The sequence below is a fragment of the Perissodus microlepis genome, chromosome 14, assembly GCF_051167445.1.
Source record: "Perissodus microlepis isolate ML-2025 ecotype Zambia chromosome 14, ASM5116744v1, whole genome shotgun sequence".
Lineage (NCBI taxonomy): Eukaryota > Metazoa > Chordata > Actinopteri > Cichliformes > Cichlidae > Perissodus > Perissodus microlepis.
In genome coordinates, this window is record NC_140474.1 from 14,389,840 (window position 1) to 14,459,737 (window position 69,898).

At 38.8% G+C, this 69,898-nt stretch overlaps 9 protein-coding genes and 1 pseudogene across 10 annotated transcripts in view; all 10 read right to left on the reverse strand.

Annotated features, from left to right (window-relative positions):
• The window catches only part of LOC146373628 (extracellular calcium-sensing receptor-like), a 3,130-nt gene extending 518 nt beyond the window's left edge, over positions 1-2,612 (reverse strand). The window contains exons 1-6 of the mRNA XM_084950120.1: positions 2,524-2,612; positions 2,095-2,380; positions 1,412-1,984; positions 939-1,061; positions 595-718; positions 1-381 (exon numbers count right to left, since the gene is read on the reverse strand). The exon at positions 1-381 is cut by the window's left edge and continues 518 nt beyond it. Coding sequence (XP_084806246.1) covers positions 1-381; positions 595-718; positions 939-1,061; positions 1,412-1,984; positions 2,095-2,380; positions 2,524-2,612 — 1,576 coding nt within the window. The remainder of the gene's footprint in view (positions 382-594; positions 719-938; positions 1,062-1,411; positions 1,985-2,094; positions 2,381-2,523) is intronic.
• Positions 2,613-4,134: 1,522 nt separating this feature from the next.
• Positions 4,135-9,946, reverse strand: LOC146373629 (extracellular calcium-sensing receptor-like). The gene is made up of 7 exons (XM_084950121.1): positions 9,858-9,946; positions 9,428-9,713; positions 8,685-9,257; positions 8,223-8,345; positions 7,868-7,991; positions 6,736-7,630; positions 4,135-4,330 (listed from the first exon to the last, which is right to left on the reverse strand). The coding sequence occupies exons 1-7, from the start codon at positions 9,944-9,946 to the stop codon at positions 4,135-4,137; spliced, it is 2,286 nt and encodes a 761-aa protein (XP_084806247.1).
• A 5,768-nt stretch (positions 9,947-15,714) lies between these two features.
• LOC146373630 (extracellular calcium-sensing receptor-like) lies at positions 15,715-18,755 on the reverse strand. The gene is made up of 6 exons (XM_084949752.1): positions 18,667-18,755; positions 18,257-18,539; positions 17,569-18,141; positions 17,086-17,208; positions 16,775-16,898; positions 15,715-16,613 (listed from the first exon to the last, which is right to left on the reverse strand). The coding sequence occupies exons 1-6, from the start codon at positions 18,753-18,755 to the stop codon at positions 15,715-15,717; spliced, it is 2,091 nt and encodes a 696-aa protein (XP_084805878.1).
• Positions 18,756-18,906: 151 nt separating this feature from the next.
• LOC146373631 (extracellular calcium-sensing receptor-like) lies at positions 18,907-22,687 on the reverse strand (annotated as a pseudogene).
• A 670-nt stretch (positions 22,688-23,357) lies between these two features.
• On the reverse strand, positions 23,358-23,972 carry LOC146373632 (uncharacterized). Its single transcript, XM_084950122.1, has one exon. The coding sequence runs from the start codon at positions 23,970-23,972 to the stop codon at positions 23,358-23,360; it is 615 nt and encodes a 204-aa protein (XP_084806248.1).
• A 5,598-nt stretch (positions 23,973-29,570) lies between these two features.
• On the reverse strand, positions 29,571-32,898 carry LOC146373633 (extracellular calcium-sensing receptor-like). Of its 2 annotated transcripts, none has more exons than XM_084949727.1 (6): positions 32,750-32,898; positions 32,321-32,603; positions 31,321-32,133; positions 31,013-31,240; positions 30,769-30,892; positions 29,571-30,490 (listed from the first exon to the last, which is right to left on the reverse strand). In XM_084949727.1, exons 1-6 carry the CDS (start codon positions 32,773-32,775, stop codon positions 29,571-29,573), a joined length of 2,394 nt encoding a protein of 797 aa, XP_084805853.1. In that variant the 5' UTR covers positions 32,776-32,898. The 2 variants fall into 2 exon arrangements, with proteins under 2 accessions (XP_084805853.1, XP_084805852.1); XM_084949726.1 differs by having other exon boundaries at positions 30,769-30,895; positions 32,750-32,775.
• Positions 32,899-33,302: 404 nt separating this feature from the next.
• On the reverse strand, positions 33,303-36,905 carry LOC146373634 (extracellular calcium-sensing receptor-like). The gene is made up of 6 exons (XM_084949731.1): positions 36,715-36,905; positions 36,309-36,606; positions 35,371-36,165; positions 34,973-35,200; positions 34,680-34,803; positions 33,303-34,216 (listed from the first exon to the last, which is right to left on the reverse strand). Exons 1-6 carry the CDS (start codon positions 36,846-36,848, stop codon positions 33,303-33,305), a joined length of 2,493 nt encoding a protein of 830 aa, XP_084805857.1. The 5' UTR covers positions 36,849-36,905.
• Positions 36,906-38,720: 1,815 nt separating this feature from the next.
• On the reverse strand, positions 38,721-42,676 carry LOC146373635 (extracellular calcium-sensing receptor-like). The gene is made up of 6 exons (XM_084950124.1): positions 42,486-42,676; positions 42,081-42,378; positions 41,207-42,001; positions 40,796-41,023; positions 40,059-40,182; positions 38,721-39,625 (listed from the first exon to the last, which is right to left on the reverse strand). The coding sequence occupies exons 1-6, from the start codon at positions 42,617-42,619 to the stop codon at positions 38,721-38,723; spliced, it is 2,484 nt and encodes an 827-aa protein (XP_084806250.1). The 5' UTR covers positions 42,620-42,676.
• A 1,823-nt stretch (positions 42,677-44,499) lies between these two features.
• On the reverse strand, positions 44,500-48,440 carry LOC146373636 (extracellular calcium-sensing receptor-like). Its single transcript, XM_084950125.1, has 6 exons — positions 48,265-48,440; positions 47,860-48,157; positions 46,986-47,780; positions 46,575-46,802; positions 45,838-45,961; positions 44,500-45,404 (listed from the first exon to the last, which is right to left on the reverse strand). Exons 1-6 carry the CDS (start codon positions 48,396-48,398, stop codon positions 44,500-44,502), a joined length of 2,484 nt encoding a protein of 827 aa, XP_084806251.1. The 5' UTR covers positions 48,399-48,440.
• Positions 48,441-66,371: 17,931 nt separating this feature from the next.
• Positions 66,372-69,898, reverse strand: part of LOC146373637 (extracellular calcium-sensing receptor-like) — a 6,031-nt gene continuing 2,504 nt past the window's right edge. The window contains exon 6 of the mRNA XM_084949732.1: positions 66,372-67,285. Coding sequence (XP_084805858.1) covers positions 66,372-67,285 — 914 coding nt within the window. The remainder of the gene's footprint in view (positions 67,286-69,898) is intronic.

Here is a 69,898-nt window from a genome sequence, read left to right on the forward strand (position 1 = left end):
TGAAGGCTGTGACAACAACAATGGTTTTTCCCAAGGCACAGGAAATGCAAAGGGCAAATGTCACACCAAAAGTGGTGTGGCGCAGCATGCATGTCCAGACTGTTGGTTGACCAAGAAAAGTGAGAGGACAGAGAAAGCACAGAAAAAGAGAGAATAATAAGAGAGAGCTCAGCTCAAAGTTGCTGGCTTTTATCACGGGAGTTTCTCTGTAGTTGATAAAAACCACCATTGTGGCAAGGGAGAGAGAGGCCCCTAACAGGGATACAAGTGTTAGAGCTATACCCATGGGCTCATGATATTTCAGAAACTCAATTGTTCTAGGAATGCAATCATCTTTTCTCTCATTGGACCAGTATTCCTTTGGACAAGGTGTGCAGTCTGCTGCACCTGTTGAGGATAAACAGAAAGGGTCAGTGGTGTATTTAGATGTACATTTGGGATAATAATAAATATAAATTTACTTAAAAAAGCATATGATGCAAGTGAGACATTAATATTTTAAATATTAGTTATATGTAGACACTAAACATGTCATGTTATAATGTACACGTTCAACGTTTACGGGATATACACTCTTGATATGTTTCTGTCTACCTGTTGAGTTGGCTATAGTTCCATCAGCACAGGGTACACAGTCAAAACAACATATAGGTTTTCCCTGAATTTGAGCTTTTCTGGTTCCAACTGGGCAAACATTAGAACACACTGATGTGGGCACCTGTAGCAAAAGAAATATTTAAGTATTGTAGAGGTAAATGATTATGTGTTAACAAGAGAATACTAAAGGATGAGATACTAAAAGTGTACTGCATGTAAAAATAGAGAGACATCATGATTACTGTTTTTCCTGTCCTCCACACTATCTTTTCCTCCTCGATGCTGAGCTTGTAATCACCATTTACAGCAAATGTCAAATGACCAAGTGTCACATGTTGCACTTTTCCATTTATCAACTGCCAGTTAATGACATCATAAGAAGCAGGAGGATCGCCATTCTCATCAAAAAACACCTCATCACCAAACTGATTTGTGAAATTCACCTTTTGTAACTTTTTACTGACCTAGAAAGGATTATGTATTAGGTATGTATAAATGTTCAATTATTGGTTTTGTTCAAACAATTTGAACTATTGTAACTTTCAGTTAAACAATTTTTCACCTCCTTGGGCTTTATTTCTGACAGGTTTAAACATGGCTTTACTGTTTGTGCTCCAACTGGTTGGCAGAATACCAGCTGATGCAGAGCATGTGCAATAGCATAAACTGCTTTATACACATTATAGGTCACTCTGAGCTCTGTGACATTGAAGAAATCATGCTCGGAATTCATTAATGTTTCATTGCCTGTACATCTTTTGGTTGTGTCCTCAGTAGCTGCATGTACCCCTGGCAAAACAGGTGTGCAGCCCACCATAATCTCCCAGAAATCCTTCACGAAAGGTGCATTGGGATGTGTATAAGGACTAATACTTATAAGAAAGCGTTTAAGTTTAGGAATAGCCATCTTCTGCATTACAAATCCCACTGTTCCGCCAAAGGATCTATGTATTTCAGGCGTGGATGGTCGAGGTGCTGTTATCCAAGCCACACAAGAAATCCACTGAATTCCTGTAATGTTGTGGTTCACAATCTCTTGCATCAAAGGATAAAAGTCACCCTCAGAAGAAAAAGCCAAAATTACTTTGACAGATGACTGTTTTATTATTCCCACCACTTCTAGAAATTTATCTCTTGTGTACGTGCGTAGAACTGATGCAACAAATGCGACACAAACCCCAAACTTTTTAACCTCCTCCTTAAAGGCAAGAATTCCATTACGTCCATAATCATTGTCTGCCTGTATGGCTCCAATCCACTGCCATCCAAAATGTTTGACCAGTGCAGCCAAAGCTTTTGCCTGGAAATAGTCGCTGGGGATTGTTCTAAAAAATGTAGGATATTTAGTTCTGTCACTCAGACAAGCACACGTTGAGAAGTAGCTGATCTATAAAAGAGAAAAGAACACTGAAACAGTGTGCATGCAACGATACATCATACAATGCCAAAACATCAAATATCACTTAGCATCATAAAACATACAACTTTATCTCTTACTATTGGCATATGAAATGGTCCAAGAATTCCAGCAGCAGCTATTGACTGAGATGACCCAGACTCTGCTATGAGGGCAGATATAGCTGGAGGGCAATGAGAAGTCGCCTTTGCCTCCTCTGCTCCACTAGCCAGTGTTAGAGCAGCACGTAAAGTATTTGTAGGAGATGCACAAGAGTTAAGTATCCTATAGCCAAGAGATATGTTTGGAAGCAGAGCAGGATCGTTGTTGATTTCTTCAATGGCAAATAACATTGCCTGTGTCCATCGATAAATTCGCAGGTCAAACCTAAGGACATTTTAGTGATTGATACAAGTCATAAAGTAACCCAGCTATTGCTTCCCATGTATGTAAAGTACAATGTCAAGAATGAAAACACAAATAAACATACATGCATGACATATGAACAAGCCATTTGTGTTAAATCATACCCTTCACACTGCACTTTAGGTGGCTCCTTGTCAAATGTATAAGTGCTGAGTATCTCTTTGTTTAAAACTGGGAAGATTCCTCCGATCATTATGTCACCTTCCTTAAACAAACTTGGCATATCAAACCTGCCAAAAAGTTCACAGCCAGATACTGTGTTCGTGCTGAGAACACACAGAAATAGGAGGATACCTCTTTGCATGTTTGCACTGCATTGCCATATAGGCATGAGAGCACAGTTCTTATAACAACAGTATTACATGTAGTCAATGTGCTATAATTTCCCAAAGGGCTCAGTGATCTTAGATTGGCAAACTTGGAATCAGGAAATTAATGCTCTACACGTATTGTTAAATGTCAGTAAACTATCTTGTATCGAAAAGTGTCTAAAACTACTTTTGCAATGCACATTAATCATAAAGAAATTTGAAAGGGACTTTAGAAAACTCTTTAGCTAGATAATGTATAAGTTATCCATAGTCTTTCAGTTTTTCAGTTTTTCACAGACAGGGTAAATACAATTATTGCCCCTATAAGTAGATTAATCTAGTTTTAAATGATGAATTATTCTTTTCGATTTTGCTTTTTAAAAGTTAAATTGCATTACATTTTTGTTTTTGTACACAAAACTATCTATCTATCTATCTACATACATGTGTGTGTGTGTGTGTGTGTGTGTGTCTATACTGCATGAAAAAAAATCTGTCGTGATTCATTGGCAGCATTATTATTAAATTACAACTTTGTGTAATCTATACCTTTGTGCCAATTCCTTGTCTCATAACAGATCTTAAGGGCAGCGATAAACCATTTCAATAGATATATTTAATAATAATAGCAATAGCAACTGGACAGGCAAAACAGAGAAGCAAAAAAGTTCTTTTTTTTTCTTCTTTAGATGGGCTTATTCATCATATAATGAATTTTGAGGTTTGATGTGTTGCTTAGTAACATGATCACATGATTTACACATATTTTTAATATGAAGGCTGCTGTAAAATCAGCCAGAACGATCTAGATGTGAGTAACATATATATACATATATATATATACATATACATTCATATATGTGTGTATATATATACATAAATATATATATATATATATATAGGGAACTGTGTAATTACATAAAAGATGAACAAATACTAAAGAGCCGAATGGGTTGTGGATGGGATCTTTAAATGGGGCAGATTATGTTACAGCTGAGGAGTTAAAAGAGTTAAATCCCATCAAACGTTTAAAACCACTTGAAAAATGGCAAAAACTCATGCAATTTATTGAAAACAACACTTAAACTGAAACATGTTGTTTTACAGCTTATTAAAAGCTTAGGACCATACCTCCAAAAAAAACCACACCCACCCCCCAAAACAGAAAGTTCCAAACATGAACTCAGTAATGAGTAACTCCACTGTTATTAATAAAATGTGTTGCAGCATGCTTGATGCAAGCATTTTCATGAGGTGAGTGGGAACATTTCTCCAAGTGGTGAAGACGGCCGCACGGCGGGCATCTACTGTCTGGAACTGTTGTCCATTTTAGAGAACTTCCCTTGCCATCCATCCCCAAAGGTTCTCAATTGGATTTAGATTAGGGGAACACGCAGGATGGTCCTAAAGAGTGATGGTATTCTCCTGGACGAAGTCCCTTGTCCTGCGGGCATTGTGTACTGTAGCGTTGTCCTGTTGAAAAACCCTGTCGTTCCCACACAGACAAGGGCCCTCAGTCATGAGGGATGCTCTCTGCACCATCTGGACATAGACAGTGGCTTTTTGATGCCCCTGCACCTCCTGAAGCTCCATTGTTCCACTGAAGGAAAAATCACCCCAGACCATTATTGTACTGCGTCCACTGTGCCGTGTCGAAAACATGTCAGGTGGGATCTGCTTGGCATGCCAGTAATATTGGGAACCATCACGACCATGAAGGTTACATTTTTTCTCATCAGAGAATAAAACTTTCTTCCACCCTTTAAGGTCCCATGTTTGATGCTCTCTTGCAAAGCTCAAAAGGTCAGTTCTGTGGCGTTTAAGGAGACTAGGCCTTTGAAGACATTTTTTTTTTTTGAAGCCCTTCAGTCTCAGATACCATCTGATGTTTATGGGGCTCCAATCGGCACCAGTAACAGCCTTAAATTCGGTTGAGGATCATCCAGTGTCTTGGTTGACAGCCAATTGGAGCCTCCGGCTCAGTGCTGGTGAAATATTTTTGGGTCTTCCACTTGATATTTTTGTTCCATAACCCTAAGGATCATTTAAGAAATTCCAAATTACTGTCTTACTGCATCCCACCTTGGCAGCAATTTTTGCCATTTTTCAAGTGGTCTTAAACTTTTGATCAGGACTGTATAATAACTAAGAATTCAATTGCACAATTTTTATGGATCAATTTACAACAATCCTACAAATTATTCATAGTTCACCATGTGGGCTACTTTAGCATGATATCCCAGTGACACATTACTAAAGTCACTTCATCCTTTCCAAAATGGCCCACATTTACAATTTTACATGGACCAGTTGATGGTCACACTAAATTTTTGATCAAATAAATAACATAGAGAGAGAGAGTTTTTGAGGTTTTCTTTTACTTATATTTCAGTTTCTGCCTAAACCTATTTTGCTTTTCAGAAGCTCAAAGAGCATCCACTTGTGTTTATTTATTTAGGAAAAAAAGAGGAAGGTGTGTAATTAGGGAAATTTTATTCAACCACCAACTAGAAGTCACACAATAGCTGCAGCAGGGCTTTAATGAATATTTACTTATAGAAAAGTAAATGTAATTTCATTTCATTTCAGGGAAAAACAACCCCTAAAAACAACAACAAAAAAAAAACCGCTTTAGCTCCATGGTGTTTAAATTACCACAGTTTTTCACTTTTCAAGGTCACAGACAGGGGATATACAATTATTGATGGTATAAGTGGGTTAATCTTGCTTTAAATTATGATTTATTCTTTTTGCATCTGATTTTTCAAAGTTAAATTGCATTACACTTTTAATGTTGTACACAAAAGCCTATTTCTCTCCATCACGAACTATCTATCTATCTATCTATCTATCTATCTATTTATATACATCCATACGTGTGTTTGTGGAGGGGGTGCATGTCTATATTACATGAAAAACAGCACGATAAGATAAGATAAGACTTTATTGATCCCATGGCGGGGAAATTTGTGCGTTATGGTGGGGACTATGAAGAATGCATTGCAATGTCTGAGCTCTCAATCAATCTTTCTTCTCTTTAAAACTGGCCATGATCTAGATGTGTCTAAAATATCCCCAATGTATATATTTAACGAAAGGCCGTATATACAACATATATGTTACATATATTGCTACATTGATAGTGTTACTAAGTTACAGGACATTGAAATACTTATAGCTGTACTAGTGAAATATAGCTTATGTAAATCAAAACATAAATGGCAACATCACTGACCCCTTTTTCACCACTGACCCAGCTGTGGTTCCATTTTTTTAGAGTTGCTTTTAAATGAAGTAACTTTGCTACTGTTTGTGCTAGAGACCAAACTGAAATGATTTCATTAAAAAAAGAAAACAAGCTTTTTAATAAAAAACACATGTGGTGTTTCGTGTTAGTACAAAGCACCTTGTGTATACAAGGTATTGTTGTCCGAACACAGACAACAAAATTAGCTCTGCCTAGATTTTACCATGTGTGCTTTACATTACAATGACTTGTTAACCACTTTTGCTATCAATTCATCCATCCACTCGCTTCCACTTATCCTTTTCAGGGTCGCGGGGGGTGCTGGAGCCTATCCCAGCTGTCATAGGGCGAGAGGCAAGGTACACCCTGGACAGGTCGCCAGTCTGTCACAGGGCCAACAAACAGAGACAGACAGCCATTCACACTTACATTTACTCCTGCATTCACACCTATGGGCTATTTAGATTTTCCAATTAACCTATCCCCACAAAGTGCATGTCTTTGGACTGTGGGAGGAAGCCGGTGCACCTGGGGAGAACCCACGGGGAGAACATGCAACTCCACACAGAAACACCCTGGCCTGATGGTGGAATTGAACTCAGGATCTTCATTCTGTGAGGCAACAGTGCTAAACACAATGCCACCGTGCTCTGAATTATTTTGTAATTTTACACCCAAAATTAGAAGACAACTCCAGGCGGCCTGTATGATTCTTGGGTTATAAAGGTTTAACACAGAACAATATCATGTTTCTTTACTTTATAATTTTTCCCATAACCCATTTCTTGGTATTTTTTTCTGGCTTAAGAAATATTATGTAACACTTGGGTGCAAAAATGCAAATTAATAAGCCAAATGCTGAAGACAAAATTGCAAATATTTCCACAGCTACAGTGAACTTTCCAGGAGAACTGATGTATGCTGGGATGAAGGTAATCCACACAGCACAGAATATCAGCAGGCTGAATGTGATCAATTTGGCTTCATTGAAATTATCAGGAAGTTTTCTTGCCATAAATGCCAGGATCAAACAAATGATTGCAAGGATCCCTATGTATCCCAACACTACATAAAAAGCAAACTCAGATCCTGTGTTACATTCGAGAACAATCATCCTATTGCTGTATGTGAACAACGTATGTGGGTAAGGTGGGCTTAAAGTCAGCCACAACACACATGTTATTAGTTGAATCAAAGTGCAGGAGCAAACAATGATTCTTTGTTGTGCGTGACCAAACTTTCCAGTAATTTTATTGCCAGGAAATGTGGCTTTGAAGGCTGTGACAACAACAATGGTTTTTCCCAAGACACAGGAAATGCAAAGGGCAAATGTCACACCAAAAGCGGTGTGGCGCAGCATGCACATCCAGACTGTTGGCATACCAATGAAAGTGAGAGGACAGAGAAAGCACAGAAAAAGAGAAAACAATAAGAAAGAGCTCAGCTCAAAGTTGCTGGCTTTTATCACGGGAGTTTCTCTGTAGTTGATAAAAACCACCATTGTGGCAAGGGAGAGAGAGGCCCCTAACAGGGATACAAGTGTTAGAGCTATTCCCATGGGCTCATGATATTTCAGGAACTCAATAGTTCTAGGAATGCAATCATCTTTTCTCTCATTGGACCAGTATTCCTTTGGACAAGGTGTGCAGTCTGCTGCACCTGTTGAGGATAAACAGAAAGGGTGAATAATGAATTGAGAGACCGTGTTAGTCAAAGATTTAACTTCCTTGACAGAAAAAAGCAGTGAAATTAATTAGAAATCAAGATGCTGCCCTACCACATTAATATTTTAAATATTACTTATACGTATACACTAAATATGTGATATTATACTGAGTGTGCTTGATTTGATAAGACATATACACTTCTTATATTGGTCTACTTGTCTACCTGTTGAGTTGGCTATAGTTCCATCAGCACAGGATACACAGTGAAAACAACAAATTGGTTTTCCATTAATTTGAGCTTTTCTGGTTCCAGATGGGCAAACATTAGAACACACTGATGTGGGGACCTGTGGCAAAAGAAATGTTTAAGTATTGTAGCAATGATAAATAGGTGTTGAAATGATCTTACTGCCACCATTCAAATAAAGTTGAGATACTAAAAGTGTACTGCATGGAAAAAAAAGAGACATCAGAATTACTGTTTTTCCTGTCCTCCACACGATCTTCTCCTCCTGGACATTGAGTTTGTAATTGCCGTTTGCAGCAGATGCAAAATGACCAAGTGTCACATGTTGCACTTTTCCATTTATCAACTGCCAGTTAATGATATCATAAGAAGCAGGAGGATCGCCATTCTCATCAAAAAACACCTCATCACCAAACTGATTTGTGAAATTCACCCTTTGTAAGCTTTTAATGACCTAGAAAGGAAGAGATTATTTATCAGATTTTTATGAGCTTCTTCTTCAGTCAGAAGAATTGTAACTTTCAATTGCACCATTTCTCACCTTCTTGGGCTGAATTTCTGAAAGATTCAAACATGGATTTACTGTTTTTGCTCCAACTGGTTGGCAAAATACCAGCTGATGCAGAGCATGTGCAATAGCATAAACTGCTTTATACACATTATAGGTCACTCTGAGCTCTGTGACATTGAAGAAAGCATGCTCGGAATTCATTAATGTTTCATTGCCTGTACATCTTTTGGTTGTGTCATCAGTACTTGTGCGTGCTCCTGGTAAAACGGGCATACAACCCACCATAATCTCCCAGAACTCCTTCACAAAAGGTGCATGTGGATCTGTATAAGGACTAATACTTGTAAGAAAGTGTTTGAAATTTGGAATAGCCATCTTCTGCACAACAAATCCAAGGGCGCCACCAAAAGCTGTGTATATTTCAGGTGTGGATGGTCGAGATGCTGTTATCCAGGCCTCACTTGCGATCCACTGAATTCCTGTAATGTTCTGGTTCACAATTTCTTTCATCAAAGGATAAAAGTCACCTTCAGGTACAAAAGCCAAAATTACTTTGACAGACGACTGTTTTATTATTTCCACAACTTTCAAAAATCTGTCTTTAGTGTATGTACGTAGAATTGTACCCACAAAAGCAAAGCAAATCCCAAACTTTTCAACCTCTTCCTTAAAAGCAAGAATTCCATTACGTCCATAATCATTATCTGACTGTATGGCTCCAATCCACTGCCATCCAAAATGTTTGACCAGTGCAGCCAAAGCTTTTGCCTGGAAATAGTCGCTGGGGATTGTTCTAAAAAACGTAGGATATTTAGTTCTGTCACTCAGACAAGCACACGTTGAGAAGTAGCTGATCTATAAAAGAGAAAAGAACACTGAAACAGTGTGCATGCAACAATACATCATACAATGCCAAAATATCACATATATCACATGGCATAAAACATACAGTTTTATCTCTTTTACTATTGGCACGCAGCATCATAAAACATATAATTGTTTCTTATTGTCTAGTTATCTCTTACTATTGGCATATGAAATGGTCCAAGAATTCCAGCCACAGCTATTGACTGAGATGACCCAGATTCTGCTATGAGAGCAGATATAGCTGGAGGGCAATGAGAAGATACATCTACCTCCTCTGCTCCACTAGCCAGTGTTAGTGCAGCACGTAAAGCATTTGTTGGAGATGCGCAAGAGTTAAGTATGCTATAGCCAAGAGATATGTTTGGAAGCAGAGCAGGATCATTGTTGATTTCTTCAATGGCAAATATCATTGCCTGTGTCCATCGAAAAACTCTCAGGTCAAACCTAAAGACATTTTAGTGATTGATACAAGTCATAAAGTAACCAAGCTTTTGCTTTACATGTATGTACACTACAATCTCAAGAATTAAAACACAAATAAACATACATGCATGACAAATGAACAAAAAAGTTTGTGTTAAATCATACCCTTCACACTGCACTCTAGGCGGCTCCTTATCAAATGTAGAAGTGCTGAGTATTTCTTTGATCAAAATCGGGAAGATTCCTCCGATCATTACGTCACCTTCCTTAAACAAACTTGGCATATCAAACCTGCCAAACGGTTCACAGCCAGATACTGTGTTCATGGTGAGGATACAGAGGAATAAGATGATACCTCTTTTCATGTTTGTGCTCTATTATCATATATGCATGAGAGCACAGTTCTTATAACGACAGTATTAGATGTAGTCAGACATTCTCTCATTTCCCAAAGGGCACAGTGATTTCAGATTGGTAAGCTTGAAACAACAAGGAAAATAATTGCTCTACTCATTATATATTTTCAAATGTCAGTAATCTATTTTGTCTTTTGTCAGTAAAAATTCACATTTCTTCTACACAGACTTCCACATATAACCTGTAGATGACCAAGAGTTTGATGTCAAGAGTTTTGTGTTTAGGACTACAGTATACATTTGTGGTTGGTGAGAATAATATATGTTGTGTCTCCTCAAGAAAGAGACAGTCATTTCTTCCACAACAGTTTATTGTGGAAGCTATTGATGTGAAATGCCTGCAAAGCACAGCACTGGCTTTTCAGTAATTAAGATATTAATTGCTGCATAACACTGCATGCATGATTAAACTATTTATGCATATTCATTACTTTAAAAACAGGCATGCTAAAATTATTATATAGTATCCTGAATTTTTTTAACAAGATGATCATGTTGATGACTGTAGCCACGCATGTCATTCCATTGCAAGAATGTCTGCATTTGTTTATATTCTTGACTGTGTGATACAATACTTTTCATTTCTACACTCTTGTTGTTTGTGTTGGGTGCTGAAAAAACTTTGAAAAAACTCATTTCTAATTTTAATTTTTACAGTACTGCACAAGGCTGTGTTGTGCGGCCTTACTTGTTCGTTAGATCTACCCTTCTTTAGAAAATTTTGTCCACTTTTAGAGACATTTCTCATCACGATACATTAATAGGGATGGGAATTGATTAGAATTTAATGATTCTGATTACATTATTGATATAATTTGTCGGCTGGATTCCTTATCAATTCTCTTATTGATTCTCATTGGCTTTGCTTTGAGACTCAACTAACTAGCTAACATGCATATCATTACCTTGTTACAAATTAACTGCATTCTGTGAGAAAAGGAAAAAGCTGAAAATTTAAATAGTTAAAAGTTGAAATGTAAATAGTTGGTTTTTGTATTATATAATTTATTTATTACATTTTATGTGGAGTGAATATATAAAAGTATATTTACGGTGGCCCCTAGAGACAAAGCACGTACAAACTCCAAAACACATAAAAACTATGAAGCACGTACAAACTCCAAAACATGTACAAAACACAACAGAAGTGCTCGAGGATGCTAGGGGCAGTGTTGAGCTTTTGTTACCTGGTGGCTACACCAACGACCGGATTTGGTGTGTGGTAGTAACAGGTAAATGAACTTTTTTTTTTAAATTATTTGAATATATATGAGTGCCTGTCTACAAATACACAAACAATACACATATGCTTTCAATTGTGTAATTTAAGTGATCTAGGTAGCTCTGTTTTGGAAGTTCAGTTAACGCTAGAAGTGTGTTTTGGAATTTGTACGTGCTTTTTGGAGTTTGTACATCCTTTGTCTCTAGGGGCCACCGTATATATTTATATATAAACATATATATAAATAAAACCACTGGTTTTTTTTTGTTTTTTTTACATTAGTGATTCCTTTTGTGCATAGTTTTATATTGTTGTTAGTAATAAATTAATTAAAGCAACAAAACAACCTGAAGAGCCGGTTGGGAGCCGAAAGAGCAGCTCTTTTTAGTGAGCCGAGCTGAAAGAGCCAGTTCTCTAAAAAGAGCCGGAAATCCCATCACTACAGTGGATGCATATGTTTGAGTGTGTAACCCCCATTTGGAACATGCTTTGTCCTGTATAGTGTTTATGGAGAGTTTTGTATTATATACGTTGTAAGTTGGGGCCTTTAGTCTTTTTGCAGGTCCCATCAAGAAGATGGCTAATGAAGAAGAATCTAATATGATGGCATGGCCATGTCAGTGCTCTATCATTCTCCTTTTCAGACTCTCATTCGTGCAACCCACCCCCTTCCCATCTCCACCTCAACTGAGTCATTCAGAGCTCCATCAAGTCTACATCTTTACCATCACCAGTGTTCAAACTCCAGGAGATCATAAGATAAGATAAGATAAGATAAGATAACCTTTATTAGTCCCACACGTGGGAAATTTGTTTTGTCACAGCAGGAAGTGGACAGTGCAAAAGTTATGAGGCAAAAATTAGGATACAATAAGAATAAATACAGTACACAACTGTACAGAATAGAATAAAATAAAATACTATATACAGTAGAATAAAATAAAATAAATATACAATAAGATAAAAATAGAATACAAATGCTATATACAACTGAGTAAAAATACAACGATGACAGAAAAGATTATTGCACTTAGTGTTATTGCACATGTGTGGATGTGTGTGTTTGATCAGTTAAAGTCTTTATTGTGGAGTCTGACAGCAGTGGGGAGGAAAGACCTGCGAAATCTCTCCGTCCCACACCGTGGGTGCCGCAGTCTCCCACTGAAGGAGCTGCTCAGTGCTGTCACAGTCTGCTGCATGGAGTGATGACAGCTTAGCCACCATTCTCCTGTCACTCACCACCTCCACTGGGTCCAGAGGGCATCCTAGAACAGAGCTGGCCCTTCGGATCATGCCCTATATCCTATTGCTGCTAGGATTCTGTTCTGTTAAACCCCAAGATGTGTCAAAGCTGCAGATTCTAAATGAGTGCTTAGAATCCATCAAAGGTTGGATGGCTGACAACTTCCTTCAACTTAATGAAGAAAAGACTGAAGTCCTTGTATGTGGTCCTGACAGACATGTACCTATGATAATGAATGCTCTTGGTCCTCTTTCAACATTTGTGAAATCATCTATCGGGAACCTAGGGGTAATTTGTGACTCTGCTCTTACTTTGGATCTTCACTCAAATCTCTGGTTTGGTCCTGCTTCTATCATTTAAGAAACATTTCTAAATTAAGCCCTATTCTATCTCATTCTGAATTGGACATTGTTATTGCATATTCATTCATTTCAGTTTGCACTAGTTTGGACTACTGTAACTCATTGTTCACTTGTCTAAGCAAGGGCTCCCTGGAGCGTCTGCAAATTGTCCAAAATGCTGCAGAAAGGCTTCTGACCAAAACATCTAAGTACTCTCATGTGACACTGTTGCTACTACAGCTCCATTGGCTCCCCGTTGAATTCAGAGTGCATTTTAAGATTCTGGTTCTGACCTTTAAAGCTCTTCATGGACAATCACCAGCCTACATTACTAAACTTTTACAGCCCTATGTCCCTAGGAGGTCCCTGAGATCATGTGATCAGGGCCTACTTGTTATTCAGCATACAAGGCTGAGAACCAAGGGAGATAGAGCTATTGCCACTGTAGCCCCCAGACTGTGGAACTCTCTTCGTCTGAGTTTAAGGTCTGTGGACTCATTTAAAAAACAACTAAAAACGCATCTTTTTAGAATTGCATTTTGTTAACTTTTGTCTATTTCTGTTTTATACTCTGTCATCCCGTTGTGAAGCACTTTGTGATCTTTTTATCTAGAAAGGTGCTATATAAATAACATTTTACTTTACTTACTTTAATTTACTTCTGCCACGATGGGTCATCTGAGTCTAATCACCTAATTCAATTAATTTCAATAAACTTCAATTCAGTTCAATTTTATTTACTGCATTTTCCGCACTATAAGGCGCACTTAAAATCCTTTAATTTTTTTCAAAAATTGACAGTGCACCTTATAATCCGGTGCGCCTTATGTATGAATTCTGGTTGTGCTTACTGATCTCGAACTGATTTTTTGTGGTACAGGGCGCTCAAAAATATGTCAAAAAATGTTTTAGTACGACTTTGGTAAGCTACGAACTGCACCGCTTGATGGATTGTCGGAGCATTACGTCTACCGTAGTCAAGAGCCTCGCGGAGTAATCTGGGTCCAAAACTCCATCCACTTCAGGTCCCAAAGTCAAACGTACACTGCGGCATCACTGAGAGTTAAAAACTCTAAATTCTTTCATCTTTGATAAAATGATCAGCGTTGCTGCTTTGCCAGGTGTAACAATTGAGTTTAACATCCAGGCATCAATGAAAACAGAATTTATTAAATTTCAGTTAGAAGTTAGCTCGCTAGCTTCAACCTAAACATGATATACCATGTTCTGACTGAGAGATTAGAAGGTACAGCTCTGCTATCACTTCCAACATAAATGAAGACAGAAAACTAAACAGCAGTGACATTTGTAGGGTTACTGAAGTTGGACTAGCTGGTATATAATGATGTGCTATGTGATCGCTTGCGACACAGCTATGTTAGCATAACATAAACACAGTGAAGCTGGAGGATGAATGCTAGCTTTTTTCCACTCGATAAAAGTTAATGTGAGTGTTCCAGATGGTGAGGGACAAATGCAATCGCATGACAGGATGCTGTAAACGGACCAAACTTTAGTCACGAGAACAACTGTGATAATCCATCCACAATATGAGGTTAGTCATTAATATACTGCAAAAACATGGGAATACAGCAGCTGCGAGAGAATTCAAATCAATGGTACAGAAGTGGAGGAAGCAATAAGAATGAGTCAAGTAAAATTTGATTTATCTGACTGTTTTGTTTCGCTTAATGCGCCTTATAATCCGTGCACCTTATGTATGAAAACAGACCCGTTCATCGACAGTGCGCCTTATAATCCGGTGCACCTTATGGTCCGAAAAATACGGTATACAGTACCAAATCATAACAACACCTCAAGGTAGACCCTACAATAATACATGTTCAGTTCTTCCAAATGATCTCTGCCTATTAAAATAGTTAGATCTGCCTGTAATTGCACTGAACCTCAAACAAATTCCATGAATCTAATTGAGTAAAGCTTTTTTCTATTCTTTCTGTCATTCTGAATTTAGCTGTAGGTCCTCCATTAATAGTAGCTCTATAGGCAGCTGGAAAATTTTTAAATGGGCATTTTCTAAGTAAAAATGAGAACAGCCACTGGAAGAGTAAAACAGAAAAGTCATTAAAGTTCCTTCTGCCAGCCATCATTATTTAAACTGTAAACATCCAACTGAAGCTCCCTAAATGTTGTGTGAAAATAAAATGTAAATAGACAGGTATGCAAATAATTACTCACATCCATTTCTTTCTGCAGCACATTTAATGTTTTGCAGTGTACTGTAATTTTGTACATAAAGTATTTACAATATTAAGTGGCTCAATATCTATTATTGAAATATACATATATTTCAAAGGCAGCATGATGGCATGGTGGTTAGCACTGTTTGACACCAATGTCTGGCTGGGACCTTTCTGTGTGGAGTTCGCATGTTCTCCCCCGTGTTTACATGGGTTCTGTCCACGTACTTTGGCTTCTGCCCACAGTCCAAAGACCACATGCAGCCACGTGCCTCTGTGTTAGCCTTCCAAAAGACTGGCAGTCTGTCCAGGGTGTACCCCTCCTCTTGCCCCATTGGCATAATTTTGTGCTGAACATTGGGGAGGTCAAGATCTCGGTCTAAATAAATAAATAAATCTGGGTAAATTCCCAGATGATTCAACATGCAACTATTTTGCTGGTGATACCTGAAATGAGTAAAGAAAATCAACAGCCTAACCCACCTGGATATTATCCCCCTGGCTTGCCCTATGATGGCTGGGATAAGCTCCAGCACCTATTCGACATGCATTTAGAAACATAAAACTGGTGTTTTAAAATTGAGGAATTATATATTTTTTTACTTAATACTTTTTCCCATGACATGTTTCTTGGTATTTTTTTCTGGCTTAAGAAATATTATGTAACACTTGGGTGCAAAAATACAAATTAATAAGCCAAAAGCTGAGGACAAAATTGCAAATATTTCTACAGCTACAGTGAACTTTCCAGGAGAACTGATGTATGCTGGGATGAAGGTAATCCACACAGCACAGAATATCAGCAGGCTGAATGTGATCAATTTGGCTTCATTGAAATTATCAGGAAGTTTTCTTGCCATAAATGCCAGGATCAAACAAATGATTGCAAGGATCCCTATGTATCCCAACACTGCATAAAAAGCAAACTCAGAGCCTGTGTTACATTCTAGAGCAATCATCCTATTGCTGTATGTAAACAACTTATGTGGGTAAGGTGGGTTTAAAGTCAGCCACAACACACATATTACTATTTGAATCAAAGTGCAGGAGCAAACAATAATTCTTTGTTGTGCGTGACCAAACTTTCCAGCAACTTTGTTGCCAGGAAATGTGGCTTTGAAGGCTGTGACAACAACAATGGTTTTTCCCAAGACACAGGAAATGCAAAGGGCAAATGTCACACCAAAAGTGGTGTGGCGCAGCATGCATGTCCAGACTGTTGGCATACCAATGAAAGTTAGAGGACAGAGAAAACACAGAAAAAGAGAAAACAATAAGAAAGAGCTCAGCTCAAAGTTGCTGGCTTTTATCACGGGAGTTTCTCTGTAGTTGATAAAAACCACCATTGTCGCCAAGGAGAGAGAGGCCCCTAACAGGGATACAAGTGTTAGAGCTATACCCATGGGCTCATGATATTTCAGGAACTCAATTGTTCTAGGAATGCAATCATCTTTTCTCTCATTGGACCAGTATTCCTTTGGACAAGGTGTGCAGTCTGCTGCACCTGTTGAAGATAAATAGAAAGGCTGTGTTGTGTATCTAGATGTGCATAGATTTTTTTAAACCTGAAACATAAACAAACACTGAGTACATCACACTATGTCTTTTGTTTTGTTCTTTTTGGCAGGATGAGTGGGACTGGGGGGCGGTATAGCATACCTGTTGAGTTGGCTATAGTTCCCTCAGCACAGGGTACACAGTCAAAACAACATATAGGTTTTCCCTTAATTTGAGCTTTCCTGGTTCCTGCTGGACAAACATTAGAACACACCGATGTGGGGACCTGTGGCAAAAGACATGTCACATTAACATTCAGGAGAACATATAGTTGTCAAATTCAATACTGCAATGGAAAATTACAGTATAATTACCATTTTTCCTGTCCTCCACACTACTTTCTCCTCTTCGATGCTGAGCTTGTAATCACCATTTGCAGCAGATGTAAAATTACCAAGTGTCACATGTTGCACTTTTCCATTTGTCAACTGCCAGTTAATAATTTCATAAGAAGCAGGAGGATCGCCATTCTCATCAAAAAACACCTTATCTCCAAACTGATTTATGAAATTCACTTTTTGCAAGCTATTACTGACCTGAAAAAACAGAGTGATTATTCATTAGATTTTTATAAGATTATAAATTACTAATTATAATATAACTTATCTAGTAATTCAGAAAAATTTCAGTTGATTATTTCTCACCTCCTTGGGCCGAATTTCTGAAAGATTCAAACATGGATTTACTGTTTTTGCTCCAACTGGTTGGCAAAATACCAGCTGATGCAGAGCATGTGCAATAGCATAAACTGCTTTATAGACATTATAGGTCACTCTGAGCTCTGTGACATTGAAGAAAACATGCTCGGAATTCATTAATGTTTCATTGCCTGTACATCTTTTGGTTGTGTCCTCAATATCTGCATGTACCCCTGGCAAAACAGGAGTGCAACCCACCATTATCTGCCAGAACTCCTTCACAAAAGGTGCATGTGGATCTTTATAAGGACTATTACTTATAAGAAAGTGTTTAAGTTTAGGAATAGCCATCTTCTGCATTACAAATCCGAGGGCGCCACCAAAAGCTGTGTATATTTCAGGTGTGGAGGGCTGAGGTGCTGTTATCCAAGCCTCACTACCAAGCCACTGGATCCCTGTAATGTTTTGTTTTACTACTTCCTTCATCAAAGGAGAAAAGTCACCCTCAGGAGCAAAAGCTAGAATTACTTTGACAGACGACTGTTTAATCATTTCTACAGCGTCTAGAATTTTATCCCTTGTATATGTACGTAGAACTGACCCAACAAAAGCAATGCAAACCCCAAGCTTTTCAACCTCCTGCTTAAAAGCAAGAATTGCATTACGTCCATAATCATTATCTGACTGTATGGCTCCAATCCACTGCCATCCAAAATGTTTGACCAGTGCAGCCAATGCCTTTGCCTGGAAGTAGTCACTGGGGATTGTTCTAAAAAATGTAGGATATTTAGTTCTGTCACTCAGACAAGCACACGTTGAGAAGTAACTTACCTGTAGTGGAAGGAAAAAGCAACACCAACAAAATGTGATGAAAATATTCTAAGACATTGCCTAATAAAGCATAACAAAGCCTTAACATCGCTTAATAAACAAATTTATCTCTTACTATTGGCACTTGAAATGGTCCAAGAGTTCCAGCGACAGCTAAGGACTGAGATGATCCTGCCTCTGCTATGACTGAAGATATTGTTGGAGAACAAGCAGTAGCTTTTATCCCCTGTGGTCTGCTAGCTAGTGTTAGTGCAGCACGTAAAGTGTTAGTAGGAGATGAGCATGAGTTAAGGATCCTATAACCAAGAGATATATTTGGAAGGAAAGCAGGATCATTGTTGATTTCTGCAACAGCAAACATCATCGCCTGTGTCCATCGAAAAGCTCGCAGGTCAAACCTAAAATGTGTCATTACAAAAAAAATCACAATTATAGAATTGCTGCTGAACAATTGTATGTAACATAACATTAAAGATGCAAGCGTAAAGAAGCATGTATGGAGAAGTCTAATGTATCAAGACTTACACTGCACAATTCACTCCAGGAGGCTCACTCTCAAAAGTATAAGTGCTGCTGACCTCTTTGTTAAAAACTGGAAAAATCCCACCGATCATTATGTCACCCTGCTCAAACAAACTTGGCATGTTAAATTTGCCAAGCAGCTCACAGCCAGAAACTGTGCTCAAGTACTGTATGGAAAGAAAAACAAAAACAGTTCTCTGCATGTTTACACTGCACTTCTAAAATCAGATGAGGATTGAGCTTTTATAATGAGCTGGACAAAGGCAAATATCCCAAGGCAGCAATCTGAGCACAACAAGAAAAGGTGACTGCTCAAAAGAAGGTTCACATATCCAGTGCTGCATGTAACGTAACAGACGTGTCCACATGTAATCAATTCCCTACAGATAAAGCAGTTTATTCAACACACTGATAATTCAAAGAGTGTCAAATGCAAATAATGTACTGAATAGTAAGTAAGTATCTATTCAATTTTATTCAGTTTCATTTATACAGTGCCAAATCACAACAACAGTCACCTCATGGCACTTTGTATTATTGTATTGTAGGGATATCTGCAATGTCTTAAACTGAAGCAATTTCCCCACGGGGATTAATAAAGTATACATTATATTACCTGAACATCTCAGATCATCATTTTACATGAAACTGGGATTATCTGAGGTTAAAGTTATTAATAATTGTTTCGATTTTGCAGGTTGTGCTTAACAAAGGATAGACTATGTCTTTACCAATGTTCCCTCTAAGCTGTGCGCGTGCGCAATTGCGCACTGCTGGCACGGTCTCTGCTCACAGAAAATCTGCGTTGCGCACAAAAAAAAATCTAACCTGAATTGAAATTAAAATTAATACTTTAACAATTCTGTTTTGCAGTGTTAGTCAGTGAGTGACTGGCTGCTCCCGAATGGGATTAGAATGATGCCCCCCAATCAGATAGTCCAGCCAATAATGCGATTCACATTCGTATATACGCAGCTAATCAATGTCGTTGACAGGCTATGACAGCGTCCTTATGTGCCGACACCGGTGTTTTAGCTAGCAAACTGTCGTGGCTGATGTGGAGTGAAGCCACGTTAATGACAACGTGTACAACCATTGGAGATGTGAGCAGGACAGACAGAACAATTGACAGAAAAAGTGTGGACCAGAATCCAACAGCTGAACCCAGAGCACACTCTAAGATGATCTTTTCTTTATAGTAGTCAATGTTCATGTTTGGGAATGGGGGGTTTATTGTTAGCCAAAGTATACATATCATAACCTGAATCAGAGTAAATATCAGAACAGTGAGCCTCTGTTGTACAGGCCCAAACCACTTCATGACATTACTGCTTGGAAGTGTAGCTCTGAAGGCCATTAAAACCACTAATGTTTTCCCCAGAACGCAAGAGATACAGAGAACGAAGGTAATGCCAAATGCTGTGTGTCGTAGCATGCAGGACCACTCGGAGGGACGCCCGATGAACGTCAGAGAACACAGGAAACACAGTTTCAGTGAGAATAACAGCAGGAAGCTCAGCTCAGAGTTGTTTGCTCTTACAATAGGAGTCTCTTTATGAGTCAAAAATATTACTGATATCATTAGTGCTAAAAACACACCAATACAACTAAATGCAGTTAAAAGTGCCCCCATGATCTCTTTGTAGGAAAGGTATTCAGTAGGTTTTGGAAGACACTTGTCTCTGTTTTCATTTGGCCAAAATTCAGGTGGACAGAGCAAACAATCAGGAGAATCTGTGACAGATGTAAATGACAGAAAATATAAGTATAGTATATCCAAGATATATAATCAATTGAAACATTCGGTGGTTCAGATATTTAAATGTTTTTGATATATATTCATTCAGGACACTAGAACTGATTTTAAATAGGTATCCTTACTCACTTGTCTGATTACTAATTGTTCCCTCGGGGTATTTAAAGCAGTCAAAGCAGCAAACAGGCTTATTCTTGTTTATAGCCTTTCGAGTCCCTGGCGGACATGGTTCTCTGCAGACAGACCTGGGAACCTGATTCGGCAAAATTCAACATGTTAAAACTCAATACTGAAACACAAAATATGTTTTCTTAATAACATTAAAATGTTTCTAAAACTGCTGTGAAGAAAAGATTATTTTTAAATCTATGAAATGTCCATAGTGTTGAGGGAAATTACCTCACTACTGTTTCCTCCCCAAACTATGATGACATCTTCTTTTAGTGTGAATCTTTCCTCCTTTGGAAAAGAGGCATCGTATTGACCAATAATACTAATTTAAGTCATAGAGGGCAACCGATTGCCCATATTCATCAAATAAAACCCTGACCCCATTCTTAGTTGTGAAGTTCACATACTTAATGTGTTCGAGCACCTACAGAAAGACAATTAGCACATTTTGTCATATATAAAATCATTAAATAGTCAGATTTTAACAGAAAACAACAATAAATTTAATGATTAGAGACAAAGATCAAATAATTTCAATATATTAGGACTTACCAACTTAGGTTGAACCTCATTTTTGTTCACACAAAGCTTCCCTGTTGTAGGATTTGAGCCATTCTGACATTGCAGTAGAGTGTGTAGGGCATATGCTACTGAATACACCGCTTTATATACATTATTCTCTTCCCTGAAATATGCCACATCTGTGTAATCATTTGAGACGGTTCGCAGGTCCTCTGCACCAGTACACATAGTAGAAGTGTTTGACGGAGAGTAGCTGCAGTCAAAGAATTCCTCCCAGAAAGCTTTAATTAATGCACTCTGTGGCTCATCAGAAGGCTTCAAACCAAGTAAGAATTCTCCAAGACCTGGTATGGATGCCTGAGGGAGCGCAAAGCCCATTGCCCCATGTAAAACGTGCTTTCTGTCAGCAGAAGCCAGGTCTGGTTGCATTATCCATGACTCTGTGCCAATCCACTGCTTTCCAGTTATTTTATAAGTTTCAATTTCTGACAGGAATGATTTGGCATAAGACAAGGACATAAACAAGAGGACCACATTTGATGAGGACTCCAGTAGTGTGTCTAGAATAACACTGAAAAGTTTTTTGCTTGTTTGTGAGTAGGGAAGACTGTATTCAATACATATGCCTTCTTTCTTTGCTTCCTTAACAAAGTCAGCTGTACCATCCCCTGAGTACATGCCTATTGAATAAATAACTCCCACCCAGCGCCAGTCAAAATATCTCATAAGCTGTGCTAGACCACTGATTTGGTAGCGGTCACTTGGCACCGTTCTGAAGAAGGTGGGGTAAAGTCTTCTGTCACTTAAGGAAGCACAGGTTGAAAGGTGAACCACCTTCAAAAAAAAAAAAAAAAAAAAAAAAAGCAAACACAACAATCCTTTTTATGTTTTAAAGATAGACAAACTCAATAAACAGTATTCAAAAGTTATCCCTCCCAGTCATTTTTGCTCACCTGTGGAACTGATAGTGAACTTAATATGAGGTTTATGTCTCCACTTACTCCTGATGAAGAATGGCCAACTAGAGCCTGGACCTGATCCCTGCAGCTTTTTGAATTCTCTCCACTTATAGCCTCTACAGCTGCCCGTATTAGGTTTTCACTCCCGCAGCCATTATACACCCTATAACTCAGACTCACTCCAGGAAGCAGTATAGCATCTCTATTGATCTCCTCCACAGTAAAAATCATTGTCCTGGCAAATTTCAGTTCCCTGTCATTCCGTCTGTAAAGAAAGTGTCAACTGTTGATGCTCTACACATAAAAAAAATATTTCACATTATCATAATGCACTATATCAGAAAGACATGAAGTATTCTACTAGCATAACATACAGGTGTTATTTATTTATTTTAATCATATTCACTTACTTTGTGCAGTATGTGTATGGAAGTGCTTGGTAGTTATTATCTATAAGTGTCCTTGTACTAGACATAGAGAAAACTCCTCCTATAATTAAATCACCTTCTTTAGAAAACTCCATGAATCCTGTCTGTCCAATCAGTCTGCATGTATGGTTGTCAGACTTTATCCTTGCCAGCAGAGTGAATAAAATCAAAGTGATCATACTCATCATGAGCTGCCCTCCCCTTCACTGAAGTAGTTGTGTGCTCGGAGCTGACCTTTTATAGTTTTCGATTGTGAGCACTTTCCCCATTCTCAAAAGATTATTTTGTTATTTTGCATCACTGAAACTACTTCTATCTCTACTTCTGCTATTTGACTTGTAAAAGACAAGCAATTCAAATGTTCTTTGAGAATCTAAACAATACTTCATGGTATATTGGTTTAATATTAACTCTATATTATGTGTGATATTCTGAAGTACATTTGATTATGTAATCTAATCAGTATTTCATTTTTAACTGGCCAGATATTCTATCTGTTTATTACTGTTTCTGGCATCAAATTGTGTTTTTTTCTTATCTGATGATGGTGCTTTGTTCATATACAAACAACAATATTTGTATTCATGTGAAAAAAAATGGAATTGTGTTTAAAAAAACATAAAAGCAATACTTCTTGGACCAATATTAATGGGACGTGCTCTACGCACTCTTCTGAGTAATGTTTCTTTCCACAAGGAGCAAACAAGCAAAAAAAAGAACAGGAAAATGGCGTACAAGAGGACACAGACGGATGCTTTTATTATACATCTTTAATCTGCATTAATACAAATGTTCATTTTGTTTTCACATTTCATATGACAGCTGTAGTGGAGAGAGATGGATGCTTGAAAATGACCTTCAAATTAACCTATTGATCTTGACAATTAAGAGATACTTTGTTGGAATCCTAGAATTCTGGTGGCAGGTGACCAGTTGCACATGAAAAAGGATACTCAAGAAACTGACTTTTGTTAGGATGGATTGTCGCAAACTTGAAAGGGAAACTAACACACAGCACAAAGTAGCTAATAGTTCTATCTGTCTTAACACACCCCAGGATCTCAGTGCTGATCCATCAGTTCCCTCAATAAGTAGGTCTTTTGACATATGTTTCATGTTATTATTGAGGAGAAAAATACTAAAGGTCAGCCAGATGAGCAACACAGCAACAAGTTGGGCATTTAATCGATAGCGTGTTGAAAAAAACAATTTCATGACAGGATGAGCTGCCTTGAGGATAATTAATACATGAAAAGTTCTCCCCACTATACAGGTCAAGCATGCAAGTATTATACACCACTGAGATGGCTGGTAGATGTTGACTGATGCAGAAAAGTTGCAGTTATGATGCAGGCTGTCTCTGCTTGATGACATTTCTATTCTTGTCATGTGCACTGCAAACAGCAACAGAGCTGCCTGAACAATTTTGCCCACCCATTTACTGGAATCTGTTGGCTGCACAATTTTGCCCATGTAAACAGTAACTCTGACGCCATCTGTATGAAAAGAAAGTTACGCTTTTTTATACAACTGTTCAGGCACGGTATTAAGGAACTTGTGTATTTATTTGTTTATTACCTGCTGGTGTTAGAAACACTTCTTTTGGGTAGTGTGTTGAATAGACCTTGGATGACATCTGCTGATGAAATAAAAAAATAATCTGTTATTGGACAGTCATCATAGACACAACAAATGGAGATGGACAAAACGAAAATCTCAAAACACACAATTTGACATATTAATTGCACACATATCTTATTGCAGCTAATCTTGACATAAGCTCTTCAGTTTTTCAAAGGATTCTTGGCTCATTTTGTTGTCAGCAACATTAAAATATTAACACACTGTGGAATTTGGGGTCTTTATATACAGGAACGAGAATGAGTTTGCCCTTAAAGTACACATTACAGATGCATATACAATCCATTTTTTTTCTGGTGGTACACCAGGACAAGAGTAATAATGTGGGTTCAATGTGCCAGAGATCTCAGAAGAACAGATGGGCAGGTATTTCTGTAATTTAAATGTATCCTTTAATGATTAGATTATTTCTGGATGAAGGCTAATTACAGATAATACATAGGATTATCTGTGCAATTTGTATTGAATTGGCATGAGCAAAAATGTTTCAGTGCTCTAAATTTACATCTCATTTTCTATACAGTAGGATTCATTTTATTTTTTCTATCATAAATCCGGCAGTTACCTGTGTCATGTGTGGAACACAGTTGGTCTTGGACAGCAAATATACCAAGCACTGTAGAATTCTACATTTATGTACATGCTTGCTTCCCTTATCTTCATTCACAGTGTACTTATATTCTTGAAGCAGGTGTACACATCCATTGGAGACCATGCAGTTCAAAGGCAGATCCACAAAAACTGTATAGTCTGTTTTGATCCTGTCTTGTGTGAAAATATTATTAAAGCCAACAGTAATTTCAGAAGTTCTAAAAAAATGAGAAAAGAATTATAAACATTTTTAAATAGCATTTTAGAAGTCTTCATGAATTCATTACACTTATTTAGAGTCAAATTGCTTGAATTTCCATTTATTCATTATTTGTAGGCACATAAAAATGACTTAATTTCATTTAAATAAGATGGAAAGATAAAATTATGGTAAACCATTTTTAAATATGAAATGCAAAACTAAAAAAGTATCATAACACAGCACTGAGCCTGTTACTTTGCCTATAATTACAGTAATATACTAATGACTTGAAATTGTAACATATTTGAAATCAAAACATATTATCATTTATGGTATTTAGACTCCCAAATTTCTGGGAAAACCACACCGGCTAACCATGTACACACAGATCACCAGTCAGGTTGTAATTTACTCACCTGTAACATGTCTGTATTAGTTTTGTGCTGTCATTGTCATGAATGGCAACATTTTTACACAATGCTGCAAAGGCCTTTGTTTCTTCATAATGCTCATACAGGTCCAGGTTGCGCCATGTGTCACATGACAACACCCAAATGAACAGTGTTAGGAAAACAAATGTGACTGTTGTCATCTCAGAGCCTTGCCTTTGGCATGCATGCTTCTTAGAGGGACATGTTTTATAGCTTCTTCTCTGTAGCAAAAAAAAAGTGCAGCCAAAACAATGGGCCACTCTCATTGGTACATGGAATAACTGTGTTGTTGCTGTTGTAATCTTTTTTCTTTTTTAAAAAAAATTAGGAATATCAGCTATAACACACGTGTCCGGTTTCCTAAAAATGTTTACTAAAAAATGTCTTCGACTGTTTACTGAGACCAACATAATAAGGGCCTGTAAGTTCTTACAGCTGTTCCTGTAAATCAGCTCTTATATCCATCCACTTTCTTCATCGCTCACTCAGTTTGGAGTGACAGGAATTTTGGATCTATCACAGCTGTAATAGGGTGAAAGGCAGAGGACACCCTCAGTTGTTTGCCAGTCTATGGCAGGGCTAACACAAAGAGACAGACAGCTATTCACACTCACATCTATGTCAAATACAGGAGTCTTTAGACAATTTGAGGAAGTTGGAATACCCAGAAAGAAACCTCACAAGCCCAGGAAAACTATGCAAACTCCACACAGAAAGACATCAGCCAGTCAGTATACTGAAACCCAGGACCTTCACCACTGTACAACAACAACAATAATAATAATAATAATAATAATAATAATAATAATAATGATGATGATGATAACCAAAATAATAATAACAATTTTATTAATATATATAATTTGTTTGTTAATAGAGTAGATTATGTTGAAGTTCTTTTATTAGGAATGTGTCCTAGGAAACACAGTTGCTAAAATCATTATTAAATATGCTTACAGATTAGTCATTAATGATTATTAGCTTATATAAAATATTGTCTATAAATTAATAATGACAAAAAATAGGTTTGATTTTTAGCAAGAGTATCAATTACTCCTTGAGAGTTTTGTCTTGAAGGCCATTAAACCAATTATTGTTTTCCTTAGAAAGCAATAAAGAATATAAATGTGATTCAAATTTTTGTGTATGGCACCATGCAGGAAGCTCAGCAGAGGTCTTGGTCACTACTTGATCAGGCCTATTAATGATGTTAAATAGATCCACGGGAGCTCTGCGCAAAAAAAGTAGTTTCTGCCTTCAAGAATGCAAGTCTCTATATTTATTAGTATTTTCTCACAATTAGCTAGTAATCAGTCTGACAGTTGAGAATCCCCACCAAGTCTATTTTTAGAAAGAGACAAAATTTACTGATAAATTAATATGCTAATCAGGAAAAAGACAAAGCATATTATAGATATAGCAAAGGCCAAAATTTAATTTAGAATGTTCTTAATGTTTGTTGTGCACAAAGAATGTTGTCATAAAAGCAATCATGTATTACCTTCAACAGTCCCTGGAATGGAGGGCAACTTTGGCTGTAAAGTAAATGGTAAATGGCCTGTATTTGTATAGCTTTCCTAGTCCCTAAGGACCCCAAAGCGCTTTACACGTCCAGTCATTCACCCATTCACACACTGGTGATGGCAAGCTACACAGCCACCCTGGCGCACTGACAGAGGCGAGGCTGCCGGACACTGGCGCCACTGGGCCCTCTGACCACCACCAGTAGGCAACAGGTGAAGTGTCTTGCCCAAGGACACAACGACCGAGACTGTCCAAGCCGGGGCTCGAACCGGCAACCTTCCGATTACAAGGCGAACTCCCAACTCTTGAGCCACGATTGCTCAAGAAGTAACACAGGAACAGTGTGCATGACAATATGGAAGAGTTATATGTACTTTAAACTGTGCTTAAATATTTGCTTCATGTTACTATGGTGGATGTGGAAGTTCTGCGCATATATGAAATTTTGACTGAAGACCCCAAAATTTAAAGTGACATTTTAATTTAAAGAGACACCTGCTGCTTAAAAATGCATGATCTGCACGGTCCTTGAACGTATGTGAGTTAAATGTATGCGTTCATGCCTTGCAACTAAATCTCCATCTTTGGAGATCAAAAATGTCTGCAAAAATAAAAAGAAATAAAGAGATTCCGAGGGCCCTTTTGTAAAATTATCATGGGACTGAGTTTGTTTCAAAGGAATATAGAAACTACTGCCCATTCTAGGGTTGTGACCAAAAAGTGTTAAAAGAATTTAGAGGGACTGAAATTTGTTACTGTGCAATCCCATGTAATCAACTCAAGAAACTCAAGAAAATACTTTTGTATTTTTATAATTTGATTGAATGGGATTGCAACAGGTTATCATTGTAGTTTAAAAGTTATTTTTATTTATTTATTTTAACTTAGTAACTAAGAAACTTCTGTTCACACAGGCCCTGTTGGTATTAGATTATCCTTAAAAAAATACCCATGAAAATTGCCAAATACAATTCCACTGCCCCATATTTTGCAGCAATTATTATATTTACCAGTTGGATAACGTTTCGTAAATTTGGAATTAGCATAAGCTGTCATTTATTTTACTCTTTTAGTAAATAGATTGTTTAGTTTGTAGTCTTTTGGTATAAAGGCACTGTGAGATGTCAAATGCAGCTGTTACTATTGTATATGTGTGTGTGTGTGTACTATACTACAAACTGACTATTGTACATTTGTCAATGGATTCAAAATGTATGGTATAATATTATAAAATCTTTTGATTTAAGCTCTTAAAGACACAAACTTATTCCCAGCACAAAGCCAGAACTCTCTTATTAATCAAAAGCTTTTTCATTATACCTATGTTAATATTGTACAATGCAATAAAAACTTTCAAACTTGAAAAACAGTTTGAAATAAAATTTAATTAAATTACTTATGGATCAAGGAACGGCACAGTTCAGTAGCACTGAGATAATACCTTAAATAAACAAACAGAGGAAAGAAAGGAGGCAAGAGAGCAAGAGATCAAAACAAAGACTTAATTTAATAAACATGTAACAGTTACATGTTGTGACAAAGATGTTAACTAAATTAGACCTTATTATTTTCTGCTTGATGGAATATGCCACCTGTTGCTCTTGTTGTTGTGTTAAAGGATGAAGCAATCTGTTTCTGTGTTTAATCCCATGCGGCTCCTTTATTGGACTCTGGTGCAGCTGTCCCATTGGAATAAATCTATTGGGTAATAAAGTCATGTCTGAAACAGATGTGCACTTATTTTCCTTCCTCAGTTTTTCTTGTTTGTTGTTTTTTTTGTATGCGCAATCTTTTATTTTGTATTGCATCATTGTTCATTTGAACTTCAGAATAGAAGTTTGGTCATTACTGAACACCATTAATGAAAAGTGAAGAACAATTCCTAATAAAAACTTTCTCGAAAGTTCATAGCAACATGAATCTTAAACAATCCCTATTAACATTTTTTATGAACTAAGTATGGGTAGCCATTATCAGTTTTACTAGTAGACAGAGTATTAGATTAGCATTATGTTAGATTTTTAAGTTAAATTATTTTCAAGGTTTACCAAGTATGAATGAATGCACATATTTGTGAAGTAAAGCATATAACAATCGATATCCAGCCCATCAAAAAATATAATGTTTCAATTAGGTACTGTTCAATCTAAATGAGCAGTATAACATGGGCCTAAACAAGGAATGGGGAAAGAGAAGGCAGATGCCAGCAAAAGTTCAGATAGAGGTACGCCACTCAATGTTGTGACATGATTTATATTTGATGGAATTAGGGGTACTTTATTCAATATATTTTGTTATGTCACATAAAATGTGGAGGTGGGATTAAATAAGTTTGCACTTTTTCCCGCTCCTTTTTGATATGTAACTGAATCAGAATGGTGAAGCAATATTGAAATCTATTAGCTTTATTTTGTATAGCATTTTTTTCTCTTCTTTACTTTGCTAAATGAACTTTGTATATTGTTTAGATGATCGAAATAAATTAAAAAACAAACAAATAGAATTAAGTGTAAGTTTAATATAAAATGTGTATTTGGCAACATCATGGTTGGACTAATCATCACAAATGTAACTCTACTGTCTTTCACTTGTCACACTGGTCACAACATATGACATTTATTCACATTAACAATCATTATAGGAAGATTGTGTAGTTGCAACCCAGCCCTGGAATTTAAACTCTTAATATTGTATATCATAATTTGATGTCTTTCCCATTATGTGTTTCTTAGTATTTTGTTCTGGCCTAAACAGGATTATATAACATTTTGGTATAAAAATGCAGAAAAGTAGTCCAAAGCTGGAAGCCAAAATAGCAAATATTTCTACAGCCACAATAAACTTTCCGGGTGAGCTGATATAGGCGGGGATAAATGTGATCCAAACTGCACAGAATATCAGCATGCTAAAGGTTATAAATTTTGCTTCATTAAAATTATCAGGCAGCTTTCGAGCCAAAAATGCAATTGCAAAACATGATATAGCCAGAAATCCTATATATCCTAGAACAGCGCAGAACCCTACAGCTGTGCCTGTATCACACTCTAAAATGATTCTGTCCTTATACAGTATGAAATTCCTAAAAGGAAAAGGTGGGTTTATTGTTAACCAAAGTATGCATATCAAAACCTGTATAAAAGTAAAGACCAGAACACTGAGTCTCTGCTGTAGAGGGCCAAACCATTTCATCACATTTGTCCCTGGAAGTGTAGCTCTGAAGGCCATTAAAACTACTATTGTTTTACCAAGAACACAAGAGATGCAGAGGACAAAGGTGATGCCAAATGCTGTGTGTCGCAGCATGCAGGACAATTTGGTTGGCCGTCCGATGAAGGTCAGAGAGCACAGGAAACACAGAGTTAAGGAGAAGAGCAGCAGGAAGCTCAGCTCAGAGTTGTTTGCCCTTACTACTGGGGTTTCTCTGTGACAGTAGAAGACTAATGTTGTAACCATAGTTAGAAAAACTCCCAGCAATGAAAATAACACTAACACCAACCCTAGAATTTCATCATATGCCAGGAATTCTACTTCTTTGGGGATGCAGGCGTCTCGTTGTTTGTTTGACCAGTACTCTGGTGAGCATTTCGCACAGTGTATTGAATCTGCAAAATGAAAAATAAAGTAGGGAATTATCAAACAAACAACCTTTATTTGTCACATACACAATCATACAGAGTACAACATGTAGTGAAATGCTTGTGTCCGAGCTACGGTCAGACACAGACATAGCCGCGCCATTCCAGCATGGATGGTCTAGCCAGGACCCTTACTGGATAGTGGGTGGGAATTGAACTTGCAATTCCCACTCCAAAGGTGTGTAGTCTTACCAATACAGTATCCAGCTGCTTAATTTTCTTTGTTTCTTTTGCTATTTCTTCACCTGTCACATTACTGATCTCTCCTTCTGGGCAGGGTATGCAGTCATAACAGCAGACTGGCTTTCCTTTCTGAAGGACCTTATGTGTTCCAGGGAGACACATCTCACTGCACACTGACACAGGCACCTCCTACAGGCATAACAACAATCATATTCATTTTGTACTATCTTTATAGTTAAATAAGAATTTAAAAAACATAAAAGTTAACATTTATATGAAGATTTCAAACTTCAGTTTCTATGTTACCTCAGTCAACCCATTGCCCCAGACAACCGGGATGTTGTTCATGACAAATTGATTTCTCTCTGGAAGAGACGCATCAAAAATGCCAATGGTTCTTCCCTCCATTGTTCCTCGAATTGTAAACTGTAAATTAACAAGTTCATATCTTGCTGGGGTGTCACCATTTTTGTTAAAATACACCCTTTCCCCTTCTTTTGTTGTAAAATTTACAGTGTTAAGATACCGTAAGACCTAAAAATGAAATTCCATAGAAATTAAATTAAGCATTTCAACTCTTATCATATTGTCAGAATGAACTGACAGTCACTCACTTGCCATGGTTTAATGTGTTTGGGGTCAATGCAGCTCCCATTAGAAAAGGACAGTTGATCATTATCACATTTGATCAGCATGTCGAGAGCATGAGCCACTGCGTAAACTGACTTGTAGACATTATCAGTAAATCTGAGCTCAGACACATCAGTGAACTGTGATTCAATGTTTTCCAAGCTCTCATGGCCACTACATGGCTGTTTTTGAGTGTTTACAGTTCTATTGAGAGAGCAGTCAAACACTTCTTCCCAGAATTCCCTAACAAACTGACTATCGGGGAACTGTGAGGGGTAGAGCTGCTTTAGATACTCCTCTAGCCCTGAGATCTTAGCTTTAGGGCTGGTGAAGCCTAATGAGCCCCCCAGGATTTTGTGTCCCTCACTGTCAGTCAGAGAGTGATCTGTGATCCATGCATCACTGCCAATCCACTGGAGTCCTGTAATGCTATGCGTGTACAGCTCAGTAGCCAGCAATTTAATTTCTCTGTGAGACATAAAAGCAATAATAACTTTGGAAGTGGACTGCTTAATGATTTCTATTATTCTCTGTAGTCTGTTTGGTGGATCTGATGATGAAAATGCTTCAGAATACTCAATACACACTCCATATTCTTTTGCAGCTTGGATAAATGCTGCTATGCCATTGAAGCCATATTCATTATCCACAGCTAACGCCCCAACCCAGGACCATCCAAAGTGCTTGACAAGCTTGGCAAGAGCTCTGCTCTGGTAGTAGTCACTGGGAATAGTTCTGAAAAAGGTAGGGTACTCTTTCCTGTTGCTCAGACAGGCACAGGTGGCAAAATGGCTGATCTGCATTGAAATATACAAATATCTGAATAGCATTGGCAGAGCAAACATTAAATATTGCCATTTTAGGCTTATGCATTACCTGTAGCTATAATTTTACTCTTCCAATTTTGCGAAAGAACTGTAGAGGTGCAAAAGTGCAATATGAAAAGTGAAATTATACTTCAATGACTTGTTTTCTTTGACTTACCACAGGTATCTGAAACCTTCCAACAACCTGTGCAAATGCAATAGTTGGGCTTGATCCAGAATGTCCCAAGATTGCTTGCACCGTCTCAGTGCAGGTGTCCTCACGGAGTTGTCTATTTAACCCACTCAGCAGTGTCAGTGCTGCTCTCAGTATGTCCATGGTTCCACAGTTATCATAAATCTTATAGCCAAGTTTAATATTAGACAGCATGTGGGGATTTTTGTTGATTTCATTTATGGCAAAGATCATTGTTTGAGCAAATTGAAATTCTCTAAAATTAAAGCTGTAATTATTAATAAAAGTAACAAAAACTTTATGTTAAAGGTTCCAATTTAGAACAAAATACACACAAGCATAAACTATTTAAAATGAAATGTAAATTTAACACATTTCTCATATAAAATAGGATATAGGATAAACAATACATACTTTTTGCATTTTCGAAATTCTGGCATTGTCTGAAATGTGTTAGTTACATAATCCTGGCCTGTGCGAAATGAAAAAATGCCTCCAATAATAAGATCCCCATCCTGGGTTAGTTCAGGTGGTTGTGCCAAGCCTTGCAGCTGACATGCAGAATTTCCTTTCTCCAGTAATAGAATGAAGAGTAGCAGTCTCAATAATACCATATCTCTGCTGTTGCCTGAACATTACCCCAATCAGCTTTACAGTTCATACTGGAGCTTTATACACTTTTCAAGTTGTCATGGCTCAATGTAGCCTCTAGAGACATATGCACACCTTAGGCAAAAGATGTTTTGATCACAGTTTTATTAGCATTATAGTATATTGTATAATTCATATGGCATACAATATAAGGCTAATATATTTATATGATCTAATCACAGTTGTTTTCAACGATATACTGCATTCATGCTATGACTGGACAGGTATTTCAGTAACTTCAGAGAACCATCTATTCAGTTTGGCTAACAATTATGTATAAATGTTACAAACACAAAGAAAACATTGTTTTCATTTTTCAAAATAAATGGGGTGCCTTCTTCCCCATCATGTTCTTCTTGGTATTCTTTTCTGGTTTCAGTAAGATGATATAACATTTGGGCATGAAAATGCAAATCAGCAGTCCAAAACTGGAAGCAAGTATAGCAAATACTTCTACAGCAACACTGAACTTTCCTGGAGAGCTGACATATGCCGGGATAAATGTAATCCATACTGCACAGAAAATCAGCATGCTGAAAGTGATGAACTTGGCTTCGTTGAAATTATCGGGTAGTTTCCGAGCCAGAAAAGCAAAAATGAAACATAAGACAGACAAAAGTCCAATGTAGCCAAGAACAGCCCAATACCCTACAGCTGAGCCTAGAGCACACTCTAAAATAATTTTGTCCTTAAATTCTTTAAAATTCTTAAATGGAAACGGAGGACAAATTGTTAACCAGACAATGCATATGATAACTTGTACAAGAGTGAATACCAGAACACAGAGCCTTTGTTGTGTCTGCCCAAACCATTTCATCATATTACTACCAGGAAGTTTAGCTCTGAAGGCCATTAAAACCACTATTGTTTTTCCCAAAACACAAGAGATACAGAGGACAAAGGTGATGCCAAACGCTGTGTGCCGTAGCATGCAGGACCATTCGGAGGGCTGACCGATGAAGGTCAGAGAACACAGGAAGCACAGAGTTAAGGAGAAGAGCAGCAGGAAGCTCAGTTCAGAGTTGTTTGCTCTCACAATAGGAGTTTTTCTGTGTTTGAAGAAAATTAACACCACACCAGCAGTTGTGCATGTCCCAAATACAGATGCTGCAGTGAGCAGTGCTCCCATAATTTCTTCATACGATAGAAACACTGCTTCCTTCTTTATACATGCATCTCTTCTCTCATTTGACCAATATTCAGGGAGACATCTCACACAGGTGACTGAATCTGCCAAAAAAATATCAACATATTACAAATCACCCCTGACACTCATCTCCAACCACTGCATACAGGCTCTTCACTCTTCTTCACCTCTCTTCTGCACCGTCTTTTGCTTTGGAAAGTTGATCCCAGGTATTTCAATTCATCTGCCTTCACTATCTCTACTCCTTGCATTTTCATTTTTACACCCATCCCTCTTTCATTTACTCGCTTCCACTGGCTTTCATTCCTCATCTCTCCAGTGTATACCTCTACTTCTCTAGATATAGGCACCATACAATAACTTTGCTTAATTATTAAATAAATTAAAAACAGTTCCAGTCTTACATGACAGATAGTCCTGAAAGAAAAACCGAAACAGTAAAGCAAGAACTTAACATAACCAAACAATGATAAAATTTTTGTTTTGAGGCACAGCGAGCAAAAGAAATACAAAAGTGTACACTGAATATAACACTTGTAACATAACCTGTAATGTTGCTGATCTCTCCTTCTGCACATCTTATACAGTCATAGCAGCAAACAGGCCTTCCTTTCTGGAGAACCTTGCGTGTTCCTGGAGGACATTTCTCACTACAAACTGACACAGGAACCTGCATGAACAAAGGCATTATGAGAAAAACATGTATAATATTGCCCTTACAGCCATGCTAATAAAATGTATTTAATACTAGAGCCAATAGATGTTTATATCTCCTGTGCCAAACTATTTTATTAAAATGGAATTTGTAATTATTGTAATTAATTAGAATGATACCTTACCTGATTTGAGTTTCTTGCCCAAATTAAAGACTTGTTTTGCAGATATAGCTGTTTTTCTGCAGCTAATGATATATCATAAAGACCAACTGTGACAAACTCCACAATACCATTTTCTCTTGGCTGCCAGTTTATAATTTCATATTTTGCGGCTGGATCTCCATTCTCATTAAAGTAAACCTCCTCTCCTTCCTTTGTTTTGAAGTAAATGTTTTTTATGTGCTGTAAAATCTATAAAACAACATTAATTTATTTAATTACCTGAGAAAAACTTTGCAAACTAACTGGCTATAGGACATGGATAATAAATTATTTTTTCAAACTGTGAAAACATTTTTTTTTATCAGTGATTGTTATTGTGTAATGTGATAACTTATAATTGAAATTATTAAAAAGCTCACCGTGAATGGGTCTAGTGGCACAGTTTTGTTACATGTTTTATTACAGCTGAGGATGTTGTGAAGTGCATGGGCCACTGCATACACTCCTTTGTAGACATTGTTAAAGATAGGCATGAGAGACATGTCAGTGTAGCTGTTTTGAACTCCAGTCACATCTTCATCTCCAGTACACTCTCTCTGAATGTCTGATGATGATTTTGACTGCCTAAACCTACAGTTAAATAATGCCTCCCAGAACTCAGTAAACAATTCATTATTAGATGAATTGAGTGGCTTCAGATTAAGCATGAACTCTCTCAGGCCACTGACATGTGCTTTTGGAATGGAAAGGCCTATGGCACCATTCAGTATGTGATGTATATCCAGTGCTGCTATTTCAGAATCAACTATCCATCCCTCACTACCTACCCACTGGTATTCAGTCAAATTGTGCTGGGACATCCCATACATTAGCACATCCATATCCATGTGTGAGAGAAAGGCAACGATCACCTTGGAGGTTGAAGCCTTTATAATGTCAATTATCTTTTGTATTTTGTCTGCTGGATCTGTCCTGAAAAAAGATACAGAATACTCTAGACAGATGCCCAGCTGCTGTGCAGTTTCTGTGAATGTAGCCATGCCATTATTTCCATAATCATCATTGGTTCGAATAGCTCCAACCCAAGTCCATCCAAAATACTTGACCAAATGGGCCAGGGCTCTGCTCTGGTAGTAGTCACTGGGTATTGTTCTGAGGAAGGATGGGTACTTGGTTTTGTCACTGAGACAAGCACATGTGGCAAAGTGGCTGATCTAATAGAGAAAAAGTCCAAAATATAACATTAACACTTGAATTTTTTGCCACAAACGGTGAAGAAATTAAGTAGAAAAAAAAGTAGAACATTGACAGTTGAATGTGCATAGTTGCAAATATTTTTATTAGCTATTCTACCTACCATTGGTATATAAAATGGCCCAAGGACAGTAGCTATTGCCATGCAAGGGGAGGAAGATGTCTCTCCAATTATGGCCTGCACTTGTGAAGGTCTGGTACATGGTCTCTCAGATTGCCCAGCAACAATTTCATTACCATTAGTCAGCGTCAGTGCAACTTTTACACTTCTTGCCATGGAGCCACAAGCATCATAGATTTTGTAGCCTAGAGAGACTCCTGGCAGTAGGTCTGTACTATTATTAATCTCCTCAATGGCAAAAAGCATAGCCTGAGCAAACTGGAAGCCTCTGAAACTCAAACTTGATTCGATTTGAGATATGGAATTAAAACCAAATTATCTTTAAATCAGAAACAGTGGTATTACAAAAGCAAGTATGTATTATCTCAATACTCAGTATTTCACATACCTGGTACATTGCAGTGGCAGTGGTTTATGCAAGTAGGTGTCCATTCTGTCTTTCCAACTGCTGTGAAATGAGAAGATCCCCCCTAATATAATATTACCATCCTGAGACAGTTGGGGGTTTTCAGGATCCCCCATTTGCCTGCACACTTGTTCATCAGCCTGAGAGAAAGACACCACCAATAACACTTGTAAAATTGCCCAACCCTGCTGTGGCCAGCTATGCATTGATGTCATGCTGTCAGTGAGAAATAAAACACTGGATTGCATCACATGTGCCTTTAGATACATTTGAATCTTAAACTTGTATTTATGCATTTTTGGAGTAACATGAGAAATAATGGAGTAGCGATGACTCATTTCTGTCGACCTATAGGTGGAGCAAGAAGAGAGACATACCCAAATGAAAAAAATAGTACGTTTTTCTTATCTAATCTGCTTTGCTTTGTCCTTCCTTTTTATTTTTTTATTTCACCAACTCCTGGGGAAATTTTAGTATATTCACTATTATATACAAGGTTAGTTTATAATTGACAACAATCATAAATTGAACAGTGAAATTTTATTTTTTACATAGATTTTTTAGATTATAGGCATACAATTAATATCAGAAAATATATTTTAAATCAAATATTAAAATGTTAACTGTTAAATTTACTTAACCATAATGGAAATTAAGATCAGAGTCAGTAAAATTTCACCACAGTCATACAGTCAATTTTCAAAAAAAATCTAAAGCATTCGTTCTAAAATTTTTAAATCTGATATTTATTGCAACTCACACAAGCCCCAAATCATGACTTTAATTACAACATTAAAGGGGGGGGGGGGATTACTTTTTCATGTAAGGTCACGTAGGTTTGGGTATCTTTTTTACCTTAATAAATGAAATCATTGTTTACATTTTATATTTTTTTTTAAACCCAGAGGTGTGAAGAATATGTAAAAAGAAAAAATCAAGATGGGGTCATATTTTTTTTAAGCCACTCAACAAATCACAAATTTCCCTCAAGAGTCTTTGAAGGTCCTGAGTTGGGATAATTATCATGAAAAATCCCAGAAAGGTGATTCTGTTCATCTTTACGCAATGTTATAATTGGGAGAAACATTTCAACACTCATCCTGACTCTCATCCTGACTCCCCTAGTCCCCATTGCTTGCTAGTTCCCCAACTTTATGAACAGTACATTTACATGACAATTAACACCATCACATAACAATGATCCACATGATCAGTTTCATGATTGGTGATAAGTAATGTCCCTTATTCATAGCTACCATAGGGCTGGGAATGGCTGCAATCACAGCATTGTAAAACAGTGAAAGATTTAATATTAGGCCTTCTCCTTGGTTCAGAGATGGATATTTCCGTTTTACATAAATTAACTCCTTAACTCCTCACTCAAATTCATCTCTAGGATATACACATCTTCATCATTAAAAGAGTGACTACTGGCACACAGGCTAAAGTAGACTGCACAGTCCTGGCTTGATGAGGAACCTCTTCTGTTTTGTGTTATTTGTTTAGCCAGAATTTGTCTACTGTCTTTAATGTCTAATTCACACCCATCCTCTCAACCAAAATTGCTTAGTTTGGACCTTAGGAACTAAACACAGGAGTGTGCCATTGTTTTGTGGGATTTTGCTTGCTTGGTGGCCCTAGCAGATGATTTCATTTGTAGGCTTTTGGGTTTAATCCCACTCTGTCTGCATCTGACCCTGAATATCATCTGTTTCCTACAGGCTCTCTTCTTATGTGCTGTGTGTTCATACTCAAGTAACTGGTTTAGGCAGTCCTTTGATGATACATACTGAGCAATCAAGCCCAATAATTATTTCCCAGTTTGCTTAAATCGGTACACATTGCCATTATGACTTATGCACATGTAAATATCAACGGCCAGAAAAATGACCATATGACTCATTATTTTGCAATATCCCCCAAGGCAACTGTAGCACAATTGTACTGTTTATATAGTATTACCAAAACAAAACAAAACAAATTTCAAATTAATGGGGTGCCTTCTTTCCCATCATGTTCTTCTTGGTATTCTTCTCTGGTTTCAGTAAAATTATATAACATTTGGGTATGAAGATGCAAATTAGCAGTCCAAAACTGGAAGCAAGTATAGCAAATATTTCTACAGCAACACTGAACTTCCCAGGGGAGCTGACATATGCTGGGATAAATGTAATCCATACTGCACAGAATATCAGCATGCTGAAAGTAATAAACTTGGCTTCGTTGAAATTATCAGGTAGTTTCCGAGCCAGAAATGCAAAAATGAAACATAAAATGGCCAAGATTCCTATATATCCAAGCACAGCCCAATACCCTACAGCTGATCCCAGAGCACACTCTAAGATGATTTTATCTTTGAATTCCTTAAAATTCTTAAATGGAAAAGGAGGAGAATTTGTTAACCAAATGATACAAATGATAACTTGTATCAGAGTGAATCCCAAAACACACAGCCTTTGTTGTGTGTGTCCAAACAATTTCATATTGCTATCTGGACGTGTAGCTCTAAAGGCCATTAAAACAAGTATTGTTTTTCCCAAAACACAAGAGATACAGAGGACAAAGGTGATGCCAAATGCTACATGTCGGAGCATGCAGGACCAATCAGAGGGCTGACCGATGAAGGTCAGAGAGCACAGGAAGCACAGAATTAAGGAGAAGAGCAGCAGGAAGCTCAGTTCAGAGTTGTTTGCCCTGACAATAGGAGTTTTTCTGTGTTTGAAGAAAATTAGCGCCACACCAGCAGTTGTGCATGTTCCAAATACAGATGCTGCAGTGAGCAGTGCTCCCATAATTTCTTCATATGACAGAAAAACTGCTTCCTTCTTTATACAAGCATCTCTTCTCTCATTTGACCAATATTCAGGGAGACATCTCACACAGGTGACAGAATCTGCCAAAAAATAAAATGAAATTTATATATATATATACATATATAGCTCGACCTCAATAACAGATAATTGATGGACAGTACCACAAAGATATCACAACAGTATGACAACTACATGATCATTCAACAGTACTATGATTCAGTCATAATTTAGTTTGGTTAACTATTAAATAAACTCATAAGAATACCATTGAGTACATGACAAATGTTCTTGAAAGCATTATGTCAGGACATTAATGTTGATTAAAATTTCTATCAATATGCAAATTATTAAAGTTATGTCTGGTTGCATGTACTTTTAATTTAATTACTTATATTTAATCAAGAAGAAAAACACAAAGATTTAACATGGCCAAATGTCAAACCATGACATTTATGTTTTGTGGCAAAGCTAGTAACAAAAATGCAAAAGATTACATTAAATATATCAGTAAACCTGTAATGTTGCTGATCTCTCCTTCTGCACATCTTATACAGTCATAGCAACAAACAGGCCTTCCTTTCTGGAGAACTTTACGTGTTCCTGGAGGACATTTTTCACTGCAAATTGACACAGGCACCTGCATGAACAGAAGCATTATGAGAAAAAAAAAATGTATGTATAATATTGTCCTTGCAACCATGAATTGTTAATTTTGATGAATTATGGAACATTAAAGTTCATATAGGTTTTGCTGGGATTAAATAATTTGCAGTGCCTCAATAATGCTATACTTTTTATTAATAAGGGTTACGAAGTTATATAGTGTAGTATTAAGTGGACACAGCCCTGAAAAATAAAGGCATTAGACCATGTGTCCTTGGGGAGTAGAAAGCTATAGACTCGCTCACGCTTGCCTGGGAAAATGTAGATAAGAAGGGACCATCTCTAGTGGAAAGTTACTGAGACACTGTTGTTTAAACTAGAATGATAGAGCTTCTTTAATAAAACTGTTAGGGGCACACCACCATTTTGAGATCCACGGCAACGTGTCATGCAGGACGCATCTCCCATCTAGAAGTAATAAAGTGTTAAATGGTCTACTGAGCAGTGTTTTGTCTTCCATTGGATGCCTCTGAGGAATCGAAAGAACTCGGTGAAGTGTTGATATTTACAGTTTAAAAGCCTTGTGCCAAATTATTTTATTAAAATGGAATTACTGATTATTAAAATTAGTTAGACTGATACCTTACCTGCTTTGAGTTTCTTGCCCAAATTAAAGACTTGTTTTGCAGATGCAGCTGTTTTTCTGGAGCTAAAGATGCATCATAAAGACCAACTGTTACAAATTCCACAACGCCGTTTTCTCTTGGCTGCCAGTTTATAATTTCATATTTTGCTGCTGGATCTCCATTCTCATCAAAGTAAACCTCATCGCCTTCTTTTGTTTTGAAGTAAATGTTTTTTATGTGCTGTAAAATCTATAAAAAGGCATTAATTTATTTAATTACCCATCAGTAATTTGGCAAAAAGATGAGATGTAACTGGCAAAAGAACAAAAAATATCAATTTAATGTACTTTAAAAATATATATAAAAACATTTTTTTTATTGATTGTTATTGTGTAATGTTAAAACTATACTTTGAGTTATTAAAAAGCTCACCGTGAATGGATCTAGCGGAACAGCTTTGTTACATGTTTTGTTACATTTGAGGATATTGTGAAGGGCATGGGCCACAGCATACACTCCTTTATAGACGTTGTTAAAGATAGGCATGAGAGACATATCAGTGTAGCTGTTTTGAACTCCGTTCAGATCTTCATCTCCAGTACACTCTCTCTGAATGTTTGCTGATGACTTTGACTGCCTAAACTTACAGTTAAATAATGCCTCCCAGAACTCGGTAAACAGTCCATCATTAGATGAATTCAGTGGCTTCATATCCAGCATGAACTCTCTCAGGCCGCTGACATGTGCTTTTGGAATAGAAAGGCCTATGGCACCATTCAGTATGTGATGTATATCCATTGCAGCTATTTGAGAATCAGCTATCCAGCCCTCGCTACCTACCCACTGGTATTCAGTCAAATTATGCTGGGATAATACATGTATTAGCACATCCATATCCATGTGTGACATAAAGGCAACAATCACCTTGGAAGTTGAAGTTTTGACAGTGTCAATTATCTCTTGTATTTTGTCTGATGGATCTGTCCTGAAAAAAGATACAGAATACTCCAGACAGATGCCCAGCTGCTGTGCAGTTTCTGTGAATGTAGCCATGCCATTATTTCCATAATCATCATTATTTCTAATAGCTCCAACCCAAGTCCATCCAAAATACTTGACCAAATGGGCCAGGGCTCTGCTCTGGTAGTAGTCACTGGGTATTGTTCTGAGGAAGGATGGGTACTTGGTTTTGTCACTGAGACAAGCACATGTGGCAAAGTGGCTGATCTAAAAGAAAAAGTCCTAAGTAGAACATTCACACTTGCATTTTTTGCCACAAATATTTATTATTAGCTATCTCACCCACCATTGGTATATAAAATGGCCCAAGGACAGTAGCTATTGCCATGCAAGGAGAGGAAGATGTCTCTCCAATTATGGCTTGCACTTGTGAAGGTCTGGTACATGCCGTCTTGGATAGTGCAGCAACAACTGTATTATCAGTAGTCAATGCCAATGCAACTCTTACACTTCTTGCAATGGAGCCACATTCATCATAGATTTTGTAGCCTAAAGAGACTCCTGGCAGTAGGTCTGTACTATTATTAATCTCTTCAATGGCAAAAAGCATAGCCTGAGCAAACTGGAAGCCTCTGAAATTCAAACTTGATTCAATTTGAAATATGGAATTAAAACCAAATGACGTTTAAACCAGAAACAGTGGTATGACAAAAGCATATACGATTATCTTAATACTCAGTACTTCACATACCTGGTACATTGCAGTGGCAGTGGTTTATGCAAGTAGGTGTCCATTCTGTCTTTCCAACTGCTGTAAAATGAGAAGATCCCCCCTAATACCATATTACCATCCTGAGATAGTTGGGGGTTTTCAGGATCCCCCATTTGCCTGCATACTTGTTCATCAGCCTGAGAGAAAGACACCACCAATAACACTTGTAAAATTGCCCAACCCTGCTGTGGCCAGCTATGCATTGATGTCATGCTGTCAGTGAGAAATAAAACACTGGATTGCATCACATGTGCCTTTAGATACATTTGAATCTTAAACTGGTATTTATGCATTTTTGGAGTAACATGAGCAATAATGGAGTAGCGATGACTCATTTCTGTCGACCTATAGGTGGAGCAAGAAGAGAGACATACCCAAATGAAAAAAATAGTACGTTTTTCTTATCTAATCTGCTTTGCTTTGTCCTTCCTTTTTATTTTTTTATTTCACCAACTCCTGGGGAAATTTTAGTATATTCACTATTATATACAAGGTTAGTTTATAATTGACAACAATCATAAATTGAACAGTGAAATTTTATTTTTTACATAGATTTTTTAGATTATAGACATACAATTAATATCAGAAAATATATTTTAAATCAAATATTAAAACGTTAACTGTTAAATTTACTTAACCATAATGGAAATTAAGATCAGAGTCAGTAAAATTTCACCATAGTCATACAGTCAATTTTCAAAGAAAATCTAAAGCATTCGTTCTAAAATTTTTAAATCTGATATTTATTGCAACTCACACAAGCCTCAAATCATGACTTTAATTACAACATTAAAAGGGGGGGGGGGGGGGGGGGATTACTTTTTCATGTAAGGTCACGTAGGTTTGGGTATCTTTTTTACCTTAATAAATGAAATCATTGTTTACATTTTATATTTTTTTTTAAACCCAGAGGTGTGAAGAATATGTAAAAAGAAAAAATCAAGATGGGGTCATATTTTTTTTAAGCCACTCAACAAATCACAAATTTGCCTCAAGAGTCTTTGAAGGTCCTGAGTTGGGATAATTATCATGAAAAATCCCAGAAAGGTGATTCTGTTCATCTTTACGCAATGTTATAATTGGGAGAAACATTTCAACACTCATCCTGACTCTCATCCTGACTCCCCTAGTCCCCATTGCTTGCTAGTTCTCCAACTTTATGAACAGTACATTTACATGACAATTAACACCATCACATAACAATGATCCACATGATCAGTTTCATGATTGGTGATAAGTAATGTCCCTTATTCATAGCTACCATAGGGCCGGGAATGGCTGCAATCACAGCATTGTAAAACAGTGAAAGATTTAATATTAGGCCTTCTCCTTGGTTCAGAGATGGATATTTCCGTTTTACATAAATTAACTCCTTAACTCCTCACTCAAATTCATCTCTAGGATATACACATCTTCATCATTAAAAGAGTGACTACTGGCACACAGGCTAAAGTAGACTGCACAGTCCTGGCTTGATGAGGAACCTCTTCTGTTTTGTGTTATTTGTTTAGCCAGAATTTGTCTACTGTCTTTAATGTCTAATTCACACCCATCCTCTCAACCAAAATTGCTTAGTTTGGACCTTAGGAACTAAACACAGGAGTGTGCCATTGTTTTGTGGGATTTTGCTTGCTTGGTGGCCCTAGCAGATGATTTCATTTGTAGGCTTTTGGGTTTAATCCCACTCTGTCTGCATCTGACCCTGAATATCATCTGTTTCCTACAGGCTCTCTTCTTATGTGCTGTGTGTTCATACTCAAGTAACTGGTTTAGGCAGTCCTTTGATGATACATACTGAGCAATCAAGCCCAATAATTATTTCCCAGTTTGCTTAAATCGGTACACATTGCCATTATGACTTATGCACATGTAAATATCAACGGCCAGAAAAATGACCATATGACTCATTATTTTGCAATATCCCCCAAGGCAACTGTAGCACAATTGTACTGTTTATATAGTATTACCAAAACAAAACAAAACAAATTTCAAATTAATGGGGTGCCTTCTTTCCCATCATGTTCTTCTTGGTATTCTTCTCTGGTTTCAGTAAAATTATATAACATTTGGGTATGAAGATGCAAATTAGCAGTCCAAAACTGGAAGCAAGTATAGCAAATATTTCTACAGCAACACTGAACTTCCCAGGGGAGCTGACATATGCTGGGATAAATGTAATCCATACTGCACAGAATATCAGCATGCTGAAAGTAATAAACTTGGCTTCGTTGAAATTATCAGGTAGTTTCCGAGCCAGAAATGCAAAAATGAAACATAAAATGGCCAAGATTCCTATATATCCAAGCACAGCCCAATACCCTACAGCTGATCCCAGAGCACACTCTAAGATGATTTTATCTTTGAATTCCTTAAAATTCTTAAATGGAAAAGGAGGAGAATTTGTTAACCAAATGATACAAATGATAACTTGTATCAGAGTGAATCCCAAAACACACAGCCTTTGTTGTGTGTGTCCAAACAATTTCATATTGCTATCTGGACGTGTAGCTCTAAAGGCCATTAAAACAAGTATTGTTTTTCCCAAAACACAAGAGATACAGAGGACAAAGGTGATGCCAAATGCTACATGTCGGAGCATGCAGGACCAATCAGAGGGCTGACCGATGAAGGTCAGAGAGCACAGGAAGCACAGAATTAAGGAGAAGAGCAGCAGGAAGCTCAGTTCAGAGTTGTTTGCCCTGACAATAGGAGTTTTTCTGTGTTTGAAGAAAATTAGCGCCACACCAGCAGTTGTGCATGTTCCAAATACAGATGCTGCAGTGAGCAGTGCTCCCATAATTTCTTCATATGACAGAAAAACTGCTTCCTTCTTTATACAAGCATCTCTTCTCTCATTTGACCAATATTCAGGGAGACATCTCACACAGGTGACAGAATCTGCCAAAAAATAAAATGAAATTTATATATATATATACATATATAGCTCGACCTCAATAACAGATAATTGATGGACAGTACCACAAAGATATCACAACAGTATGACAACTACATGATCATTCAACAGTACTATGATTCAGTCATAATTTAGTTTGGTTAACTATTAAATAAACTCATAAGAATACCATTGAGTACATGACAAATGTTCTTGAAAGCATTATGTCAGGACATTAATGTTGATTAAAATTTCTATCAATATGCAAATTATTAAAGTTATGTCTGGTTGCATGTACTTTTAATTTAATTACTTATATTTAATCAAGAAGAAAAACACAAAGATTTAACATGGCCAAATGTCAAACCATGACATTTATGTTTTGTGGCAAAGCTAGTAACAAAAATGCAAAAGATTACATTAAATATATCAGTAAACCTGTAATGTTGCTGATCTCTCCTTCTGCACATCTTATACAGTCATAGCAACAAACAGGCCTTCCTTTCTGGAGAACTTTACGTGTTCCTGGAGGACATTTTTCACTGCAAATTGACACAGGCACCTGCATGAACAGAAGCATTATGAGAAAAAAAAAATGTATGTATAATATTGTCCTTGCAACCATGAATTGTTAATTTTGATGAATTATGGAACATTAAAGTTCATATAGGTTTTGCTGGGATTAAATAATTTGCAGTGCCTCAATAATGCTATACTTTTTATTAATAAGGGTTACGAAGTTATATAGTGTAGTATTAAGTGGACACAGCCCTGAAAAATAAAGGCATTAGACCATGTGTCCTTGGGGAGTAGAAAGCTATAGACTCGCTCACGCTTGCCTGGGAAAATGTAGATAAGAAGGGACCATCTCTAGTGGAAAGTTACTGAGACACTGTTGTTTAAACTAGAATGATAGAGCTTCTTTAATAAAACTGTTAGGGGCACACCACCATTTTGAGATCCACGGCAACGTGTCATGCAGGACGCATCTCCCATCTAGAAGTAATAAAGTGTTAAATGGTCTACTGAGCAGTGTTTTGTCTTCCATTGGATGCCTCTGAGGAATCGAAAGAACTCGGTGAAGTGTTGATATTTACAGTTTAAAAGCCTTGTGCCAAATTATTTTATTAAAATGGAATTACTGATTATTAAAATTAGTTAGACTGATACCTTACCTGCTTTGAGTTTCTTGCCCAAATTAAAGACTTGTTTTGCAGATGCAGCTGTTTTTCTGGAGCTAAAGATGCATCATAAAGACCAACTGTTACAAATTCCACAACGCCGTTTTCTCTTGGCTGCCAGTTTATAATTTCATATTTTGCTGCTGGATCTCCATTCTCATCAAAGTAAACCTCATCGCCTTCTTTTGTTTTGAAGTAAATGTTTTTTATGTGCTGTAAAATCTATAAAAAGGCATTAATTTATTTAATTACCCATCAGTAATTTGGCAAAAAGATGAGATGTAACTGGCAAAAGAACAAAAAATATCAATTTAATGTACTTTAAAAATATATATAAAAACATTTTTTTTATTGATTGTTATTGTGTAATGTTAAAACTATACTTTGAGTTATTAAAAAGCTCACCGTGAATGGATCTAGCGGAACAGCTTTGTTACATGTTTTGTTACATTTGAGGATATTGTGAAGGGCATGGGCCACAGCATACACTCCTTTATAGACGTTGTTAAAGATAGGCATGAGAGACATATCAGTGTAGCTGTTTTGAACTCCGTTCAGATCTTCATCTCCAGTACACTCTCTCTGAATGTTTGCTGATGACTTTGACTGCCTAAACTTACAGTTAAATAATGCCTCCCAGAACTCGGTAAACAGTCCATCATTAGATGAATTCAGTGGCTTCATATCCAGCATGAACTCTCTCAGGCCGCTGACATGTGCTTTTGGAATAGAAAGGCCTATGGCACCATTCAGTATGTGATGTATATCCATTGCAGCTATTTGAGAATCAGCTATCCAGCCCTCGCTACCTACCCACTGGTATTCAGTCAAATTATGCTGGGATAATACATGTATTAGCACATCCATATCCATGTGTGACATAAAGGCAACAATCACCTTGGAAGTTGAAGTTTTGACAGTGTCAATTATCTCTTGTATTTTGTCTGATGGATCTGTCCTGAAAAAAGATACAGAATACTCCAGACAGATGCCCAGCTGCTGTGCAGTTTCTGTGAATGTAGCCATGCCATTATTTCCATAATCATCATTATTTCTAATAGCTCCAACCCAAGTCCATCCAAAATACTTGACCAAATGGGCCAGGGCTCTGCTCTGGTAGTAGTCACTGGGTATTGTTCTGAGGAAGGATGGGTACTTGGTTTTGTCACTGAGACAAGCACATGTGGCAAAGTGGCTGATCTAAAAGAAAAAGTCCTAAGTAGAACATTCACACTTGCATTTTTTGCCACAAATATTTATTATTAGCTATCTCACCCACCATTGGTATATAAAATGGCCCAAGGACAGTAGCTATTGCCATGCAAGGAGAGGAAGATGTCTCTCCAATTATGGCTTGCACTTGTGAAGGTCTGGTACATGCCGTCTTGGATAGTGCAGCAACAACTGTATTATCAGTAGTCAATGCCAATGCAACTCTTACACTTCTTGCAATGGAGCCACATTCATCATAGATTTTGTAGCCTAAAGAGACTCCTGGCAGTAGGTCTGTACTATTATTAATCTCTTCAATGGCAAAAAGCATAGCCTGAGCAAACTGGAAGCCTCTGAAATTCAAACTTGATTCAATTTGAAATATGGAATTAAAACCAAATGACGTTTAAACCAGAAACAGTGGTATGACAAAAGCATATACGATTATCTTAATACTCAGTACTTCACATACCTGGTACATTGCAGTGGCAGTGGTTTATGCAAGTAGGTGTCCATTCTGTCTTTCCAACTGCTGTAAAATGAGAAGATCCCCCCTAATACCATATTACCATCCTGAGATAGTTGGGGGTTTTCAGGATCCCCCATTTGCCTGCATACTTGTTCATCAGCCTGAGAGAAAGACACCACCAATAACACTTGTAAAATTGCCCAACCCTGCTGTGGCCAGCTATGCATTGATGTCATGCTGTCAGTGAGAAATAAAACACTGGATTGCATCACATGTGCCTTTAGATACATTTGAATCTTAAACTGGTATTTATGCATTTTTGGAGTAACATGAGCAATAATGGAGTAGCGATGACTCATTTCTGTCGACCTATAGGTGGAGCAAGAAGAGAGACATACCCAAATGAAAAAAATAGTACGTTTTTCTTATCTAATCTGCTTTGCTTTGTCCTTCCTTTTTATTTTTTTATTTCACCAACTCCTGGGGAAATTTTAGTATATTCACTATTATATACAAGGTTAGTTTATAATTGACAACAATCATAAATTGAACAGTGAAATTTTATTTTTTACATAGATTTTTTAGATTATAGACATACAATTAATATCAGAAAATATATTTTAAATCAAATATTAAAACGTTAACTGTTAAATTTACTTAACCATAATGGAAATTAAGATCAGAGTCAGTAAAATTTCACCATAGTCATACAGTCAATTTTCAAAGAAAATCTAAAGCATTCGTTCTAAAATTTTTAAATCTGATATTTATTGCAACTCACACAAGCCTCAAATCATGACTTTAATTACAACATTAAAAGGGGGGGGGGGGGGGGGGGGGATTACTTTTTCATGTAAGGTCACGTAGGTTTGGGTATCTTTTTTACCTTAATAAATGAAATCATTGTTTACATTTTATATTTTTTTTTAAACCCAGAGGTGTGAAGAATATGTAAAAAGAAAAAATCAAGATGGGGTCATATTTTTTTTAAGCCACTCAACAAATCACAAATTTGCCTCAAGAGTCTTTGAAGGTCCTGAGTTGGGATAATTATCATGAAAAATCCCAGAAAGGTGATTCTGTTCATCTTTACGCAATGTTATAATTGGGAGAAACATTTCAACACTCATCCTGACTCTCATCCTGACTCCCCTAGTCCCCATTGCTTGCTAGTTCTCCAACTTTATGAACAGTACATTTACATGACAATTAACACCATCACATAACAATGATCCACATGATCAGTTTCATGATTGGTGATAAGTAATGTCCCTTATTCATAGCTACCATAGGGCCGGGAATGGCTGCAATCACAGCATTGTAAAACAGTGAAAGATTTAATATTAGGCCTTCTCCTTGGTTCAGAGATGGATATTTCCGTTTTACATAAATTAACTCCTTAACTCCTCACTCAAATTCATCTCTAGGACATTTTGTTTTTAAACATGTATTTAAACATAGATTTGTAACAGTGGAAAACAGTGAAAGCCAAATGAAGGTTAATGTATGAAAAGATACGAATACTGGATTTCAGGAAAGCAAACTGATTTTGTTAGGAATTGATGGTTTATTTCCTGAGTCAGTTGATTTAGACCTCCATTAGCATTCCTTTGAATTTATTACAAAGAAGTACAAAACTGTCCTTTCTTTCATTTCATTTTGTATTTTACAAACTCCTGAAGGCATTCTCACTATTTCTACAATTTTAAATAACTTACATATGTAATTTAACCTCCTAAGTCACGAACTCTTCCATGGCATGCATTTTTAATTTCTCTTTGATATTTGGGCTGATTGGGACCCGATGAATGTAAAACCAAGATTCACCAGATTTTTTTTTTTACCCGATTTTTGTTTCTAAGAAAAATGAGAGCCACATATGAAGACATTTGTTTTAAATTTTGATAAAACAGAGGCAGTATAATGTCCTCGTAAGTGGATATCAGGCCCTTGTGGAGCTAAACTTAGTATATTGGTCTAGACAACCCAAAATGTGATGTCCACATATGTGGACGCCAGGTCATAGGAGGTTAAAACACGAATATTAAACTGCACTGGGTTATTTTACATTTCAAATTTCCAATGAAAATGATCAAATATATTTGCAAACATCGAAATGAAACTAAACGTGGAGTTATTGGAATTTCATTGCACTCATACTGTCTTGGAGTTTTGGACCTTGTATTTTTTTTTTTTCATTTCAATTTTCTGTCTGAGTCTTGGTTTTTTTTTTTGTAGTTTTGGCAATCTTGAGTTTTTAACCTTTTTGGGGATATTTCTCTGTTGGTTTCTTTATGTTTATGTTCTTTGGTGTTTTACTCGTAGTTTTTTGGGTTTCATTCATGATTATATTTTGTATGTACTCAGTTGCTTATTTCAACACCTACAATTAAATTGTAGGTGCTCCACACCAACTGTGCCAGATTAAAATATAAATAGTAGACAGGAGAAATATATACAATCAATAAATACAACCAAGAGGGATATATACAAAATAAGAGAAATATATACAAGAAAAAGGCACACATTGGAGAACAAAATGGTTGCAAATTGCTCAGAGGTAATGCAAACAAGACACTTAGTCTGAATAGGGTTGGTGTGTGAGTGGCCTGAACAGAGATGGGCAGTAACGCATTACTTGTAACGCGTTACTGTAATCCGATTACTTTTTTCAAGTAACGAGCATAGTAAGGGATTTCTATTGCAAAAACGGTAATTAGATTACGGTACTTTCCTGTAAGCACGCTGCGTTACTGCGTTACTAAAACCGTGATTTTTTTTGCGAGAATGTCTCATGACAGTGACGTAAGCGAGTGCGACGTTCGTGACAACAGCTGTGTGCAGATCAACAATGGATAATATATCAAGTGCGGGAGAGAGTATGAGCATGCAGCGTTTAAAGCATGGAAGTACCAACCTTATTTTGAATTTGATTCCATAAAAAGTGACAAAAACATAAGTGTCCGTTGTGCATGGGAAGAAAACTTCTTTTTACAGCGAAAAAACCCCCCCTAAACTTCCAAGCAAGCACCGAGTGCGCTACAACACAATGGGAAATTCACAGAGAAACTCGTGGATTCTTCAACTGACCGCTGCGACACACCTGCACCAGGGCAAACCTCCGCCTACCCCACTCCTGCTATACGGGTGAAAATAGAGCAACAGGACCGCTAGTCTTTGATTTTGTTTATTTTCTGCTGTGTTTTACTTGCATCTATTTGAAAGAGTGAGTGTAAACACACACAAAAAAAATTATGTGCTGGAATGTGCAGAAAATAGGTTTAAATGTTAAACAAATTTCTTCCAGTCAGAGAATGTTACATATAATTAAATTTTTGCTTGATGCATAAAGTTAAAAGATTAAAACTAATAAAACAAGTTTTAAAAAGAGACTTTTCCATTTGATTACATTTTGTATGATGGATTATGCAGAAAAAGTAGAATTGGGCTGAAAGATCTATCGCTTTATCACCTATTCAGATTGCAAATCATGTTTTTAAAAAGTAACTAAGTAATTAATTACTTTTGAAAAAAGTAATCAGTTAAGTAACAGGATTACTTTTTTGGGGAAGTAATCAGTAGTTACTGATTACTTTTTTCAAGTAACTTGACCAACACTGGGCCTGAGTGATGAAAGTTACTCAGACCATGGCTCATGGCTAAAGTCTTGTGTGCATTATCTTTTCCTTCCTTCATCTTGTTAGTTTTCCCCAGGTGTTTCCCCTCTCCCTAATTACCTTGTGTTTGTATTTAAAGTTTTCTTCAGTTTGTCTCTGTATGTTTTCAGTAATTAGGGTCATGTTAGTCTAGGGAGTTTGGATTGAATGCAGCCAGACTTTTTTAAGTTTCCTTTCATCTGAGAAGCTTCTTCAGAATGATGAGTGGTGAAACATTTTCAAATGTTTTCAACTTAAGGAAGTTTAGTAGTTCTTTCCAAGCTTTTTAGACCTTTCCTCGTTTTTTTTGTTGTTTTATACTGCTGTCTTTTTTACCTGCAAACTGGGTTTTCTGTTTCTATGATAAAGGTTAGTTTTGTTATACCCACTCCAGCCTACATTATCCATTATCCATTATGCACTCCACATGAGAGAATGACATGACCAGTAATGGAGCCAACAGCCTTAAACTCCTTCTAGGTCAGTGATTCCCAAACTTTTTTTGCTGGGCCCCCCTTTGTTTTACAACAAAAATGTCCCCCCCCCCACGTACACGCACGCACACATCCTCCAACCACACACACCCATATTTTGCTCCATTGCGGTTTGTTTAAATAAATGCACACTCATACAATTTATGGTAAACTGAGCTGCCATGTATGTACATACGTTGAAGATGCCTCGTTCTGTTTTCTCTGAGGCTGCTGTGCCATTTGGAGCAAAAATGAATATAAAGTTTACAGCATATCTTGTCACTGGAAATTGTTTGCACTGTTTATATATTTACTGTAGGTATTGGTGAAAAAAGCTTGTTTGAAAAATGTTGTGAAAATCTGAAATCTTGAAATTAGAATTGTTGTGCCTTATTTTGTTGATCTTTTTACATATATTCCTTTTGAAAATACTAAAATTTGTATATTTATTTATTTTTGTTTGTCTGATAGCATTTATTTATAAAATAAATCGGACATTTCAAACAGTTACTCGCTACTTGAGTAGTCTTTTCACCAAGTACTTTTTTACTCTTACTCGAGTAACTTTTTTGAAGACTACTTTTCACTTTTACTTGAGTAATAATATTTTAAAGTAATGCTACTCTTACTTGAGTACAATTTTTGGATACTCCCCCCCCCAACAGACACAACCTTCAATCACACACACCCATATTTTGTTTTCAAACTCCATTCCTGTTTATTTCCCACCTCAAAACCTTTTGTAACATTGAAATGAACATTAGCAGCAATAAATTACAGGTTGAAATAAAATAAACTACTACCTCTTTGAATTAACAGAAAAACAAACCATCTTTATCGTATAATTATTTTTGCGCAGTTGTTTTTTTTTCCTGTGCAAGAATATTCAAAACTGCCTCGTATTTTTTTAAATGCCTCTCTGTGCAAAATGGGTTTACAAATATGAACAACTCCCTGAGAGGAAAAATATTAAAGGTTTGTCGCAAAAAAAACCCACATTTGATCCTCACATCTTTTCAGTGACTGGTGTGAGCCTGCCTGTTGCTGCAGATCTTCTCAAACCTGGGTTGCAGTTTTGAAACAGCCACTCTGAGTTCATTTTCAATGTCCAGCTTTGATCTGTACTTTGTCTTGATTGAAGCCACAGCAGAAAAGCCTACATCGCATAAGTAGGATGTGGCAAAAGAAAGAAGTATTGCCAGGGCTCTCTTACCCAGCAGTGGGTAATCTTTGTCCACTCCAATCCAAAATGCAGCCAGGGTCTTTGAATTAAACTGCAGCCTCTTAGTTGAATCAGAGGTAATATCAATGAACTGCTCCTCCTCGGATGTGCTGAAGTCAGCAGGGGGTGTTGCACTGAAGGGGTCACGGATCCAGTCATATTCTTTGGAATCTTGCACCAGGAAATATCTCCGGAAATGTTTCTGAAGGGCAGACATGTGTTCTTCCATGCATGGGATCACTGTATTCTGCAGCTTGTGGTCTTCAATGAATGATTTCAAATTCTCAAATGAGTCCACGTTTCCATCTTTCACTCACTGCTTCCACATTTCAAGTTTTCTGACAAATGATGTGACTTTATCTGTCAGATGTGGGAGGTGAGTGTTTGTGCCCTGCATCTGCAAATTTAGTTCAATGAGTTTCAGGAACATGTCACTGAGGTATGCCAGTTTCATGAGAAAGTTGTTACAGTTAAATTTGTTGGTAAGATCACTGCCCTCTTCCTTCAAAAAGATGCGGCTCTCATCTCGCAGTTCAAAGACCCTGGATAGCACCTTCCCACGTGACAGCCATCGGGACTCGCTGTGATACAAAACGGCTGTGTGGTCGGAGCCCATTTCTTCACACAGTCCCGAAAAAATCCGGGCTTTCACAGGTCGTGTTTTGATGTAGTTGACTGTGGTGATGACATCAGTCATTACGTTACTCAGCTCAGGACTGAGCTGTTTAGATGCCAGTGCTTCGCGGTGTATCATACAGTGCATCCACTGCACATTGGGGGAGATGCGCTTGATGAGCGCTTGCAGCCCTCCTCGTTTCCCAGCCATAGCCTGCGCCCCATCTGTGCAAATCCCCACACAGTCCTCCCATTTCAGCTCGACCTCTTTTAAGTAAGAGTCTATGATTTTAAACAGTTCTTCTGCAGTGGCTCTGGTAGGAACTTGTTTGCAGAAAAGTAATTCCTCCCTCATCCATCAATGAATCTGACATACGTTATCAGTAAGCAGTCTTTGCTACTATCAGTGGCTTCATCCATCTGCAGAGAAAAGTGGCTGTCACGTACCTTATCATTAAGTTGCTCCTCTATGTCCTTTGACATATCATAAATGCGCCTGCCGATGGTATTATTGGACAGAGGAATATCCCGTAGTCTGCTGGCTGCTGCGTCATCAATCATAGTTGAAACCATATCCATAGCACAAGGAAGTATTAATTCCTCTGCAATTGTGTGCGGCTTTTTACACTGAGCCACTCGGTAGGCAACTTTATAGGAGCTGAGGAGAGCATTTGCCGAAACAGATGCAGCTTTAGTAAAGTGACATTGTTGACCACGACAATTTCGAAGTTTTTGTCTGAAAAAGTCTACTGATTTGTCTTTGTGCTCTGGATGTTTTGTCTCCAAGTGGCTTCTTAGCTTGCTAGGCTTTAAACTGTCACAAGCTAGCACTTTAAGACAGACAACACACTGCGGCCTCTCCTCATTACCCACCGTTGCGCAAGTGAAGCCAAGCGCAAGATATGCTTTGGAAGGAAGTGGGTCTATATGCATATTTGGTGATGCTTCATCTTCTGCTTCTCGTTTGTGTGCAAGCCCCGTTAAAAACCTGTCCATTATGCTAGCTAGCAGAGTTCTTTGCAAAAATCAGTGTTTACACTGCAAGTGTATGAGACTTTAACTTATGAACCAACAATCTTTGTCTAATGTCCACTGAGCAAACCACATAGTCCTTATGAACATTTTATAACTTCCAATTTTGAACTTTAAAAGGTAAACACAAATTTGTATTGTAGAAATATGGAAAAATATCTGGCTTCCCTGAATGTGAAACCTCTGCCGATCCAGCTTCATGATAATCTTTTGCAAGACTTCAAAAGTCCATTTGAGCTCCGGTGGGTAGCTTAGGTTCAGACAGTATATCAGTCCACATAACAGAGCACCAGCAATTGCAAATGGTAAATGGCCTGCATTTGTATAGCGCTTTTCTAGTCATGAAGGACCCCAAAGCGCTTTACACTACATTCAGTCATTCACCCATTCACACACTGGCGATAGCAAGCTACATTGTAGCCACAGCTGCCCTGGGGCGCACTGACAGAGGCGAGGCTGCCGGACACAGGCGCCACCGGGCCCTCTGACCACCAAACATGGGGTTAGTATCTTGCCCAAGGATATTTGGCATGCAGCCAGGAGGCAGCCTGGGATCGAACCACCGACCTTCTGATTAGTGGCTGACCTGCTCTGCCACCTGAGCTACAGCCACCCCAATGCTCCTCAAACCAGTGAGAATCTCCACACTTTCAATCAGGACACCGATGTTCTCTGGGTCAGCTCCAGGCTCCACACCCTCATGCTGTAGGACATACACTCCCATCACAGTTTGTTCTATGGCTTCAGCGTTGGCCTCAATGTTCGGTGATGTGAAATATAATAATACATTTGTTTGAGTCTAGATATGCAGAAAAAAAAGAAAAAGAAAAAAAAAGGAATTCAGCAATCAGCGTGGATATGCTGATATATTTACCAAATTCTAAAGTCTATGTCTCTGGTTTCACACCTCAGAAATTTGGCATTAAACAAAACAAGGAAAAATTACAATATGTTTTAGTTGTACAGGGTGTCATATATCAAAATTACCCCCGCATTAAGTTACATAACACAGAACACCTTGTGAATATAACTCACCGTATATTCCTTCACAAGTTTCTCACGGTCTCGTAGTCACAGAAGGACTTCGGGATGGATGCTCGTCTTGTATATATTGTGTCATCCTAGGGAAAAAGGGAATCCATAATGACAATATTTAGCTTTCAGGCAGCAGTTTGAAAAAGGAATACTTGATTTGGAAGGACCAAAAGGCAAGTGCTCATCTATCTCAACCAAATCAGACACAAAATGAGGCAACCAAACACGCTTGTTTTTTCATTTTGATCAAGATTAACCATATGACTTTATCAATTACTTATTAATATAAGACTGACGCTTATATAATTCGTATAACAATATGAAAACAACTTAGGACTTTTGCCTACCATATGTATAGATACTTTTGCTCATAAAATTGTCATGTTATGGGCATAAAAAGTTCTTAAACACAGGTTTAACCATTTTAGCACACACCTTGGAGATGGTCCCCATGATGCGTCTCATTTTTCTTCCAGCCCTCCACATTTGCTTCTAAAGATCTCCATCATGCATGGAGTGTACAAGTCTAGCTCAGAAAAGAATGTAGATAGCAGCGGTACTGTCGATATGCGCAGGAATTCCTTGTCAATCTGAAAAACAGATTAATAATAACAACAACAATACTACCACTACTAATAATAATAATAATAATATGTCAAACATATGAAACTTACCATGTATTGTTGAGGAGGTATAAGAATCTCAGAGCACGGGAATGTGGCTTTATTTTTCGACGTATTTCTGGGGAGAGAAATTATTTAATTAAAATAAAATTATTACTCTTGATGAATTTGTGTTAATATCTACATACTGTGAAATGTGAAGACTGTTAGTCAGCCTTAATGCAGAGAGCAGAGTGTCACAGATTAGTAGGCAGAGGACTCACTCGCAGGACTCTGAAGTTTAGAGAGAAGGTGAGGGTTTATTTGCAATGTGACACTGTTACGGATTCAAATATTGGGGATGGATACAAGAGGAAAAACCACAATAACAACACTGGTCCGGCCGGGTTGAGTCAAACGATGATTTTAATGATCACACGCGTGGGAGATGGACACCGTACGCAGACAGCATCAGATCTCAAAATGGTGGAACATTGATCAAACTCTTATAGCCTCTAGTGGCCCCCACCTAATCATAAAAGCCTAAACATTCACATTCTTTCTCTCACACAGTGCCTAAGCTACAACCTTGGCTCCCTGTTTATCTGCTCCCGCTGAGATGGGGCAGAAAACTCCAGTATGTTCTGTTCTCTTCTAATCAGACAAATAAGGCGATGACTTTCTGCAAACAGTATTTCTCATAACTCAGCAGTATAATGCATCATAAAACAATATCATTCATTCACAATAAACCAGCAGTCTAATGTAATGCAACTAAGCTTAACAAATGCAATAGTTATCACCTTCTTCTAATTCAGGAGAATAATGCAAACTAAAACTACATAATAATTCACCATCTTTAATTAGGGGTCTAACATGGCATAAAATAATAATATAATCTGACAACACCAAGTGAGAATATATACATATATACAGTGGAACAGATAACACGGGGCTCCAGGGAGTAGGGTGGGGTCCGAAGGGAAGGTCCAAGATGGGGGTACACACACGCTCTTCTTCAACTTGATCCGTAACTCACTCCAAATGTCCACACCAAAAAGCCCACGCTCACTCACACACATCCACAGAAATCCAGACGGCAGGGAAGACGGGCAGGGAGTCTAGAAGGCCTGAACACAGAGAAAAAAACAATGTCAGGAGGAAACTCTAGGAGATCAAAGGAACACTTTCATAGGCTAGGCTACACTGACGCTAGGTAGTGTGACGATCCAGCGAGGAAGCAGCCTCTCTTGCCATCTTAAGTAGTCTGCCAGGATCAGTGTGAATGAGCCACAGGTGCGTGTTCAGAGGCGGGGAATCAAGGTCCAGTTCCACCCTGGTGGGAGAGGCTAAGACAAAAAATACACACACCACGACCTCTCCAGATCTTGAGAACCATGACAGTACCCCCCCCCCCCCTCAACGGGAGCCTCCAGGCGACCCACCAGGCTTGTCCGGATGGGCGCGATGGAAATCCCGGACCATACCCGGGTGAAGGATGGCCGACCTAGGGACCCAAGAGCGTTCCTCCGGGCCATAGCCCTCCCAATCCACCAGATACTGAACTCCCCGTCGACGGCACCGCGAGTCCATGATGCGCGTAATAGAATACGGCCATCAATGAGCCGGGCGGGTGGCGGGGGCCTGGAAGGAGGGCACAGAGGACTGGACAGGAGTGGTTTCAACTGAGACACATGGAACACATTGTGGATACGCATGCTACGTGGGAGCTGCAAACGGACCGAGACTGGGTTAACAACAGCCTCGACGGTAAAGGGTCCAATGAAGGTGGGTGCGAGTTTCTTAGACTCAGTGCAGACAGGGACGAACCTCGTGGAGAGCCACACCTTTTGCCCTGGTGTGTAGGTGGGTGCGGGCATCCTCCGACGGTCAGCTAGCCGTTGATTCTGTTCCTTGGTTCGAAGGAGGGTGGCACGGGTAGCTCGCCAGACTCGCCGACATCTGCGGAGGTGGTGCTGCACAGAAGGAACGAGATGCTCACCTTCCACAGATGGGAGAAGGGCCGGCTGATATCCAAGCGAGGCCTTGAAAGGTGACATTCCAGTGGCGGAGGAGGTGTGGCTGTTGTGAGCGTACTCAATCCAGGCTAGATGCGAGCACCAGGTGTTTTGGTTTGTCGAGGCCACACATCTCAGGGCTGTCTCCAGTTCCTGGTTCAGCCTCTCCGTCTGCCCATTGGTTTGGGGATGGTAACCTGAAGAGAGACTGACCTGGGCACCAATGGATGAGCAGAATTCTTTCCATACCTTGGACGTGAACTGCGGCCCACGATCGGAGACGATGTCAGAGGGAATTCCATGAAGGCGAAACACGTGGTCGGTAAGCAGCTGGGCGGTCTCGAGGGCTGTGGGAAGCTTGGGCAATGCTACAAAATGTGCTGCTTTAGAGAAGCGATCGACAATAGACAGAATTACTGTGTTACCTGCCGAAAGTGGAAGTCCAGTAACAAAGTCGAGGGCAATGTGTGACCACGGTCGACCCGGGGTAGGGAGTGGATGAAGTAAGCCTGCGGGAGGAGTGTTTTGTGACTTATTTTGGGCACAGGTAGTACAGGCTTTAACATATTCTCGGGCATCCTGGGCTAAAGATGGCCACCAGAAGGCGCGTTCCAGAAAGGCAATGGTGCGTTGGATTCCAGGGTGACATGAGAATGGTAAATGGTAAATGGCCTGCATTTGTATAGCGCTTTTCTAGTCCATAGGACCCCAAAGCGCTTTACACTACATTCAGTCATTCACCCATTCACACACACATTCACACACTGGCGATAGCAAGCTACATTGTAGCCACAGCTGCCCTGGGGCGCACTGACAGAGGCGAGGCTGCCGGACACAGGCGCCACCGGGCCCTCTGACCACCACCAGTAGGCAAACATGGGGTTAGTATCTTGCCCAAGGATATTTGGCATGCAGCCAGGAGGCAGCCTGGGATCGAACCACCAACCTTCTGATTAGTGGCTGACCTGCTCTGCCACCTGAGCTGCAGCGACAGAACCTTGCTGTGTGGGCCCATTGGAGCACCTGGGATCGTACGGACGAAGGGATGTAGAGCCGCCCCGGGGGTCCTGTCCCCGGATCAGGTTCGGTACGCTGGGCCCGCCGCACCATCGACTCAATCTCCCAAGTGAGGCCTCCTATGACACAGCCCGGAGGCAAGATCGACGCCACCTCCCGATCCCCCTCAGAGGATGAAAACTGACGTGATAAAGCATCTGGTTTGACATTTTGGGACCCGGGCCTGTAAGTAATGGAGAAATTGAAACGGGTGAAGAAAAGCGCCCACCTGGCTTGACGTGCGTTGAGGCGTTTTGCTGCCTGAAGGTAGGCGAGGTTCTTGTGGTCGGTCCACACAATGAAAGGCTGTGCCGTCCCTTCTAGCCAATGCCGCCACTCCTCCAGTGCCAGTTTGATGGCGAGTAGCTCCCTGTCGCCAACATCGTAGTTTTGCTCTACGGGTGAAAGCCGACGAGAGAAGTAAGCGCATGGATGGAGTTTACCTTCAGTTTTCTGAGAGAGGACGGCCCCCACGCCCGTATCCGAGGCATCCACCTCCACGATGAAGGGTTGGTTGAGATCCGGCTGGGAGAGGATGGGAGCGGAGGCAAAACGTTGTTTCAGATGATTGAACGCCTCTGTGGCTGCCTGTCCCCACTGGAACAGAACCTTAGGGGAAGTGAGGTAAGTAAGAGGTGAGACAATTTTGCTGAAGCCACGGATGAATCGACGATAGAAATTTGCAAACCCCAAAAAACGTTGAAGCTGTTTGCGGTTTGGGGGTGTGGGCCACTCCAAAACCGTTTTGACCTTTCCAGGATCCGGTCTCAAGTCCCCCTGCTCAATTATGAATCCAAGGAAAGAAACAGTGGTTACATGAAACTCACACTTCTCTGCTTTAACAAAAAGGCGGTTTTGCAACAATCTTTGCAACACCAGTTTGACATGTCTTTCATGCTCTGACACTGACCTGGAGAAGATGAGTATATCGTCTAGGTAGACGAAAACAAAGTGGTTGAGGAAGTCTCTGAGGATGTCATTCACGAGGGCTTGGAAGACTGCCGGGGCATTTGTTAATCCAAAAGGCATGACAAGATATTCAAAATGTCCCAGATGGGTGTTGAAGGCCGTCTTCCACTCATCCCCCGCCCTAATGCGAACCAAATGGTAAGCACTCCGGAGGTCAAGTTTACTGAATATTTTCATCCCGTGGAGAAGCTCAAACGCTGAGGTCAGCAGGGGCAGCGGGTATTTATTCTTGACAGTGATTGCATTCAAGCCCCGATAGTCAACGCAAGGCCGGAGGGACTTGTCTTTCTTGTCCACGAAGAAAAATCCCGATGCCAAGGGAGAGGTAGATGGCCGAATGATTCCTGCAGCCAGTGCGTCAGTAATGTACTCCTCCATGGCCTCTCTTTCCGGCTGTGACAGGCTATAGAGTCGGCTAGTAGGCAACGGAGCTCCTGGTAACAAGTCGATGGCAAAATCATAAGGCCGGTGTGGGGGAAGAGAATGAGCGCAATCCTTACTAAACACCTCCGCTAGTTCATGGTATACTGAAGGAACTGCTGTTAGGTCCGGAGGAGTCTGCGGGGGTGACGCAGAGGAGCCAACGGATGGAATGGCGGATTTTAAGCAAGTCATATGGCAACCCTCCCCCCATCTAGACACACAGCCCGCCTGCCAATCAATCAGTGGGTTATGTTGCAACAGCCATGGATAGCCCAGAACCAGAGGCGTCAGCGGAGCTTCGAAAACAAACAGACTGATTAATTCAGTGTGATTTCCAGACAAACACAGGGTGACTGGTTCAGAAACATGGGTGACATCAGGCAAACGCTGTCCGTTCAGGGATGAGGCTCGAAGAGCATGAGGCAGAGGTTCAATAGTTAGGCCCAGTTTCTTAGCGAGTGATGCATCAATAAAACTCTGTTCGGCCCCTGAGTCTATCAAAGCCTTGAGTGAGTGAGTGGTGGTGTGAGCAGTGAGCTTAGCTGGTAACAAAAGATGAGGAGGGGAATGTGAGATGTTTATTTCGCCCACCAGTACCCCCGTTTCTACTGGCGGGCACGCCCTTTTGCTCGTGCGGGGCAAACGGCGATGAAATGTCCGTGATGGCCGCAGTATAAACACTCACCAGCCATGAAACGGCGCTGCCTCTCCGTTGGTGTAAGCCGGGCGCGTCCAATCTGCATCGGCTCTGCCTCGCCGGGGCTCAAATCCATCGAGGCCGGCTGTTGTGGTGAAGCAGCACTACCGGCAAAAATCCCAACACTGAGCGGAGCACTCTGGGAAACTGAGTGTCGCGTCCCGCGGCGCATTCGCAGGCGCTCGTCAACGTGAATGCACAGGGACATTAATGAGCTGAGAGATAATGGTAATTCCCTCGTCATGAGCTCATCCTTCAAATCCTCCGCAATATTGTTGAGCAGAACCTCCTTTACTGCCTCTTCTCTCCACCCGGTTTCTACAGCGAGAATGCGGAAGTCAACCGAGAAGTCAGCCATAGTGCGTTTACCTTGTTTCAGATTTAGTAGACGCTGTGAAGCAGCCGAGGGCCCGCCATCCCTTTCAAACACGCCTTTGAATTCAGTCAGGAAGTCGAGGTAGGAGATATTCGGCAGGGTTTTCAATAGTGCCTGAGCCCACTGGAGCGTGCGGTCTCGTAACAGCTGAACAAAGAAAGCAATCCGGGCATCGTCGCTGGCATACGTCCTGTTCTGCTGGCGGAAAAACAGGGAGACTTGGGCAAGAAAACCTGAACATTTCTCCAGCTCACCTGTAAACGGCTCGGGACTTGGCATCGTCCTCCCCGGGGCCTCTAGCCAGGCAGCGGGAGAGTCGGGGGGTGCAGCAGCGGCCTGGGAACTCGGAGATAGAGAGGGACTTACACGCGGAGATGGATTTACGCTTGGAGAGGGCGAGCTTACCAGGGGTGTGCGCTGGGCGAGAACCTGTGTAAGGGCGGAGAGCTCTTTATTGAAATGGTGGAGCATCTTCTCGTGCCGCTCCAGCAGGGCTTCCTGAGTGAGGAGAGCCCGTTGAACAGGGTCAGAATCCGCTGAGTCCATAGTGGCTGGATCGTTCTGTCACAGATTAGTAGGCAGAGGACTCACTCGCAGGACTCTGAAGTTTAGAGAGAAGGTGAGGGTTTATTTGCAGAAAATGCACATGCAATTATTGTGACAGATTTTTTCTTACTCCTTGTTATTAATTCCGCAAAACACTGGTTTAGTTGAATTCAACCCTTCATCTATCCAGTTAATGCGGTTGTTACTAAACTCCACTGACAAAAACAGCAATTTTAAGTACAGCATCATAAAAATCACCAAAACTATTTCAGTCAGTCTTACCACTGCTACCAACAATCACCAACTCCGGTTAAGGAGAAAGTAACCCTTCATTCAAGGAGTTATATGCGAAGACATGATGTGGCTTTCCCGCCGACATGACACTCTTCAAAGTTAGCTTTGAAGAGTGAAACACACCTCATTCAAAGTCGACAGACACAAAAACCGAACTTACCAAAATAGCCTAGTCAGTTTTTGCTCTGTTGCAACAATTAGCCACTCCGGTTAAGTTGGAAAGAAAATTCAAATTCACCGACTTACATGTGAAAAGTGTTTGGCTCCACACACTCCCTGATATATAAAGCTCCTCTAAGTTACCACATTACATGGGTAAAACATTTAACAAATAGTATTTATCTCTCACACTCTTAACCTAAATAAATATATAAAGAGATATGTGAATAACTTACCTTAATGTCAAGTGTACCAAAGGAGTAACTCCACGTGCGCTCGTTAACGTCTCAACGGACTCTTCCGCATCCGGTGGGCGTAGAGCATGCACAATGCATGACGAAATCTGAGTCGTTGGTTTGATGGACCTCATTCTCATTGGATTGCCATGAATGAATTTAACACATCAGAATTTTATTAGACTCATATTCAACAAAAAAGAATGAATCATTTAATACCCATAAAAATGATTTCGTCATGTAATGTAAACATATTACTGCTTTGCTAATCAAACACATGCCCTAGTTGTTTTTTTGAGTGTGGTTTAAATCTTATCTTTCAGACAGATCGTTCTCCGTTTCTATAGGGGAACACACCTCGGCCTCTGCCCCAATTTACAGTGGTGTGCCTCATTGGTCTGTGCTCGGTCCAGTTCTTTTCTCCTTGTACATGCTGCCGTTGGGATTAATAAAAAATATATATATATAACATCTCCTTCCACTGTTATGCCATTGATATCCAAATTTATTTGCCTTTAATTAATTCTGATGTCTCTGCTTCTTTGCAACCTCTGTTCAGCTGTCTTCATGAGGTACGTCCTCTTAGGTCCTCTTGCTAGCCATCTCTTGTTCACTGTAAGAAACCTCAGAGTGTTCCTGATTAGCTCTTTTAATCTAGAGAACCAGGTCTCCACAGTGGTAAAAAGCAGCTTTTACCAGTTGCGCCAGATATCTCAAGCAAAACCGTTCCTTCCTTTAAAGGACCTTGAAAAGCTTATCCACGCATTTATCACGTCCAGACTGGACTACTGTAACTCCCTCTGCTTGGGCCTCCAACACTCTTCTCTTTACCAATTAGTTCAAAATGTAGCTGCATGTCTCTTAACAGGTACTAGAACCTATGATCACATCTCTCCAGTTTTAGCCAACTTACATTGGCTCCCTGTTAAATATCAAATAGATTTTAAAATTATTTTGTTTACTTTTAAAATTCTAAACAATTTACCGCCCAGCTAACTATCCAAACTCCTGTATTTGTACAATCCCAATAGAACACTAAGATCTTCCAATCAGATGCTCCTAACACAACTGAGGTCTTGTCTGAAGTCCAGAGGTGACCGGGCCTTTGCTACCGTAGCACCTAGACTCTGGAATAACCTCCCTGCTCATATTCGTACCTCCAAGTCTATCCAGTTTTTTAAAATGCATCTCAAAACTTATCTCTTTACTTTGGCTTTTGATTCAAACTAGCAGACTATTATCTGGCTTGTTGTGTTGTCACCTATATTGTTTTTTGCCCTGTTCTTTCTTAACTGTTTTGTTTTAATTGTCTCATTCTATTGCTCTGTCTGACTGTGAAGCACTTTGGTTTTTAATATGTGCTACTATAGAAATAAATTTTGATTGATTGATTGATTGATTGATTGATTGACCTGAATAGAATTAGTAGGTCGTTAGCAAGAGTATAGGACTTTACTCCCTGCAAAAGTGGCCACCCATAACTCTACCCAATTAAATTTAAGTAAATATAAGTGTTTGGAAAAATGTACTTTTATTGAACCATGTTCATTCACTCATGAGCTGCTGTAAAATGAATCAAATGGTTGAATTGCCACCTCAGCATGCAGTCAAGTTCTATAGATTCTTGCTAATGACCTACTAATTGTTTTCAGGTGTGTTGCAACAGGGACTCATGGAAGATTTTCAGGACAGCGGCCCTCAAGCACCGGAGTTCGAGACGCCTGGTCTACACTGTGCACTAAAGCATTAAAAAAAATGTCACTCAACACACAACACTGCGTGCCATGGGTAGTACTTCAGTTACCCAAACCTAAAATAATACTTGATAATAATTTAAGCCTAAGACAAGCTATTTTCATGTATTTTCATTTTCAATGAAATCTTAACTTCTGCACTCTGACGGCTACAAATGATTAGCTTAATTAGGTTGATTAGATTAAACCAAATCAAAAACTGTAGACCTCACTTTTAGAATCAGTGATCTATGATATTATTGATTTCATTTGTTTTACTTCAGGAGACACCACTTCAAGGCATGCTTTGACACTAAGCAATGCTAAATACATTTAAAAATAAATCAAAATTAAAGCATTTACTGTCAGATGTGAAGAAATGATTAGTTGAGCGACTGACAGGGGATTTCTAAGAATCGCCCCACAGTTCTTCAGCTAAGACACCTGAGTTAGAAAACACAAACACTGCAGTCGTCTTTACTCGCGAGGGCAGTCACAGAGCGCTCGTCCTCGCAGGAGGGCACTCACGGACTCGCGCTCTGTCACTGTCTGCGTTCTTTATTTATACAAGCTGGTCACGTGTGTGTACAAAGATAACAAAGTTATTCCAAGAACTTAGAGCTGAGGTTCCCCTTTTCTACATCTGTATGTTCTCAGAAAAGAGCTGAGGTTCCCCTTTTCTAAGTCTGTATGTTCTTAGAAAAGAGGAAGCTGTTTGCTAAATAAGTTTATCACACAACAGTTCATGTGAAAAGTCACGTAGACATGTGGATTGCTTAGTGATCAATAAAAAACACATTTCATGTAGCTGATCACACTATGTACAATTTTCTTCTGACAGTGACTTTATTTAATTACAGTTATTTAAGCTATTTATTGTTATTCACTGTTATGCAAAGTCCTGCCATGCAAGTGTAATGCAAATACACTTTTTATATAGCATGCCAAAAAAACATTTTTTATATTTCTCAAAATAAATGTGGTGACTTCTTCCCCATCATGTTCTTCTTGGTATTCTTTTCTGGTTTCAGTAAGATGATATAACATTTGGGTATAAAGATGCAAATTAGCAGTCCAAAACTAGATGCAAGTATAGCAAATATTTCTACAGCAACACTGAATTTCCCAGGGGAGCTGACATATGCTGGGATAAATGTAATCCATACTGCACAGAATATTAGCATGCTGAAAGTGATCAATTTGGCTTCATTAAAATTATCGGGCAGTTTCCGAGCTAGAAATGCAAAAATGAAACACAAAATGGCCAGTATTCCAATGTATCCTATCACAGCCCAATACCCTACAGCTGAGCCTAGGGAACACTCTAAGATGATTTTATCTTTGAATTCCTTAAAATTCTGAGATGGGAAAGGAGGTGAAGTTGTTAACCAAATGATGCATATGATAACTTGTATCAGAGTGAAACCCAGAACACAGAGTCTTTGCTGTACATGTCCAAACCACTTTTTAACATTACTACCTGGACCTGTAGCCCTGAAGGCCATTAACACAACCATTGTTTTTCCCAGAAGACAAGAGATACAGAGGACAAAGGTGATGCCAAATGCTGTGTGTCGCAGCATACAAGACCAGTCAGATGGCTTACCAATGAAGGTCAGAGAACACAGGAAGCACAGAATTAACGAGAAGAGCAGCAGGAAACTCAGCTCAGAATTGTTTGCTCTGACAATGGAAGTTTTCCTATATTTGAAGAAAATGAGTATCACACTAGCAGTCAAGCATGTCCCAAATAAAGATGCTGCAGTGAGCAGGGCTCCCATAATTTCTTCATATGACAAAAACACTGCTTCCTTCCTTATACAGGCATCTCGTCTTTCATTTGACCAAAACTCAGGGAGACATCTCACACAGGTGGCAGAATCTGGAAATTTTATATTGAAGCAGATTTTACAGTTGTTGAGTAAAGTTATTTCTGTAACTGCTCCAAGGAAGAAATGTGTATACAAAGACTTCTGAAGACATGCACATGCTTTCTCTCTTACAAGCAGTATTTACTGTGAAAAAGGTTTGACATTCAAGCTGATGGTAAAAGGCATACTGCATCAGACAAGAATGGGACAATATTCTTCTTTCAGACATTTACACAGAAAAATGAGCAAACAAACAACAACAACAGCAAACAAACAAACAAAAAAATGGAAATAATAATCAAAATATTGCTTTATGAGATTTGCTAATAAATGCATTCTGCTTTTCTGTATATTTTAGGCCAGGGTGCGGCTCTTTGCCTGGTTTCATGCAGCTCTTACATACATATCGAAGTTTGTGTTTGTGTTTTGAAGTTTTTTTGTTGTTATTGTTGTTTTAAAATGTGCGCGTTCGCTTTGCTTGAGTTCAATGTGGTATTTTCATCAAATGCGCATGCGTGTGAGATGAAAATACCGCAAAGTTTTCCAGTAGGGGCAAGTTCACCCTCAAAATGGCAGGGAAAAAATGCACAGCTAAACAAAAATATGCTAGCTTGGAACATTGCACGGGCTAAAAAGCCATACAATGAAGGGGAGTTCGTTAAAAAATGCCTCAGTGACGTTGTCTAAGGAGCTTGGAAAGAAAAGCGTCTGGACTTCTTTAAGTTGCTTGAAGACGTTTCACCTCTCATCCGAGAAGCTTCTTCAGTTCTTCAAGAAGGTTCTCGGATGAGAGGTTAAACGTCTTCAAGCAACTTAAAGAAGTCCAGATGCTTTTCTTTCCAAGCTCCTTAGACTACAATGACCTGGATGACTGAGAACCTTCACAGACTCAGTGACGTTGTTGAAATCTTTTCTCCTGAAAACAACAAAAGTAAAACGCATGGTATCGTCGGACGTCCAACTGTCCTGCCACACTGTTAACACAGAATATCAGACATTAACACAGCTATTGAATTACAGTTGCACTCTGACCTTCAAGCATATGAGTATTTTAGTGTCGCATTGGATGAGAGTTGTGATATACAAGACAAGACTCAGTTGGCAATATTTGCACGGTCTGTGTCAAACGATTGTGTGATCAAAGAAGAACTCCTTGATATTGTGCCATTAAAAGAGAGAACCCATAGATGTGAAATAAACCATGATGGCTGCATTTGAAAAAATCGAATCTGCCCATAACGAAACTAAGTGCAATAACCACGGATGGAGCACCAGCCATGATGGGATCTGTGAACGTGCTCATGGGGTTGTGCAAGCTGACCAAACATTTCCTGAGTTTTGGAAGCAACTCGTGTCTAAATCATTGAATTTAGATAACGTCATGAAGCCTTTGATGGAAATCGTCAACTACATCCGCACACATGCGCTTAACCACAGGCAATTCAAGAATGTCATCGCTGAGCTGGACCAAGGGCTTCCAGGTGACCTACCACTCCACTGCATTGTGAGGTAGCTGTCAAAAGGCCAGGTACTCTCTCACTTCTTTGAGCTTTTGGAATCCGTGAAACTGTTTATGGAAGAGAAGGACAAGGACTATCCCGAGCTCTCGGACATCAAGTGGATTATGGATCTGGCCTTTTTGGTCGACAAGCTGTTTCACTTGGACAGACTGAACCTGACCCTGCAGGGTAAGTTAAAAAATGCTGCCTGACCTGGTGCAAAGTGTGTTTGCGTTTGTCAACAAACTGAAGCTGTTAAAGGCACATATTCAAAAGGTAGATTTATCGCATTTTCCCACTCTGCTAAAAGCCAGCGGGCAAGTCGCCAGCACCGTCCTGAGTAAGGAAAGAGACAGATATGCAATGCTGGTTGAAAACTTGCACAAAAGCTTTGTGACCCTGTTCCATGATCTACAATTGAAAAGGCCACAGATTACATTCCTTGTCGACCCATTTAATGCAGAGATGGACTGTTTGAAAGTCCCGCTAGTCACAGATGAAGCTGCGGCTGAGTTGGAGATGATCGATCTTTGTAAGGACGACCAATTGAAACCTGCTTTAAGGGAAGGGACCATTGAGTTCTGGAATTGTGTGCCAATGGAAAAATACCGCAATGTCAAACGGGCTGCGCTTAAGATACTGTCAATGTTTGGGTCAACATACGTCTGCAAGTCTGTGTTTTCTACCCTAAAACATGTGAAATCAAAGCATCGATCTGTTCTGACTGACACTCATTGCTTCGAGTGGTAACAACGGAATACAAGCCAGATTTGAAGAGGATTGTTCAAGGCAAGGAATGCCAGAAGTCCCACAAAACAACATGCATTGTAAAAGAAAAATGCTATTGTAGATTATTATATTTTTGTTTGTGGACTTAGAGTTTGTGTGTGAGAGACAGTGCACACAACATTCATTGTTGAAAATGACTGGCCTGTGGTTTTAGTACTGCAGGAGTCCATTCCTGTCATTATCATGTTGGTGTGTGACATTTACAATAAATCTGGCTGAGCAGAGGTGTGTGCGTGTTTGTGTGTGTGTGTGAGAGAGAGAGGGAGAGAGAGGGAGGAAGGGATGGGTGATGTTCATGTGTGCCCATGTGTATGATGTGGCTTTTTGCGGTAACAC

Excerpts from the sequence above, each read along its gene's own strand:
- LOC146373629 (XM_084950121.1), bottom strand. The coding sequence starts at position 9,946 with ATGATCGGAGGAATCTTCCCGATTTTGATCAAAGAAATACTCAGCACT. Across the intron at positions 9,258-9,427 it reads GACCATTTCATATGCCAATA|ATCAGCTACTTCTCAACGTG; the intron begins GTAAGAGATAAC and ends TCTCTTTTATAG. Across the intron at positions 7,992-8,222 it reads GGCAGTTGATAAATGGAAAA|GTCCCCACATCAGTGTGTTC; the intron begins GTGCAACATGTG and ends CTTTTGCCACAG.
- LOC146373630 (XM_084949752.1), bottom strand. The coding sequence starts at position 18,755 with ATGATCGGTGGGATTTTTCCAGTTTTTAACAAAGAGGTCAGCAGCACT. Across the intron at positions 18,540-18,666 it reads CCTGGAGTGAATTGTGCAGT|GTTTGACCTGCGAGCTTTTC; the intron begins GTAAGTCTTGAT and ends GACACATTTTAG. Across the intron at positions 16,614-16,774 it reads AACTATAGCCAACTCAACAG|CAGACTGCACACCTTGTCCA; the intron begins GTATGCTATACC and ends CAACAGGTGCAG.
- LOC146373632 (XM_084950122.1), bottom strand. The coding sequence starts at position 23,972 with ATGGGCAAAATTGTGCAGCCAACAGATTCCAGTAAATGGGTGGGCAAA.
- LOC146373633 (XM_084949726.1), bottom strand. The coding sequence starts at position 32,775 with ATGCCAGAATTTCGAAAATGCAAAAA. Across the intron at positions 32,134-32,320 it reads GAAGGTTTCAGATACCTGTG|ATCAGCCATTTTGCCACCTG; the intron begins GTAAGTCAAAGA and ends ATTTCAATGCAG. Across the intron at positions 31,241-31,320 it reads AACACATTAAACCATGGCAA|GTCTTACGGTATCTTAACAC; the intron begins GTGAGTGACTGT and ends TTTCATTTTTAG.
- LOC146373634 (XM_084949731.1), bottom strand. The coding sequence starts at position 36,848 with ATGGGGGATCCTGAAAACCCCCAACTGTCTCAGGATGGTAATATTATA. Across the intron at positions 36,166-36,308 it reads GGCCATTTTATATACCAATG|ATCAGCCACTTTGCCACATG; the intron begins GTAGGTAGAATA and ends TTTCTCTATTAG. Across the intron at positions 34,804-34,972 it reads GGGCAAGAAACTCAAATCAG|GTTCCTGTGTCAGTTTGTAG; the intron begins GTAAGGTATCAT and ends TTGTTCATGCAG.
- LOC146373635 (XM_084950124.1), bottom strand. The coding sequence starts at position 42,619 with ATGGGGGATCCTGAAAACCCCCAACTATCTCAGGATGGTAATATGGTA. Across the intron at positions 42,379-42,485 it reads CTGCCACTGCAATGTACCAG|TTTGAATTTCAGAGGCTTCC; the intron begins GTATGTGAAGTA and ends AATTGAATCAAG. Across the intron at positions 42,002-42,080 it reads GGCCATTTTATATACCAATG|ATCAGCCACTTTGCCACATG; the intron begins GTGGGTGAGATA and ends TTTTTCTTTTAG.
- LOC146373636 (XM_084950125.1), bottom strand. The coding sequence starts at position 48,398 with ATGGGGGATCCTGAAAACCCCCAACTATCTCAGGATGGTAATATGGTA. Across the intron at positions 46,803-46,985 it reads TTCCGCTAGATCCATTCACG|ATTTTACAGCACATAAAAAA; the intron begins GTGAGCTTTTTA and ends GCCTTTTTATAG. Across the intron at positions 45,962-46,574 it reads GGGCAAGAAACTCAAAGCAG|GTGCCTGTGTCAATTTGCAG; the intron begins GTAAGGTATCAG and ends CTGTTCATGCAG.